Source organism: Macaca fascicularis, chromosome 8, assembly GCF_037993035.2.
Source record: "Macaca fascicularis isolate 582-1 chromosome 8, T2T-MFA8v1.1".
Classification (NCBI taxonomy): Eukaryota; Metazoa; Chordata; class Mammalia; order Primates; family Cercopithecidae; genus Macaca; species Macaca fascicularis.
The window spans coordinates 12,287,501-12,359,589 of NC_088382.1; the positions used below are offsets into that span (position 1 = coordinate 12,287,501).

At 41.7% G+C, this 72,089-nt stretch overlaps 1 long non-coding RNA gene across 1 annotated transcript; it reads right to left on the reverse strand.

Annotated features, from left to right (window-relative positions):
* Nucleotides 1-28,941: 28,941 nt before the first annotated feature.
* LOC135964517 (uncharacterized) lies at nucleotides 28,942-42,006 on the reverse strand. Its single transcript, XR_010577001.1, has 3 exons — nucleotides 41,729-42,006; nucleotides 33,151-33,787; nucleotides 28,942-29,266 (listed from the first exon to the last, which is right to left on the reverse strand). It is a non-coding gene; the product is annotated as an uncharacterized lncRNA (long non-coding RNA).
* Between the last annotated feature and the right edge of the window lie 30,083 nt (nucleotides 42,007-72,089).

The following is a 72,089-nucleotide window of genomic DNA, read 5'->3' on the forward strand; positions in this document are numbered from 1 at the left end:
TGTCTGGTTTTCTCTGCCATGACTCAGTAGAAAGCTCACCCTGAATCATTTTAATAGGGTCCAAATATTTTGGGAATTCTTTAACTCTTGACTTCAGTATTACGGGGCCTTAGAGAAGTTCTGGAATAAAAGCCTGTGACCTTCAACTTATGACTTGAGTCACATTGAATGTGACACTTGAGGCTATAATTGTTCTGTCCTTATTAAAAAAAAAAAGCTAATATTTATTGAGTGTTTACTAGTGCCCAGCCCATGCCTTCTCTTATTTAATCCTCACAATAAACAAATGAGTTAAGTTCACTTATTTTTTTCATTTTACAACTGAATAAATGAGGCTCAGTGAGGTTAATTAAATCACCCAAATATTTTTCACAAAGCCACAGTAAAAAGAAATAAACAAAAAGCAGTTGTTTTTCAAGTGTCTTGACAAACTCAGTTCTGTTCCTGTATACCCTAGATTCCTTGCCTGCTGTTGTCAGTTTCTGAAGACAAGCAAGACTCGCTCCACTTTGCTAAACCAGGCAATGTTTACTTTTTCATAGCGCTAGATAATGATAATTAAAATGAACCCACAAGTTCTAGTTTCAATAATAAGGATGGGTCATGTTTCATAGTTAAGATGCTATGTTGACAACAAACACTTCTCAAGTATAAAATAACCACAACTATATATACATATATATATATATATTTTTTTTTGAGACAGGGTCTCACTCTGTCCCCCAGGCTGGAGTGCCGTGGTGCCATCACCGGTCACTGTAGCCTCTACCTCTCTGGGCTCAGGTGATCCTTTCACCTCAGCTTCTCGAGTAGCTGGGACTACAGGCATGTGCCAACACTCCCAGCTAATTTTTATATTTTTTGTATAGAGTCGAGGTCTCACCATGTTGCCCAGGCTGATCTCGAACTTGTGGGCTCAAGCTATTTGCCCACCTTGGCCTCCCAACGTGTTGGAATTACAGGTGTGAGCCACCATACACACCCAGGTGCTCACAATCATTTTTAAAAGACAGATTTGTGTATAGTTCGTTTTATTTTCCCAGGATACGGCACATATGTTGGTGGGCTTTGGATCAAGCCTAACATCTGAGAAGATGGTAAGATGAATTTGATTTACATTTCTAGTAACTGATTTTTTTCCCCTCAACTGATAAGTTAGTTGACAAAGGGGAAGGAAAGAGGTCAACTAAGTTTGATACCAAATTACCCTCATTATATTAAAAGAATAAAGTGATAACTTGAGCTCGTGTACTAAATTCTTGTTGTGGACACTGTTCGACCACAGCGTCCTGAAGAAGCTGGAGCTCACATAGCTGACTGACCCACATGAATGTGGAAGTCAGGTTCTCCCCAAAACCTGCGCAGTCAGGACCAAGTCACAGAAGTGAGGCTACCTGGGTTTCTCACCTGAGAATAGTAACATCGTAGAAATGAAGGCTGATGAAGCAATAGAAAGAAGTGTTCATCAGATATTTTCATTGAGATCTCCGGATCTCAGCCCACCAAGGCAATATGATCATGTCGAAGTGATTCTCCCTCCCCTTCCCACAATCATGATGCAATTTTTGTTTGTTTGCTTCTTATTTACAGAAGTAGTTACATTTTCAGTTTCCTCAGGAAATTACGCGAAACCTCATTTCCTCTAAAAAAAAAAAAAAAATCCCAGCGATTCAGATTTTACATCAAAATGTAAATATAAGGAATTGAGATTACTATCTATATTTTGAGCTGAGTCAAAAATTTTCAAAGAATGTGGTTAAGTATGGCTATTTAAAATAAAGTAACAGAATTATAGAATACATCTTATTTCATGGACTTTGGAATGCAAATATGCCAGAATACAACGACACTCATTTTTTTCCCTTTGTTCTGTTTTCTTTCTCTCTCTCTTTTTTTTTTTTTTCTGGCAGTATGCAACTAGCTGAACAGTTCTATAAATAGAAGGAAGTATCATCATTTTAGGAAATATAATGGAGATAAATATGGAACAATAGGAGACAGGTGCTACATAGGAACCTGTGTCTGCCATTAGCTATTCATGAAGTTCTGGGATTCCCAAATACACATCTAACAGTGATAGTCATACAGCTCAGAGGGAATCAGGAGACATCCTGGAGAAATAATTGTCTATGAGAAATTGCCAACACCTAAGTATAAATTAAATATAATCCTGACTAAGCATTCCCTGTCATTAATCATTGTGCAACGTTGCTCCCATGACCTCCGGGCGGCATTAAACTCCAGGAAACATTCCTGGCTCTGTTCTAAAGACGTTGTGTCTGGGCCAGGAGACTGTGGGAAATAGCTTCTGCCCAGAGGATGGGGGTGGGTCTGGTATTTGACCCACCCCTCGACCCCTTCAAGCCCCGGGAAGACAGACATTTCCATGGGCTCTGGGTCTGAAGACGACTACGTCACAGGAGTAGTTTCTCATGCTGTTTCAGTGCTATCAGCTCACAAGGAATCTGCAAACACCGCAGAGACAATTCCCTCTGGAAATAAGGCTCAGGCAGTCTGTTTGGAGAAGCAGGGACTGAAGAATCCTGAACGAATATGCAGAGATAATAATGTTATCTGCTTTGAGAGTAGTATTCCACTCACAGCTTTAGTTTACAGGGAGTACTCACGGACAATTCAGGGACCTCCAAGGATTCAGAATTATACGCTTTTGGTAAGATTGTACACTGTATATCAGGGCCAAAATGGTGCTAAAGTCCAAGCCCAAGAGTTCTCCATTTTGGTGCACACTGAGTGATTTCATGTTCTCTCTTATTCTGCCAGCCACTGAGGGAAGCGGTTAATTTAAAAACATGAGGTTGCTCCCCGGTCACAAGCGCTGCCCTGGGTTCCTGCCTGGCCATGCTTCAGGTGCTGGGTGCTCACACAACCTCAACCAACACAAAACTAAATCAGCCAAGATTCGAACACAAGGCCTGGATTTTGGCTCTCGTTTAAACTTCAGACTCTGACCCTCCCTCCATGTGGCCCCTGACTATCTTGTCCTGCCCTGCAGTGCATGATATTATTTTTGTGTACTCTGCTCTCTTTGCCTTGCTTTGGCTGCTGCCCTATCTGATAGAGACCTAGGGCTGACTTTCACTTGGTTCCATTCCAAAGCTGGTACAGGAGGAAAACAAGCTAGTTGCAAATCATTCAGATGGCCTAGTCCAGGTTTAAACACATTGCATCATGCACTCCTGTGGATGCAGGGCCAGCCGTCTAATGCTATTCTCTACCAACAGTTGGTGAGGGCTGAGAGTTGGCCAATGTGTCCTGGGGCCTAGGATTGCATTGGATTGTTTTCCATGAAGGGAGTGGGTTCCAGGAAGCTCAGTAGTGAGCAAAGCAGGGAAACCTTGCAAATACGCAGAATCTGAAGTGGTTGAGCCTGAAAAGGGGCGTCCACGCCAAGGTGGCAGAGATGGCACTGAAGCACTGTCACAAGAGCTGCAGATCTGAGGCCAGACGATGGCAAAAGGCAGTTCCATGGGTTAAAAAATGAAATGTGTGAAAAGTGCTTTAGGAAAAATTTTTGTGGATAAGTACACAAAAAATGGTAGCTGTGAGGTTAACGGGTACAGTAAGAGAGTTCTAGACAGTTCTTCTGTCCTTGTAATCATGCTCCTTTGAAAAGCCGTATTTGTTTCTGCCTATCTAGTTTCCACATTAGGACAGGGGTAGTTCCCCATTAGGATTAAAACAAGCATTTTAGGGTTGGATTGCCTGAATTTGAATTTCAGCTCTGCCACGTGCCAGCTGTCTGACCTTGGTCAAGGTGACCTGTTTGAGTCTCACTTTCCTAAGGTGATAGAATGCACCTCCTAGGGAAGTTGTGAAGTTTCAATGAGATGCTTGGTGACAAGCCTTTTTCACAGTGACAGGTGTTATTATTTTTGAAAATTTCTTGTCTCTACTCTTGAGTTTCTTTTTTCATTTTTTTGTTATTTAAAAAAAATAGTAGACATGGGGTCTCACTATGTTGCCCAGGCTGGTGTCAAACTCCAGGGCTCGAATGGTTCTCGTACCTTAGCCTCCAAGAGTGTTGAGACTACAGACATGAGCCACCATGCCCAGCCAATCTTTCCCCTTTTGTAAGAGGGAAATAATATATATGATCTGGCATAGTTCTATATGAATGTTAGCAGTCATTATTATTATCATTAGCAGTAGTAATGGTAGTAGTGGTAGTAGTTTATGTGGCATAGCTTGTCTCAGATGACATGCAGAATTCATGACAAAGCTAAAATTAAAAATCAGGCCTCTGAAATCCTAGCCTAAAGAAGATTTCATTTAAAGATGGTACCAAGGCTGGGCATGGTGGTTCATGTCTGTAATCCCAGCACTTTGGGAGGCTGAGGCAGGCAGATCATGGAGTCAGGAGTCCAAGACCAGCCTGGCCAACAAAGTGAAACCCTGTCTCTACTGAAAATACAAAAATTAGCCGGGCGTGGTGGCGTGTGCTTGTAGTCCCAGCTACTTGGGAGGCTGAGGTAGGAGAATCGCTTGAACCTGGGAGGCAGAGGTTGTGGTGAGTTGAGATTGTGCCATTGCACTCCAGCCTGGGCAACAGAGCAAGACTCTCCATCTCAAAAAAAAAAAAAAAAAAAAAAAAAAAAAAAAGGTACCAAAATGCCATCTACCTTTACTCAATGAAATCAGTTTCTGTTCCTGTTTATTTTAGATAGTATGTAGTAGGAATTCTCAAAGACTTTGACTTCTCCACTGAAGTATCTCCAGGCTACAGTGAAAATTTCCAGGAGACACTTCTCACTCCAGGTTTGGAGTATTCCCTTAAATACATTGGCATGGATGAAACTGGAGATCACTATCTTACATGAAACAAATCGGAAACAGAAATCCAAATACCCCATGTTCTCACTTACAAGTGGGAGCTAAATGGGCATGTGGACATAGAGAGTGGAATAATAGTCATTGGGAACTCAGAAAGGTAGGAGGGTGGGCAGGACCTGAGGGATGAGAAATTATCTATTAAGGACAATGCACACTATTTGGGTGATGATTATATTAAAAGTCCTGACTTCACCACTATACAATATATCCATGTCACAAAACTGTGCTTGTATCCCCAAAGCTATAAAACAGTGTACATATATTTACTGATTATATAAATATAAAAGACCATTCTTTTATCACTTAACATTTTCACTTTAGCTTTAAATCTCCAGGAGGCTGCAATTGTTGAAGATCTGGCTTTTTAATGTACAGGATGGGGAGCAATGGTGAGCAAAGGATGAATCCTAACTCCCGTCAGTGGTCCACACTCTGGATTTTCCCTGCGGGTCAAACACCACCCAAGGGGTGGCACTTGGAGAGCTAGGAAGGATTTAGAACTCTATTTTTAAAACGTACTCACCAGGTAAGAAATTCTTTAGGTTCCCGAGTTTCTAGCCTACTCGCTAATACCAGGGGAGCCTCCTAATCTTAGGCTTTCTGATGGAGGCAGGTGAGTCCAAGTCACCAGGAGAAGCAGATTCTTAAAGCTGCAAGTTGAAAGAGGCTCAGTGGTCATGTGAAACTGAGAGGGGAATCTAGAATGAGTAACTATATAAGTTATTGTAAAATATTGATCACCTTTGAGAGTGAAAAGAGAACTCTTCGTAAATACGCTTGTGACAGCCTTTGAAAACCGATGTAATTCACCATCAAAGAGAAAAACCATATGGCCATCCCCATAAATGCAGAAAAAGTATTTGACAAAATTCAACATCCATTTATGATCAAAACTCTTAGCAAATCAGGAATAGGAGGAAATTTCTTCAATATCATAAAGAATATTATTAAAGGAAGTATGCTGATAACATCATACTTAATGGTGACATATTGAATACTTTCTCCTTAAGATAAAAGATAGGATGTCTGCTAGCACCTCTTCTATATAAGGTTTTATTAGAGGTCCTAGCTAGTGCAACAAAGCCAGAAAAGAAAGAAAAGTCACAAAAATTGTAAAGGAAAAAATAAGACAATTATAATGGCAGACAATATTATTTGTGTATAAAACCTCGAGAAATCAATAAAACAACTAGTTAGTGTATTTAATAAAGTTGCGGGATACAAGGAGAATATACAGAAGTCATTTGTATTTCTAAATACAAATCGTAGCAAACAATTAGAAAATAACAGTTCCATTCACAATAGCACCAAGACAAAAAAGTTTAGGAATAAATTTAACAAAAGCTATATCATTATGCTGAAAACCAAAACATTGCTGAGAAAAACTAAATAAGGCCTAATAAATGAAGAAATACATGATGTTTGGAAGACTCACTATTGCCAAGATGTCAATTCTTCCAAAGCTGATCAAAGAAAAAAAAAAAAACAAAAAAAACAACCTTCAGCCTCTGGAAAGGCAAATAAAGAAAATGAAAGCTCAAGTCACACATTATGGGAAGATATTTTCTTCTTTCTTTCTTTTTCCTTTCTTTTTTTTGAGATGGAGTCTCACTCTTTTGCCCAGCCTGGAGTGCAGTGGTGGGATCTTGGCTTACTGCAACCTCCGCCTCCTGGATTCAAGAAATTCTGCTGCTTCAGCCTCCTGAGTAGCTGGGATTACAGGCGCATGCAGCCACACCTGGCTAATATATATATATATTTTTGTATTTTAGTAGAGACAGGGTTTTACTGTGTTGCCCAGGCTGGTCATGAACTCCTGAGTTCAGGCAATCCACCCGCCTCGGCCTCCCAAAGTGCTGGGATTGCAGGTGTGAGCCACCACGCCCAGTCAGGAAGGTATTTTCAATATGTTAATCACCATAAGGGACTAGAGTCAAGGATATGTAATGGACTTCTATATATCCAAAATAAGGACAAACAATCCAATAAAAAAACAGGCAAAAGATGGAATAGATATTTCACAGAAGAAGATGTGTGAATGATCGATAAGCACACAAAGACATACTTAACATCATTAATCATTGGGGATATGCATTTTTTTTTTTTTCTTTTGAGACAGTTTTGCTCTGTTATCTGGGCTGGAGTGTAGTGGTATGATCATGGCTCACTGCAACCTTAACCTCCTAGGCTCAAGTGATTCTCCTGTCTCGGCCTCCTGAGTAGCTGGGACTACAAGCATGCACCACGATTCCCAGCTAATTTTAAGGTTTTTGTTTGTTTGTTTGTTTTGTTTTTTGGTAGAGACTGGGTCTCATCATGTTCCCCAGGCTGGTCTCAAACTTCTGGGCTCAAATAGTCCTCCTGTCTCGGACTCCCAAAATGCTGGGATTATGGGCATGGACCATCACCCTTGACCAGGGACATGCAAATTGAAACTGTGCTGAGATGCCACTTCACACATACTAGAATGGCTGAAATTTAAAAGACTGATAACACCAAATATTAGCTAAGATGTGGAGCAACTATGACTCTCATATATTGCTGGTAAGTGTATAAAATAAAACACCCATTTTGGAAATCTTTTTGGCAGCTTTTTGTTTTTTAGAGTTAAACCTACACCAACCTTATAATCCAGTGAGTCCACTCTTAGTTACATATCCAGGAGAAATGAAAGCTATGCCAACAGAAAGGCTGTATAAGAATGTTTACAACAGCTCTATACATAATTCTCCAAACTGGAAACAACCCACATGTCCATCAACAGTGAAATATACTCAGCAATAAAATGGATAAACATACAACAGTATGGCTGAATCTCAGCAGCATTATGTTGGGTGAAATAATCCAAACACACAAGAGTACAAATGTATGACTTCATTTATATGAAGTTCAAGATTTGGAAAAGGTAATCTATGGTGATAGAAATCAGAATAGTAGTTGCCTATGTATGTATAAGTGAGAGCGGTTTGAGGGGTGACAGTATGAGGAAATCTTCTGGGGTCATAGAACTGGAGTATATTTTGAGTTGTTGCTTATACGGATGGATCTATTTGTCAAAACCTATAGAATTGTACACTTAACAGCTATAATTTTAACTATAAGTAACTTCTATTTTAAGAGAGATGGGGTCTTGCTATGTCACCCAGGCTGGAGTATGGGGGCATGATCACAGCTCACTGCAGCCTCAAACTCCTGGGCTCAAGCAATTCTCCCACCTCAGCCTCCCAAGTAGCTGGGACCACAGGCATCCTCCACTGCTCCCTGTTTGTAAGTTTTAACTTAATAAAAACTACATGGAACCGGGTAGGCGCGGTCGCTCATGCCTGTAATCCCAGCACTTTGGGAGGCTGAGGCGGGCAGATCACCTGGGGTCAGGAGTTGGAGACCAGCCTGGCCAACATGGAGATATTTTTAATATCTCTATTAAAAATACAAAGTTAGCCGGGTGTGGTAGTGCATGCCTGTAATCCCAGCTACTTGAGAGGCTGAGGCAGGAGACTTGCTTAAACCTGGGAGGCAGAGGTTGCAGTGAGCCGAGATCGTGCCATTGCACTCCAGCCTGGGCAACAAGAATGAAACTCTGCCAAAAAAAGAAAAAAAGAAGAGAAAGAAACAAAGAAAGAAAAAAAACCCTGCATGGAATCAATACATAAACCCGGGCAGTCCCAGGGAAACCGAGATATATTGTCACTTAAGTCTGGAGGTTTCTGGTGCAAGTTGGCAAAGTGACAAAGGAGTCCCTGTTTCTTAAGAAGAAGTAACAAAAAAACTAGCTGGTCATTGAGTAGAAAATAGCCTTCTTTCCAGATCCCCAAGTACAAAGAATGGAGACAATGATTGAAGAGCTAACTGAAGCAGAAGACACTGGTGACACAGGTCTGCTCCGACCTAGGTCTGCCCTGGAAACTATTTTCTCCGTTGTAATTGCAAAAACTAGAGGTCCCTGAACACCTGATCATCTGGTCCTTGCTTGCCACCGGGAGCCAGAGTGCTGGAAGGGCAGTTTTTTTCTGTCCCATTGGCCCTGGGGCTGATTTTCTGGATCAGGGGCTTTAGAAAGAGAGCTCGTGTATAATCCTGAGGCATCCGTATGCCGCCTTTTTCTCCACTTGGGTTTGTACTTGAAGGACTCTGTTTGCAAAGTGAGATTTCTGCTCAGCGGAGTTGTTTTCTGAGATTCCGAATCAATGGCTTCTTTAACATGCTTTGATTACCTAATCTCTAGGCTGCATTTCAGTTTTTTCTTTAATTAAAGGATCCTTGGAGCTGAACAGAGAAAATCAAATCTCTTGAGAGCCTCAAAATTGGTTCATAGATGGAAAGAATCTTTGGGAACTACCAACTGCAACCTCCCATTCTGGCATCCTTCCTTATGCAGAAGGGGCCAAACCAGAAAGCTGCTGGTGTTTGAACACTGCACAGAACAAAAAAGAGAAAAGCAAAGGCATCTGCTGTCTTGTAGCTGTTTTTTTTTTTTTTTTTTTTTTAGATGGAGTCTCACTCTGTCACCCAAGCTAGAGTGCAGTGGAGCAATCTCAGCTCACTGCAACGTCCACCTCCCGGGTTCAAGTGATTCTCCTGCCTCAGCCTCCAGAGTAGCTGGGACTACAGGCATGCACCACCATGCCCAGCTAATTTTTGTATTTTTAATAGAGAGGTGGTTTCACCATGTTGGCCAGGCTGATCTCGAACTGCTGACCTCAAGTGATTGACCCGCCTTGGCTTCCCAAAGTGCTGGGATTACAGGCGTGAGCCATCACACCAGGCCAGAACTGTTCCTTTTAAAAGGTCTTCCTCAATTGGCTTCACTTGATTGTTCCTTATAGTTTAATATTCCAAATAGGTTGTCCCTCATGGTTTTCCATCAAGATTGAGGCTACTGCACCCTCCCTACCTCTCAGACTGGACGCCTTGGACTCAGTTTGATTCCTCACTCTTCCTTGCCCTCCATAGATGATGATGGTCTCCAACTCCTGCAGAGGCTTCTTCTTTCAGGCCCCTCACATCCATCCACTCTCATGCCCAGTAACACCTCCCCTGTTTAGATCATTTTTTCTTCTTCCCTAGATCATTGCAGTTGACCTGAACTGACTTCCTAACCTCTAGTGTCTGCCTCTGTCCAACCTATCCTGCAAAGGTATGTCCTTTTATTTGACCCAATGTCCAGCTCAGATCACCACATTCCCACACTCCCTCATCTTCAGGGGCTACCATCACTCAGGGAATTAGGCACAGACTCTTCTCTGAATCAGTTTTCTCTTCTCTGACTCTCCCCCACAGCCTCAGTGGCCTGATTCCTGCCATGTTTTTTCAACTCTGGGCCTTGGCTAATAATATTTCTCTTTTTTTGGAGTGTCCTTCATCTCTGTCCATTTCGTTCTTTAATGCTCATTCCAATGCTAATTCCTTTATGAAGTCTTCCCTGAACTTCCAATTGGATGTGTTACCTTCCTCCTCTAAGTGTCTTAGTATATTGGAAAAAAATCTCATGAATGTACTTTCTGTCTTACAGTAAAGTCTACATTTGTCTTATTTCCATTATTAGATTATAAGCTCCTTGAAGGCCAGAGCCATGTTTGACTTATCTTTGTAAGCCCGTCTATATTTTATACAGTACTTAACACATAGTAGTGCTTTAAAAACTATGAGTTGACTTCAATTCAATTCCTACTACTTAAAATTTGTATTTATACTACATAGTTAGGATGAGTGTTAGCTCTCACTTTCCAAATAATTGATTACAGTCTTCATTTGGCATGACACATTAAAAATGAAGGGAAAGGGCTGGGTGCGGTGACTCATGCCTGTAATCCCAGTATTTTGGGAGGCCGAGGCAGGCAGATCACCTGAGATCAGGAGTTTGAGACCAGCCTGGCCAACATGGTGAAACCCTGACTCTACTAAAGACACAAAAAAATTAGCCGGGTGTGGTGGTGGGTGCCTGTAATCCCAGCTACTTGGGAGGCTGAGGTGGGAGAATTGCTTGAACCCGGGAGGCAGAGGTTGCAGTGAGTCGAGACTGCCATTGCACTCCAACCTGGGCAAGAGGAGCAAAACTCCATCTCAAAAAAAAAAAAAAAAGAAAGAAAGGAAAGGAAAGGCCAAAAGACAGGACTGCTATTTAATGAATTAATGTATTTATTTGAGACAGGGTCTCACTCTGCTATTTAGGCTGGAATGCAGTGGCACAATCATTGCTCACTGCAGCCTCAAACTCCTGGGAAAAAGTGATTGTCCTGCCTCAGCCTCCTGAGTAGCTGGGACTACGTGTGCATGCCACCACATCTGGCTAATTCTTGTGGGTTTTTTTTGTAGAAATTGGGTCTTGCCTGGTTGCTCACTCTGGTCTTGAACTCCTGGCCTCAACCGATCCGCACACCTCTGTCTCCCAAAGTCCTGGAATTACAGGTATGATTCACTGTGCTAGGAGCAGCACTGAAATTCCTTAATACTCATCAACTTCAAAGCATCATATACTTGTCATGGCCCTCAGTTAAATAGGTGCTGTGCTCCCCTAGGAAATAAAATATGGAAGTTGTAAGAGAACTGTGGGTCTTAGGAATTGTCTGGGAAGCAGAATGAGCAGGAAGCTTAGCGGTGGTTAACGACCTGCCCTGCTGCCTGTGACTACAGCAGAGTTATCAACAACTCAACAACTTTGGAGTCATAACCATTTTTCTTTGGAGAGCTGTCTACAAAATATTATTTTTGCTGTGTCTTAATATTTGATAAAGTTGTTCTTGCAAATGTCAGGCTTTCTAGGCATCACTGGAGGAACCAAGGAAAGAACATTTTTTTCTAAGGTTGAATGGGGTTTTAAAGGAAGAAGGGTTGGGTTTTATGATAGTAGGAGAAATTGAAATTCTTAAGGGAAAAGTAAACATCTACGGGTCAGAGGAATTTGGGGGATTTGAGGTTGCTTTTACATTTCTCTCTCATTACCTAGAGATTTCCTCCTGGAACTCTTCTCTGATAAAACTGTGATGTATTTCATTACTGTTTTAAGCAAGACAGCTAGTCCCTGTCCAACATGCTCAATAAATATTCACTGATGAATTGCTGATAAATATCCTTGACTATTTCAAATGGATTAGCTCTGCTTGATGTGAGAGCCATATGGAACTTCCATCTAAAATGACTACTAGCCCTCCTGCAGTTCAGAGATGACCTGGAATTGCATTTGTTTTTTGTTTGTTTGTTTTGATAATCCATGAGTGTATTAGTCCATTCTCATGCTGCCATTAAAGACATACCTGAGACTGGGTCATTTATAAATAAAAGAGGCTTAATTGACTCACAGTTTTGCATGGCTCGGGAGGCCTCAGGAAACTTACAATCATGGCAGAAGGGGAAGCAAATATGTCCTTCTTCACAAGGCGGCAGGAGAGAGACTGAGAAACAAGTGAAGGGGGAAGCGCCTTATAAAACTATCAGATCTCATGAGAACTTACCACAATCATGAGAATAGCATGGGGAAAACTGCCTCCATGATTCAATTACTTCCCACCAGGTCCCTCCCACGACACGTGGGAATTATGGGAACTACAATTCAAGATGAGATTTGGTTGGGGACACAGCCAAACCATATCTATGGGCTTCCAATAGCTTTGATACCCTAGCCCTGGCCCCCTTGACTGCACATTAGACACTTCATTTGGACATGAGTGGATCCTAAATTTGATGAGAAAGGCTCTTCAGATTATTTTTCGTGTTTTCACAGGCCTTGAAGGACACATGCTTTTTTTATTCATAATCTTCCACTCTGTTGGTTTCCTCTTCTTCCATTGTGAAGAGCAGATTCTTAGGTAGGAGGCCACTTAAGCCAAGATGTTCACTGGAGCCTGTGAGGAATGCGGAACTCCTTTTAGTCCTTGGCAAGGAATGACCGTCCTAGGGAACAGAGCAGGAAGAGAAGAATCTGAGCCAGAGAGGCCACCTCTCCTCACTGTTTCTGGACAATGCTTCAGGATGTAGCCTTTGGGCTTCAGGAACCAAGTCTCGGTTTTAATCAGGACAGTGATTCTGGAATAATTCGTTTCTAAGACAAGGTTTTCCTTGCCACCGTGGGAAGAAGCCAATGCAGAGGAATTACCATCAACTGGGTTTCTACCTTTCTGATTTAGAGTTGTAACTAACTTTTTGAAACTAAAAATAAATGTAGTAAAAAAAAAAGCTACAATATATTGATAAACATTTTAAAAATAAAATTTAAAATATTACCATGCAAAAATAGACACTATTATGTACATATCAGGTAGATCCTTCTAGATATTTTTCCCAAGCAAATATACACACACATATATTTTAAAAATATGTTCATACTAATTGCTCAGCCATCTGGGTTTTGTTTTTCTTTTTTTATTATTTATTTATTTGTTTGAGACAGAGTTTCACTCTGTCACCCAGGCAGGAGTGCAGTGGCATGATCTCAGATCACTGCAGCCTCCACCTCCTGGGCTCAAGCGATCCTCTTGCCTCAGCCTTTCCAGTAGTTGGGACTGCAGGTGCATGCTATCATGCCCAGCTAATTTTTGCATTTTTTTTGTAGGGATGGGGTTTCACCATGTTGCCCAGGCTGATCTTGAACTCCTGAGCTCAAGTCGTTCACACACGACCTTGTGCTGGGATTATCGGCATGGGCCACCGTGCCTGGCCTGTTTTTCTTTTTTTAAAAACATATTACCTTGTATAGTACTTCCCTGTCAATACGTGTAGATATATATAAACATTTGTAGTGGCTTCATGAATATGATTTCAGAAATGTTTTATGTTAAGTGGTATGTATCATTGTTTCAGCATTGGATTTGAATGAAGTTGCAGTCATTAATATTAATTATTTTGCTTAATTTTGTTTTGCAATGAGGATTCAGAGTTCCTTTGGTGTAATATTCATATTAATATTTGGGCAAATAATTCTGACATTTGGCCTAAAATATTTTTATGTAACCCAAATATTATGATACATCATTCAGGGCCGTGCTTTCACTCATGAGTTTAAGTAACATTAGCCTCTAGCTCTTATTCTAGGTTGGAGGATTTCAGAGTCCCCCCCAACAAATTCTACATTTTCCTTTCGTTTTTCCTTGTTTTTACTTCTGATCCCATAGATTCTTCACTGTGCCACCTTAAGTCAGATTTGGACATAAAGCCAAACACAGGGCCTGCCTTTCTCTGTTTCTCACATCAATGCAATCTCACTGTGTTTTGTGCTTAATTGAAGATCTGAAGTGTCAAAGGGAAAAACCCCATCATGTGTTATACAGCCTTTCTCATTTCCCAGATAAACCCCTTCCCCACTGCATGCCGGCTCTGCCATCACCCCCACACCATGACCCCCAGATCACCCTGTTCCTCCACTGAAGAGCCACTCCATGTGGTCGGACAGTCTGTCCAGTGGGACCCTCAGAATTCTGGTGAACAAAAATAGCACAGACATATAACTGTGTATTCATTTTGGTTTATTGGAATAGAATTGGCTACCTTTTGATGCTACCATTCAAATGGACATATTCTCTTAACATAGAGTTATGGACCTATGGAGCAAAAAACAACCTCAAAGGATGAAGTCCAGCTTCCTCATTTTGCAGAGCAAGAAACCAAGGGCAATATTTCCAACCTCATTGGGATCTTTAGGGCAGAGCCTTACTCAGAATTTCAAGTTTCTGGATTTTGATACCACTTCTTTGCATCATGAGACAAAATCAGGAGCCCTTTCCCCACCACAGAGAAAGAAGGAAGCCCCTGCAACCACTAGCCCCATCTCTGGGTCAGCAGGATTCAGGACCAGAAGATACAGACAGAAGAGTTACAAAAAAGATACAGATGCTTTAGGCTCTAAAGCATCCGGGCTTAAAAAAATAGGCAGAAATTAAAGGAGACAAGTTTTTAAAGACCAGAGAAAGAGCGAACTATTAGCATTCAAACCACAAAGTCTAACGTTACTGCTGTGACTTCTGCTTATCTCAGAAATCTGCCTAAGCCTTTGTGACCAGAAGGATGACCTCAGTTTGGGGACCCTGAGCCTGAGATCCAAGATTTTGAAGATTTGTTCCAGGAGTCGCCCTGTGACTCTTTATACAATCCTTGGGAATCACCTTAACCTTTTTGTGAACTGACTCCTCTGTAAAGCAAGATAATATTACCTGCCTTCATACGATGCCTTTTAAAAATCTATGAGATTCCTGGGGGAGGGGGAAATGTTGTGTTTTAGTTTAGAGGGAAAAGTCGTATTTTGCCCTTTCACCAACGCTTAGATGATTATCTGAGACAAACAACGTAATGAAGTTTGTGTACGTGTGTGTGTGTTTAGTACTTTTCAGCTGAACAAAAGTTTCACCCCACGAATGGTTTACCCTTAACCTTTGAAAGTCTTTTTTTCATCTTGGGATGTTATAGCTCATTTCTCATAGGAAAAACCAGCCTTGGAGAATAAAATTTGAAATTATAGACAAATATTGCCATCCCTTCTAGAATGTGCCTGGAACTTCTCTTTTCTCTGTATGCATATAATATAATGTACAGTTCTTGCTGGCTACTGATATCTAGTCCCTTGAGTTAGGGTGCCAGTAGCTTATTTGCAAGTCAATTTGCTGATGACTTTGTACAGCATCTGTTCTGATCTCTCTAGTGAGCTTTAAAATTGAATTCTAACTGCCTGTAGAGTCTCCACTTGAGTATCCAAAGCCAAGTCCAACTAAAAATGTCCCGAACAGAGCTCGTCATTATCTTCCCTGTCCTCCATACCAAGTTGTCCTCTGTCCCAGTTAGTCATTCAAGCCTGACATTCATTCCACACCATTCCCCTTGTGTCATCCAGCACTTTTGAGTAATTGGGAAATCTTATGACTATATCTGAAGTCTTTCTCCTTTTCTTTGCCGTATCATAGTTCTAATTCAGTCCCTTATAGCTTATCTGAACTACTGCTACTTATTGATTCAACAAATATTTGTTGGGGATATATTGCATGCCAGGCACTATTCTAGGAAAGTGGGATACAATTAGCAAACCAAACGTACAAAGATCCCTGCCCTAGAAGATTTAGGGGAAAAAAGAGGGCAGAAAATAAAAACATAATGAATGGGTAAATTATACGGCAAATTTTAAAAATATAATGAATTTTAAGAAATTATGTAGTAAATTTAAAAAGTAACTGCTGGCTGGGTGCAGTGGCTCACGCCTGTAATCCCAGCACTTTGTGAGGCCAAGGTGGGCAGATCACCTGAGGTCAGGAGTTGGAGACCAGCCTGACCAACATGGTGAAACACCATCTCTACTAAAAATACAAAAATTAGCCAGGTGTGGCAATGCATGCCTGTAATCCCAGCTACTTGGGAGGCTGAGGCAGGAGGATCACTTGAACCTGGAAGGCAGAGGTTGCAGTGAGCCGAGATCATGCCACTGCACTCCAGCTTGGGCAACAACAGCGAAACTCCGTCTCAAAAAAAAGATAATAATAACTACTATCCACAGGGCATGGGTACTAGGAGGAATTTGGGTGGAAAAGCTGTAGTTTGCCTTTTTAGATAGGATAATTGGAGTAAGACTCTTTGAGAAGATAACATTTTGTGAAAGGCTTGAAAGAGATAAGCCATGTGCTCCCTGGGGGAAAACATGGCAGACATGGGGAGGGGCCCTTCAGTTGGGAACGTGGCTGCTAGTGTGCAAGTGGAAGAACACAACTGGAGGGGCAGGAGCCAGGAGAGAGTGACTGGAAGTGCGATGAGGGTTCACTATATGAACTTCAGCTTTTTCTGAATAGGATGAAGAGTGATTGTGGAGTTTTGAGCAGAGGAATCATGGGACCTGATGTTTGTTTTAAGAAGGTCACTCTGGCTGCTGCCTTGAGAACAAACTTAAGAAACCAGAGACAAACTGGGAGACAAGGCTGGAAGCTGTAGCCACAATGCGGGCGAGAGATATTGGTGGCTGAGACAGGGTGTTAGCAGTGGAGGTGGTGAGAGACGGCAGGTTGTGGAAATAGTTTGAAAGTAAAGACAACAGAGTTTCTGGAAATACTGGGTTGCAGTGTTAGAGAAGTACAGGAACCAAGGATAGGGAGTTTAGTGACCCAAAGGGTTTACCTGCCCATGGGTTCTCCCTGTGCAGTAGTACTTCTTCTGTGAAACTCATCTCTCTCTTTTTTTTTTTCTTTGACTATGTCTTGCTCTGTCATTTAGGCTGGAGTGCAGTGGCACGATCTTGGGTCACTGCAACCTCCGCTTCTTGGGTTCAAGCGATTCTCCTGCCTCAGTCTCCCAAGTAGCTGGGATTACAGGTGCGTGCCACGATGCCAGCCTAATTTCTTTTTTGTATTTTTAGTAGAGGTGGGGTTTCACCATGTTGGCCAGGCTGGCCTTGAACTCTGACTTCAGGTGATCCACCCGCCTCAGCCTCCCAGGGTGTTGGAATTACAGGCGTGAAACAACACACTCGGCCCCCTCCTACTTCCAGGGTGATCCTTCTACGGGGCGAAGCTGGACCTGTCTCTCCTTGCTTAAAAGGTTCAGCAGCATCTCTTTCCCTAGAGCCCCTTCATGTGCTACAAGATGCCGTCTGTGAGGTGGCCCTGCCTCTCCATCTTCGTTTCCCACGTCTGCACCTTGTGCTCCAAACCACCTGCTGGGCCTGCCTGCACCTCCAGGTGGGCTTATGATTTTGTCTCTTAGACAACGGTGTTTTATGCTTTCCTACTTTGCTTGTGTATACCTTGTTCCTGAAACTCTCCTTTCTGCTGATTTGCCCAATTGTTGGGAATTCTATTTCTACTACAATATCAGACATTTCACTGGGGAGGTGGAGGTTGCAGTGAGCCAAGATCGCACCACTGCACTCCAGCCTGGGCAACAGAGTGGGACTCCATCGCAAAAAAAAAAAAAAAAAAAAAAAAGTAATGTTATATCCTGAGTTGCAACCTAAAGCCCTGTGGACTGGGAAGGGATTTAGTTTAATTTAGATTCACCTAGACCCAGACTCTGAGCATTCTTTAGAAGCTGGACTGGCCACCACCCGTGGGTACCCAGCGTTCCTGGTGCACACCTGCCATAACAATCATTGCATCACATTGAAATGTGTCTGTTCCTTTTGGGACTGAATATAAGTGCCTCACTCCCCTCACCTGCAAATACTTGGCACATTACTGGGCACAAAAAGTAAAAGTGACCCTTGGACAACACAGATTGGAACTTCAGAGATTCACTTACATCCAAATTTTCTTCAGCCTCTGCTGCCCCAAGATAGCAAGACCAACCGCTTCTCTTCCTCCTCCTCCTTAGTCTACTCAACCTGAAGACGACAAAGATGAAGACCTTTATGATAATTGATGTTCACTGAATGAATACTAAATACATTTTCTTGGCTAGGTGCAGTGGTTCAAGCCTGTAATCCGAGCACTTTGGGAGGCCGAGGCAAGCGGTCACCTGAAGTCAGGAGTTGGAGACCAGCCTGGACAACATGATGATACCCTGTCTCTACTAAAAATACAAAAATTAGCTGAGTGTGGTGGTGCGTGCCTGTAATCCCAGCTACTCAGGAGGCTGAGGCACCAGAATAGTTTGAATCCAGGAGGCGGAGGCTGCAGTGAGCCAAGATCACACCACTGCACTCCAACCTAAACGACAGAGCAAGACTCCATCTCAATAAATAAATAAAATACACTTTCTCTTTTTTAATGATTTACTTAGTAACATATTCTTTTCTCTAGCTTACTTTCTTCTAAGAATACAGTACATAATATATATCACACACAAAATATGTGTTAATCGATTGTTTTTGTTATCAGTAAGGCTTCTAGTCAACAGCGGGCTGTTCATAGTTAAGTTTTGGGGGAGTCAAAAGGTCTACGAGAATTTCCGACTGCACCGGGGTATGTCCTCAACTCCCACACTGTTCAAGGTTCAACTGTAGAAAGAACTCCATTAACGTTTGCTGCACTGGTTTGAATGCGAAGAGTCTGGGTCTTCGTGAATCTAAATTAAGCCAAATCCCTTTACAGTCCAAAGGGCTTCTGGTTGCAACTCAGGATTTAGCATTAATTTTTTTTTTTTAGATGAAGTCTCACTCTGTCACCCAGGCTGGAGTGCAGTGGTGTGATCTCCGCTCACTACAACTTCCATCTCCCAGGTTCCAGCGATTCTCCTGCCTCAGCCTCCCGAGTAGCTGGGATTACAGGCGTGCAGCACCACACCTGGCTAATTTTTGTATTTTTTAGTAGAGACAGGGTTTCATCGTATTGGCCAGGCTGTTCTCGAACTCCTGACCTCAGGTGACCCACCCACCTTGGCCTCCCAAATTGCTGGGATTACAGGCCTGAGCCACGTGCCCGGCCTAGCATTACCTTTTATCCCTGAAAACCCAGAGGTGAGATGAAGTCAGTGCCTCATGTGGCTAATGACTTTCCCTCCATCCCACTTGAGGTTCTCTCTGCATCGCTTCAGCCACCCTGGGCTCCCGGGGGCCCGCATGCCCCTTGGGTATTTCTGTAGTAAATCTTGTATATTTTACATTTCTCTCCAGAATATAAGAAAACAAAAGCACAAACAACATTTTCTCTTGGCAGGCCTGGTGGCTTTTCTGTGTAGGGTTAGTATGGCGGTGGCGGTGCAGACAGCACAAGAGAGTGACCAAGGGACATGTCTTTGTGGCTGACGGAGGTCGCCTTTGTGGCCCAAGTCTGAAAGAGGCAGATGGGGCCATTTTGCAAGCTTTCTATTTAAAGAAAATCAGGAACAGAATAAAAAGGGGTTTTGAACGCACAGGCTAATGCAACAGAGCAGATGCAGGAAGCATCAAACTGAGTTTTTCGGGAGGGAAAAAAGGAAATGAGAACCCGAACAAGGCATTCCCCCTACAGCGAAATAAAGACCCCAATGCTCCATTACACTGTCTGTTTAGCTCTCACAGCAGGGGTCCTGGGATTGCAGCCAGGTGCACAAACCAAGGCTATTTGCTGAAAGACAATGGCGCCCAGCCTTTAGCCAGTGCAGCCTGGCACATGTGCTTGGGAGAGCCACAGCCTCCAAGTGGCTACGTTCGTGGCAGCCTGGCAACCTCACGTTCTTCTGAAGGCTGGAGGGGCTCGGGGAGAGCTAGCGGGGAGGAGTTGGCAAGGGCAGTGGGACTGAGGCTTTAAACAATCTCAAATGCCCTGTGACTTTCTAAGTCTTTGGTCAATTACCCTTTATTTGCTTTGTTAAACCTCAGCAGCCTGGAATTGTCTCCTCAAAACTCAGCCATCTGTTCCCCTCCTGTCTATATTCCGACCACAAAAAACGGGGCTTAATTTCAGTAAAAGACTATTCTTTCCTTTAAAAATAATGGAAAAGGAGCCAGGCACCATGGCACGTGCCTGTAGTCCCAGCTACTAGGGGAGTGTGAGGCCTGAGATGGGAGGATCGCTTGAAGCCAGGACTTCTGGGCTGTAATGCCCCATGCCAATTGGGTGTCCGCACTAAGTTCAGCATCCATATGACCTTCCAGGAGTGGGGGAACACCAGATTGCCTAAGGATGGGTGAAACCACTAGGGCCAGGAATGGAGCAGGTTGAAACTCCCACGCTGATCAGTAATGGGATCACACCTGTGAATAGCCACTGCACTCCAGCCTGGGCAACATAGTGAGATCCCGTCTCTAAAAAGAAAAAAAAAATCTATAGAAAAAAATAATGGAAATGAAAATGGAGAAGGGGAAATGAATGAGGATGAGAGTTTCAGAGACACCAAAGAAGAAGGTGGGCATTTTTGAAACAGAACCCTGAAAAAGCACATTGTGAATTTCTTGGTGACTGGAGTTTGGATGACAGGCACATTAGTCAGCACGTTGCTGAACAAAAAAAATAATATATATCAAGCTACTTTTAAATGCAAAGAACTGGATTAGGTGCTGCGAAAGGGGGTTGCGGGGGAAGACTTTCAAGGAATAGTTCTTGCACTCAAGGGAGACAAGTGTAGAAATTTAAATAACAATGTAAGAGAAAAACCAGCTCAGGAAATGTTGCAAGATGGATGTCAGGTACAGGCTAGAAGTTCCGTAATCATTTAGCAGAGGGTGCAAGCACTGTGAGCTGAAACGTTTCAAGGAAGGGAAAGTGAATTTAAGGAAATAGAAAAGATTCACAGAGGCACCAAGTCCACCTTCCTATCCAAACAGAATCGTTTCTGCAGCACACAGCTTCCTTTGAAGTACTTTTGATAACAGGCATCCATTACCTCTCAAGTCCAGCCCTTTTGTTTTGAGAATACTACTTTTTTTTTCTAGAAAATTCTCCTCAACACAGAGCCGAGGGCTAGCTTTCTTTAACTCTTCCACTCCCTTCTTTTTTCCTTCTAGACAAGATAGTTTTGCACAGCCCCTCTTTAAACTTGAAGACAATCTCCAGCAGTTCCCGGGTCCTCTTCTCTCAGGACCAAGCACCCCTCCCTGTTTCCCTCACATGGTTGGGAATCTAGCTGTCCTCTGGCCTCATTCTAGTCTGGAAATGCTCCTGTCCCCAGGGGTTGCTCAGCCCTGAGCCTAGGACTCCAGATGTGATTTTTTTTTTTTTTTTTTTAAGACAGAGTCTCACTCTGTCGCCCAGGCTGGAGTGCAGTGGCACGATCTCAGCTCACTGCAACCTCTGCCTCCTGGGTTCAAGCGGTTCTCCTGCCTTAGCCTCCTGAGTACTTGGGATTACAGGTGTGTGCCACCTTGCCCAGCTAATTTTTGTATTTTCAGTAGAGATGGGGTTTCGCCATGTTGTCCAGGCTGGGCTTGAACTCCTGACCTCAAGTGATCCACCCGCCTCGGCCTCCCAAAGTGCTGGGATTACAGGCACGATCCACCGTGCCCCGCCCCCAGATATGTTCTGATCGATGATTCCACAACCATTATTTATCATTCTCTGAACATGATTCTCCTATCCATACAGTCTAACGTTACCTTGGGTTTCAGCTACCACACTGTAAGTGGCAAACCTGTGATCAACCAAAAACAACTCTTCACTGTTTTCCCCTTAAACTTGCTGCTGAGACAGGTGTCCCCTGCTTGAGCAGAATGTCGAGATGGGCAGATGTGGAGATCAAGTGAAGGTGTTTGGATTGGGGATAGGTTGGAGCAGTCAAGGTGTTCAGGGAACTGAGGAGCTGCCAGACATCAAAATTTACTTTCAGTCAGGCACAGTGGTACACCCCTGTAGTCCTAACTACTTGGGAGGCTGAAGCAGAGGACGCCTTGATCCCAGGAGTTTGAGACCTGCCTGGGCAATACAGTGAGACCTTGATCTCTAAAAAAATTTTTACTTTAACGCTGCAATATTAAAATATTTTTATACCAGCATGAATACAGATTGAATAGAATATAGAAACAGAGACATGGAAATTAAGTATATGTTAGAGATTTCCTTTCCAATAAGTAGGTAGCTATGAATTATTCAGTATATGGTATTTGGAAATTTGGCTGTTTGTTTGAAGTGACAATTCAATGCATTGTTATCTACCACTATACACCCAAATTAATTTCAGATATATTAAGGATCTAAATGTTATCATATATAAATATAAATATATAATATATAATAAATATTCAATATATAAAAAATTATATTTATTATATATTAAATATAATAAATATTTAATATATAATAAATATTATATAATATATAATGTATTATATATAAATTAATAATATATAATTAAAAATAATATATAAATATATATCCCCAAATATATATAAAAATTTATAATATATAAATATATATAAAAATCTTCCCCCAAAAGACATAAGACCCCAAAAATGTTATTTAAAATGTTGTACACAGGCCAGGCACAGTGACTCACACCCATAATCTCGGCACTTTGGGAGGCGGAGGTGGGCGAATCATGAGGTCAGGAGATCAAGACCATCCTCGCCAATGCGGTGAAATGCGGTCTCTACTAAAATACAAAAAAGTAGCCAGGCATGGTGGCGTGTGCCTGTAGTCCCAGCTACTCTGGAGGCTGAGGCAGGGGAATCACTTGAACCCGGGAGGCTGAGGTTGCAGTGAGCCAAGATCGCGCGACTGTACTACAGCCTGGTGACAGAGCAAGACTCCGTCTCAAAAAAAAAAAAAAAAAAAGAAAAGAAAAATGTACACAGCAGAGCCTTTAGATTTTTTTAAAGAATTAAACGATCCTACCTTTGTGGTACTCACCAAGATGGATAATGGATCTTTTGCATGTGAGAGGGTTGGGCTGTAAAGGAATGACTTTCTTAAGAGACAAAAACAGGTAGCATGCCACAAAGTATTATAAAAATAGAACGTACTATTGTTCTTGTAAACTTTTCAGATTACAAGTCTTTTCTAACTGGATGACCAAGAATAGCTACACATATATATGTAAATATGAACGTACGATATGTGTGCATATATCCATACATATATAAAATACATACATATATAATATATATGAAAAAAAGTATCAGATGTTTCCAGCGTCCCTGTTTCATATCATGTTTACATATAATACACACGTTCTCTAAACCCTATCCACATATTCCTTACAGGAAAGCTGTCACCTGGCCAAATGCAGCTGATGACACTCAGAAGTCTTGGTGATAGAAAAAACAGCTCCATACAAAAGATGGTGAGACAGGTTTTCTAAGAGTTAAAGGACTCCAGGCATGTGGTAGGACCTTTGGAAAATATTACTGAATGAATAAGTGATTTAATGAACAGATAAATGAAGCATGATAGGTTGAAGGGCTTCAAGTTTTTCATCCTGACGTGGGTGGATAAGGACCTATCAGAGGCCTTGAGAAAAAACTGCCCTCACAGCCTTAACCCTACAGGCCTGGAACAAGATGGACATTTTGGCTCCATTGATCATCCAGTTTACTTGTTTTCTGTTCATCTCTCCCCTGTAACAACATGGGCTGTTCTAGCTATAATTCACCTCCAGAACCATCAGAATCCTCCTGGTGAAGATGGCCCTAATATCAAACACAGAGGCCATTGCTAGTGAACGTTATAAATCGAACAGGAAATCATGTGATATAATCAGATAAGTAGCCTTATTTTGTCTCCCAGTGTGTCATCATAACTCTTCCCCGGGGTTGACTACTCTCTGACACTGTGGTTTGGTAACTCTTTGGTAAAAGTTCTTCAAACATTTCGAGACACATGGTGTAATTCCAATGACATAAACATCCAGGCTGGGTACGGCGACTCACACCTGTAATCCCAGCACTTCTGGAGGCCAGGTGGCCTGATCACTTGAGGCCAGAAGTTTGAGACCAGCCTGACCAATATGGTGAAACCCCATCTCCACTAAAAATACAAAAAAATTAACCGGGCGTGGTGGCACACGTCTGTAATCTCAGTTACTCAGGAGGCTGAGGCAGGAAAATTGCTTGAACCTGGGAGGCAGAGGTGACAATGAGCTGAGATGGTGCCACTGCACTCCAGCCTGGGAGACAGAGTGAAACTCGGTCTCAAAAACAAAACAAAACAAGACAAAACAGAACACAACACAACAAAAAAAGTCCAGTCCCAGGTAATACACTTTAAACTTGAGTTAACGTTAACTCTTGCCTCCCACAGCTGGACCCCACTGAGAGCTGCCTCGTTGCTGGGGTGTGGTAGGGTGTGGGGGGGGTCCTCTGACCCTCATAGTTTGCCAACTGGGACCCAGGCAGGGGAGAGGGCAGGGAGTAAGGGGATGTTGGAAAATTCTTGCTCAACTGCTACTGGTCTGAGGAGACTCACTCTCTTGGGATCTCTAGATTTTTAAAACCAACTTTTTCTCTCATCTGCCATTTTATGGGATATTTGGAGACTCCTAGCAATGCTCCTCAGACCTCAGATCTTGAGATGCAGTCAATTCCCTTTCATCAATGGCCGCTTCAGGTTCCGACCTTGTTTTTTCGTTGGTTTAGGCCATGAAGAATGTCTCCTTTGATCTCTCCTCCTTCATGTTGTGCTCTGCCTGGATTTTAAATGGAACCAGGATAGCTCATTCTCACCCAGGATCCTTTTTGGTTCTACAGGAAACATTTATGCATTCTCTGCCAGGCTGACTCTGCATATTCTAGGCAATCTCAAGTAGTGACTCTTTTCAAAAAAAAATTTTTTTTTTTTTTTTTGAGATGGAGTCTCACTCTGTTGTGCAGGGTAGAGTGCAGTGGTGTGATCATAGCTTACTACAGACTCCAACTCCTGGGCTCGAGCGATCCTCCTGCTTCAGTCTCCCAAGTAGATGGGACTACAAGCATTCGCCATCATACGTGGCTTTTAAAAAATATTTAAATAATTTTATTTCCAAATTAGTACGGTAACCTGAGTTCAGTTACCAACACACTGAAGATTTGAAAATAATTATTTCCTTTTAGACACACTCTTACTCCCAGCTTTTCTTTCTTTAAACGGAGCAAGTAACTTTTGTATAGGTGGTACAAACGTAAACTGAAGTCGAGTTCAAGTCCCATATCAACAGAAAGCACATTAGAGAGATTTTATTACACTGTTGTTTATTTGGTATATTTTCTTTAAAAAATCAAAGAATACATGCAAAAGCTCAAAAGACTGATTCTTCATTGTTTCCAGATGAATGTGGTAGAGATGAAAAGTGGATCATTTTTACTTGACTACATCATAAGTTTTACACGAATGCTTCAGTTGACAGCTATTATTTATCATGAGTATCTATGCTCTTACTCTGTAAGAGTATTACAACCCTTTAAAAACCCACAACATCACCTCTGTGTATTTCCCATTGGGGTAAAAGGCATTTAAAATATAAAGTATCTTTTTTATGCTAAAAAAGTAACATTTACTAATCTTCTACTACACAGCTAGTATTACTCATGCTGTTTTTATTTATAGGGTGCTTAACAGCCAGATAGCAGTTAACCTTTCCAATCATCCTGGGCAGGAGAATATTAGGAAATCATTTCATATTAGCGCAGAAATACCAATCAGTAAATGCAAGAATTAGCAGAGGATCCTGGAATGAAATGATGACATCCAATTGACTGAGTACAGTATGTAGAATGTCTTTCAGATAAAGTTAATTTAAGAAATATATTTTTAAATTTGTATTTATTGATAATCATATTTGTATATATTTACAGGGTACATGTGATATTTTGTTACATGCATAGAACATGTAATGATCAAATCAAAGTATTTAGAATATCCATCACCTGGAATATTTATCATTTCTTTGTGTCGGGAACATTTTAAGTCCTCTCTTTCAACTATTTTGAAATATACAATATATTCTTGTTAACTATAGTCACCCTACTCTGCTGTCAAACATTAAAACCTATTCCTTCTATCTAACTATATGCTTGTACCAATTAACCAGTTTATTTTTATCCAACCCCCTTCTCCCTACCACACACCCTTCGCACCCTCTAGTATCTATCATTCCATTCTCCACCTCCACGAGATCAACATTTTTTAGCTCCCACATATGAGTGAGAACATGCAACATTTGTCTTTCTGTGCTTGGCTAATTTCACTTGACATAATGTCCGCCAGTTTCATCCATGTTGCTGCAAATGACATGATTTTACCAAGCCAGTGACTCTTCTTTACAGAGTGTCAACGAGCTCACCAACACATCTCTCCTGACGACCAGATTTCCTGGACAGAGTCAGATGTCCATCCATTCTGCACCCTCAGCCACGAAGAACACATTTCAAGCCTTCCAAACAATCCAATTAAAACTACTCTCGTCACCTTTAGATAGAACTCATAGCAATCAATTACCCCTCCAAACCAACTCCCCTCACACATTCTTTCTGATTTCCCTCTCTCTTGACCTTTTTATACCTCTGATATGTGGGAATAGCCCTTGGGTGCAAAGCCTAAGACTTGTCTAACCACTTTTCAGATATTTCTTTTGAAAAATTGATGCTTGTCTCACAACGAATTTCAATATTGGATACCTTTCTTAGTGCCTCAGTTGAGTAGTTTAGCATATTTTTATACTAGTTGATAAAATCTTACTTTTTGTCCCAGGTTAATGGCTCTGATTCTATGGCTAAATGGAGACCCTACTAGTAAAATAGTCTTATTAATCTTATAATATGAGTATGTTAAAAGCCACAGGACAAGGACTTTAAAAAGAATCACCTGTTTAAATTGTTGTCTGTTGTAGCCAAGCCTCCAAGATGGTCCCTGCCTCCTGGGATTCATATCTTTGTGTAATGTGACAAAATCCCCACTGGCTCAGGGTTGCTGGTCTGTTTGATCAGTAGAATAATACAAATAAGTAATGAGATGTTACTTCCAAGATTAGGTTATAAAGTATTTTGATTTCGTCTCACTTGCTCCTTGTCTCGTGTAGATATTTGACCCGGGGAAAGCCATGTTGTGATCAGGTTCACTCCGGGGGGAAGCTATGTTGTGATCAGTTTCACTTTGGGGGCGGGGAAGCCATGTTGTAATCAGTTTCACTATGGAGGAAGCCATGTTGTGATCAGTTTCATGGACCATCCCACACAGGAAGGAACAGAAGCCTCCTGCTAGCAGCAACATGACTGATCTCGGAAGTGGAGCCTCCAGCTAGGTTTTCAGAGAATACAGCCCCTGAAGACAGTTCAACTGCAACTTAATGAAACATCCTGAGCCGGAATCATGCAGCACCCCATTCCTAGATTCTTGAACCTTAGTAACTACGTGAAACAAAATGTTATTTCAAGTTCCTAGGTTTGGAGCTTTTTAATGCAGCAATAGAAAACTGATATGCTGTATAAATAGTTGGACTAAAGTTCTTCACATTTGTAAAATGTTTTGCAAGGTATTACATTTACTGACATAACTGAGTCCCTCTATATTCTAAAGTCCATTATAAAAATAAGATATAAATTTATTGGACTCATCTTCATTCCTTTCAAAATATTTATTGCAGAATTCCTGTGAAAATATAAGCAGAAAAATTAGGAATATTTTTCTGACTAAATGATTTTGCATTCAAACTGTTCTATTTTTGTTTTGCTTAATTTTTATTATGTTCTTCTGAGAGGAACAACCATTTAGCACCTGGAGAACTGAGGCAGAGACTGAAAGAGGCTTTCAACAGATGATTGTGCAGCTAATAAGGGAAGGGAGAAAGAGGGTTAACCTGGGTCTTACTGACAGACTATGCCCCATGCTGAGTTCTGTTCCTAAACACAGAGATGTGAGAGTTTGTTAATGTAACTGATTTTTCATAGTATTAAACATGTTTCCTCTTTTATCTCTACTAAAGCAGCTGAAAATAAAAGTCCTAAACACAGTGGTGTGAGGGGGTGGGGGCAAATTCAGAATTTACTAATACATCAGTAGCAAAGAGACGAATTATATTTGGTGCCATGTGAGAAGCCTAACACGGCTCATTAGAGCATAAAACATGTTCCAGAAGCCACTCCTAAGGTAGCCAGGATGAAATACACACAATCTCCCCATCCACGTCCTACTCTTTCCCTTGCAGTGGGAATCTGAATTCCGAAACTGCATTTGTAATGCGGAAAAGTCATCTTGCTAAAGACTTTCGTATCTTCCTTTGCCTTCCTACCTAACCTTCCCACCTCCTGGAAGGTTTGTGGTTCTGGTCTGCCTCCATCTCTATTACAGGAGTGAGATGCCATTTAGTAAACATTCCTGAGTCTGTGTCATGGTTCTGTTTGCATCCGATGCCCATTTCACAGTCAGGCCTGAGCAGTGTCTGGAATGGTTCATTCTGGAACAGTCTAGCCTGCTTCAGACTTCCTCTGCAGCTAATGGAAAGGCCAGGGCTGACACTGCTGCCTCTCACAGGTTACGTCTGTTAGCCGCATCTTCCTTCTTATTGGGAGAAAGTTTATATGGTCTGTGCAGGAACACAGGTTGACTCAGGTAAACTAAGGTAAACACAGGTACACCCAGCTACATTCAGGCATTCCCAGCTATACTCAGGTTCAGGAGTTTCTGGTTCAATGATACCTTTCCGTGGTTCTCAAATTGCAATTTTTCAATTAAAAAGAATAATTTGAAACTCTATCTGAAGTATAGAATGAAAATTTGAAAATGAGATGACCTTAAGGATGAGCTTGTTGTTAAGTAAATAAGAAAAAAGATTTAAATGAATAATAAAAAATATTAAAAATGAGAGGACTAAATGTATTAAGTAGCTAAATTAAATATAGATTAACAAGTATATATTTTGTACTCTTTGGTATGAATCAAGTATAAACAAATGGATTCGAATTTCTGAACCCACAGACCAATTTTTTCTTTTAAGAAAAAAGCTGTCATAGCCATGGAGGTCTCCCTTGGTCGGGCTTGCACCTGCGCTTCTCCCTCCGGTGACAAGTACGAGTCTGTAGCAGGAGAGTCTGATCACGTCTCTGCTTCCCGGAGCTCATGGTACCTGTGGGACAGGACATTTGCCTTCAAGGCCTGAGTTGCTCCCCATCAAGGCCTGCATAGGGTGGAGATACCTTCGGTCAAAGAAGAGAAAATGTTCCTTATGTGGTATTTTGCTTGTGACAAATAAATACTCACACATCAATGAATTGGTTAAGAAGTGAACTACACTAGATTTGTTAGAGTCTCCTAAAATTGGAATAGAGAAAAGAACTTATTTCCAGATGTCTGAAGCAGGACTTCCTAACCATATGGAGGTAGATGTTAAATTACGTAAAATAATCCTAATTTTAAATATCCCTCATATCTCACTGTATTAGTCCATTCTTGCATTGCTATAAAGAAATACCTGAGGTGAGGTAATTTATACAGAAAAGAGGTTTAATTGGCTCACAGTTCTGCAGGCTATGCAGGAAGCATGATGCTGGCATCTGCTGGGCCTCTGGGGAGGTGTCAGGAAACTTACAATCATGGCAGAAGGTGAATGAGGAGCAGGCACATCTTACATGGCCAGAGCAGGAGCAAGAGTGCTCAAGGGAGGAGGTACTATGCATTTTTAAACAGCCAGATCTCACGAGAGCTCACTCACTAGCAGCAGAACAGTATTAAGAAGAATGGTGCTAAACCATTCATGAGTAATCTGGCTCCATGATCCAATTATCTCCCACCAGGCCCCACCTCCAACACTGGGTATTACAATTTGACATGAGATTTGGTAGGGACACAAAATCCAAACTATATCAACTGCTCATTCCTATGACACCACTCTACTAGCTATATATCTGCACAGTGGCTTTTGTTATGTTAATTGCAGATAATATGCATTCTTTGAAGCTGGGTGTACTCTTTTTTTTTCTTTTTTGAGATGCAGTCAAGCTCTGTTGCCCAGGCTGGAGTGCAGTGCACTGCACTCTAGGTTCACTGCAAACTCTGCCTCCCGGGTTCAAGTGGTTCTCCCGGCTTACCCTCCTGAGTAGCTGGGATTGCAAGTGTGTACCACCACTCCTGGCTGATTTTTGTATTTTCAGTAGAAAAAGGGTTGCACCATATTGACCAAGCTGGTCTGGAACTCCTGACCTCAGTGATCCGCTCTCCTCAGCCTCCCAAAGTGTTGGGATTACAGGCATGAGCCACCGTGCCCAGCCCTGGGTGTACTTCTTATTTATACGTAGCACTGCCTGGTATTTGTGGAACACCAGTAAACGTTTGTTACATAACTGATCAATGGAATTAATGAACTTGGCATACTTGTAAATAAAAATATCTGATTCATCTACATAATTTACCCAAATGAAGGGCTGTAGCCGTCCTTCATGCTTAGCAATGTTATGCATTCTCTTTTGTTTTCTCCTAGTCCAGTGACAGATGCAGTTTTCTTGCTTTACTTATTTTCCACATAACCTCTGGGTGACCCTAAATGAGGCCTTACCTATCTGGCACTTTATCTTGTCAAAACTCCTTGCATGGTTATCACTCCTATCTATCTTGACTGACGGTTGGATCAATCGACAGAGTAAGTATTTAATCCCTGAAATCAATCTCTCCGGATTCTCAATCATTTGTCTTTGCTGGGTCTGACTTCCTTCTAGTTCTATGTACGAGCCTTTGTAAGGTTATCTCAAACTCAGCAGCCCAGGGGAAGTTTCCTACAGGAGGCTGAGAGGCACATGCGTCTTTGGCCCTGAAGAGGACATCTGTGTATTTATGTGTGTGGACATGTAGTCCCTTGGAGCCAGGCAAAGGAGATTTGTAAACAAATGTAGTTTCTGCTGCTGACTGCCTGTCTGGCCACAGTCTTTTCATCTACAAATAGTTCCCACCCTTTCAGTCTTATTGAGAGCTAGCTATGGGAAGACATGCCAAGCTCATGAATTCCCATTTAAATGCCACACATGTAACATGAAATCAGGTGCAGCCTATCAGTAAGAGGAAAGTACCTAAATGGCTTAAATGTCAAAGGGAAAGCAGGTCGGCAATGGCATCCTATCCCCAGTGTGAGATGCAGACCATCAGCTCCAAAGCCCTGCAGGCTGCCTGAGTGCACAGTAAATGGGGTCAGGCTCTCCTTCGGGTTGAAATTTCTACCCAGCCAAAAGTTAGATCTTCTTGGAAGCAAATTGACTCTTCCAGCGGTTTAATGGAATCTACCTGCCCCTGCAGCTGTCAGTGGTATCATCATCACTGCCAGAGGTGACAAAAGTGGGGATTGCTGCTGGCAGTCACTCGTAAACAATTCTGCTCAATTGTCTGTGTAATGTTTAAATTGAGGACTACTACCTAGGCGCCAGGCACTGAGCTGTATGCTTTCTATGCAATTTCTTGCAGTTCCTCTCCTGATGCTGTGATGTATACCATTAGAATTTTTCAGATGAAGAAATTGAAGCTGTAAGAAGATATTCTCAAGATTATACAGCTATGAAGCAGAAAGATAAGGATTTCAACCCTGTCGTGCCTGACAGCAGAGCCTGACAAGTAGGAAGGTGGCAGCAGAAGATGGGTTTACCCCAGCACCAATCTGTGTGACCTCAGTGACAGTGATTGATCCGGCCTTATCTCCGTAACTTCAGAAAAAGTTCTTCCATCATACTTTAATCTTTTTCAATGGGAAAATATTGGTAACCTCATGTCATTTTGTCTTTGCCTCCTTGCAAATACTTATTGAACATGTGAAAGTGTATTTCCAAAGAGTTAGAAACATGACTGTCATCTAAATATGGAATGAACATGCATCAAAATGTATTCAACTCATTGAGGGAACCAGTATGATGGTAATGCTGGTTCCAAAAGCATTTGGAGGAACTGAACATTCAGAGGCATTTTAGGGGAAAAATGCCAGAATAAGATTCCTGGATTAGACACAAAACTGTTAATGTCCTACAGGCAATACAATGTGAAATTGAGGTTATCATTTCTACCAAATAGAAATCTACAAAGTAACATGTAACCTCACAGGAGTGTCTAGCTCTGATCTGAGTCAATGACAGAGTCGAACACAAGTACCTTTCCTTAGATCGGTGGGCTCTCAAACTTTTCTGCATGTTAAAATGACTTGGAGAGATTTTTTTTTTTGTAATCCTGACACCTGAGATCCCACAGGTATTAGTTTCTTATTGCTGCTGTTACAAACTACCACAAACATCATGGCTTAATGCAATCCAGCTTTATTCTCTTACAGTTCAGGAGGTCAGAAGTCTAAAACTGGTCCAAAGACCTGCTTCCTTCTAGAGGCTCTAGAGGAGAATCCAGTCCTTGCCTTTTTTACCTTCTAGAGGCTGCCTGCATTCCTTGGCTTGTGACTCCTTCCTCACCTTCCGAGACAACAGCACAGGGTCTTCTCTGATCTCTGCCTCCATCTTTAAGCCTTCTCTCTCTGACTCTGACCCTCCAGCCTCCTTTTTGTAAGAGCCATTGGGATGACCTTGGGCCCATCCAGATAATCCAGGATATTTCCCCCATCTCCAGAGCCTTAACTTAATCATATCTGCCAAATCTCTTACATGTAAGGGAACATATTCACAGGTTCTGAGGATTAGGAGGTGGGCATCTTTGGGAGGTTATTGTTTAGCCTATCACATCACCCCCCACCATTAAATCAGGATGTCTAGGGGTGGGAGTCAGGTAGCCGTAGTTTTCAAACATCCCAGGCGTTTGCAATTGGAAGCAAAGTTTGAAAACCAATTCCCTAAATAGTTAAATAACCTTTAAATATGCAGGAGTTAGCACGCCACCCCAAAATAGGCCACTCCAACATATTGACTATTTTGAGTTTAGGGTACCTGGAAAACAACAAGTGTGAGAGGATCACTCTGACCTTCTGTTTCTTACAAGTAGGAGATGAAATTCACATGTGAAAGATCCCTTTCCTATATCAGAAGGAAAGCATCATTCTTATCCTCAAGGATAGGAAGTTGAGGCTAAGGGAAATTTATACAAATAAACCTTGTTTGACTAAACTTACCTTCCAAGCCACTTTTTCACCCAATTAACTACTCAGCCCAAGCTTCTTGGCCTTGTGACATTTTCACAATTCATGACTCTTTGTCTAATTCTGTATGTAAGTGTTCAATCTAACTGTACCTTTGGGTCTGCATTTCCTTATGTAGTCTCCCCTGCCATGTAAAACTTGTATTAAGTAAATTTGTTCTTCTGCTGTTGATCCTGTCTTATGTCTGTCTTATGTTAATATAATTCTCAGCCCCAGGAAAAAAAAAAAAAAGGGTACAGGTTAAATTTTGCTTCCTCTGTATTTTTAAATTTTGGATAATTTTTCTTAACAAACTGAAGAAATTACTGAATATTTATCAAACGACCAAAGCTATGTTTCAATTAGCATCTGCAATCACGTCTTTGTTGTATTTGATCCTGACCTGGTTGCTCTTTTCCCTGACTGTGTAAACTTGGTGAGTCAACGCCGCCTTTTGCCCTTACGTAAAATGGAGCAAATGGAACTCATTTCTGTCGGAATGGTGGTGACAGTGGAGGAAGGTGTAAGCCAAGTGACTGAAACGCCATCTGTCACTGTGATGCTGCACATGTCCGTGGTCGGCTGCTGGAGGACGCGTCAGCCTCAGGTTTGCATAGCCAAGAATCATGATCTGTGGACCACAAAAGACTGAGGCTTGTCAATGCTGCTCAAGTAACGAAAATGAAAATAACATGCACACGCGCACACCCACCCATCTATCCTTCAATTATGTCTGACGGCTGAAAGCAAGCAGAGGAGAGCTGTGAAAACAGTTAGTGGCGCCATACCTGGGAATCTTGGTGAATCTCCAAAAAACATAAAATCTCTTGCAGTAAACCTATCATCGGTCTGAGTTTACTACATTTCACCCAGCGCTGATCCTGGAGCCTCGGGGTAAACTCTTCAGAAGAGACTGGTACTGATTTTCAACCTAAACACCTGAATTTATTAGAGTAGTTCTTGTATTTTAATTGAAACAACAGGACATTCCCCAGGTTTGCAATGATCTGCAGGATATTTCTGAAAACTCTGAAAGGTCTGAAGAATGTGTCTCAGGCTGAAGGGAGGGGAAAGTTTCACTCTTAAGGTTCCACTTAGAGACCACATTCCCATCTCCGGACTCCTCTGTTCTGTTTATGTGGACAAACTTTGCTCTTTTTTAGATATAAGATTCAACTTAGTTGACAAGCTTCATCAGTTCCTTGTTACAAGACTAATAATCACAACTTTAATGAGCCATGAATCAGGTTTCCTAAAGCTACAATTTTCAAATCTCCTTCAACCAGCAGAGCCAATTTTTCAAATAAAATCATACAAAAGCCAAAATATACATGACAAAGGGAAAACTGTGACCTTCGCAGTTGGCGCTATTATGCTTCTTAAAATAGGACATACAGTTGATCCTGATTATTTACTAATTTCAGATTTGTGACTTCACCTACTTGCTAAAATTAATTTGTAACCTCCAAATCAATACTTGTGGTGCTTTTGTAACCACTAGCAGACATCCACAGAGCAGTGAAAAAAATGTCACCTGAGGCTCCTGTTCCCAGCTAAGGCTGAACAAGGCGGCTCTCTGCCTTCTTGTTTTAGCTCTTATACGGTAAACAAGAGTCCTTTTGGAAATCTATTTAGTGCCATTGTTTTACATTTTTATGGTTTTTGTTAGTGATTTTGCTGTTTAAAATGGCCTCAAATAGTGCTGAAGTACGGTCTAGTGGTCCTAAGTGCAAGAAGTCTGTGATGTGCCTTATAGAGAAATATGTGTGTTCCAGAAGCTTCATTAGGGCATGAGTTAGAGTGCTAGTGGTCGGGAGTTCAATGTTAATGAGTAAACAGTATATATTTATTTTTTTATTTTTTTATTTTATTTTATTTTTTTTTTGAGACGGAGTCTCGCTCTGTCGCCCAGGCTGGAGTGCAGTGGCGCGATCTCGGCTCACTGCAAGCTCCGCCTCCCAGGTTCACGCCATTCTCCTGCCTCAGCCTCCCGAGTAGCTGGGACTACAGGCGCCCACAACCGCGCCCGGCTAATTTTTTGTATTTTTAGTAGAGACGGGGTTTCACCGTGGTCTCGATCTCCTGACCTTGTGATCCGCCCGCCTCGGCCTCCCAAAGTGCTGGGATTACAGGCGTGAGCCACCGTGCCCGGCAACAGTATATATTTAATATGTTGTCTTGGCCCAGCGTGGTGGCTCACACCTGTAATCCTAGCACTTTGGGAGGCCGAGGCAGGTGGATCACTTGAGGTCAGGAGTTCGAAACCAGACTGGCCAACATGGTGAAACCCCATCTCTATTAAAAATAAGAAAAAAATTAGCTGGGCGTGGTGGTGGGCACCTGTAATCTCAGCTACTTGAAGAGGCTGAAGCAGGAGAATCGCTTGAACCCAGGAGGCGGAGGTTGCAGTGAGCTGAGATTGTGCTACTGCACTCCACTCTGGGTGACAGAGTGAGACTCCGTCTCAAAATAAAGAAATAAATAAAAATATGGTGTCTTTAAAAAGAGAAACACATAAAACAAGGTTATCCATTAATCAATTAATAAAAATGTCATGACCAGAGATTTGCAGGAACCTAATCCTCTGTTTCCCCTGGAAGCAATGGTTCAGTGCTCACTGATTCAGTGTTTGCTATGATTTTACAAAATATAACTGACATGAATAGTAAGAATCAACTGTGCCTTTGTTTGGAAAAATATCTGGGTGGCAGCTTAAGTTAGGTGGTGAAACTCCATGGGCCTAGGCAGAAATGTGTTTGTTCTTACAGGGATGAAGTAGAGGAAGAAAAGAAGAAAAGACAGGGAGAGAAAGGGAGGAGAGAGGAGCTACAGGTAGAAAGGAACTATTAGGTTGGTGCAAAAGTAACTGCGGTTTTTACCATAACTTTTAATATTTACCCCCATCTCACTGAAGGACCACAAAAGCAGCCCCCAGCAACAGATACTGAAAAGGTGCTGGAGAACAGGAATGTCTAATCCAGACTTTTAGGATTCCTTGCCATATTGGGTATACTATGAAACCGTGATTTCCAGCTCTTTCTTAAAATTTACTATACTTAAATGTGCCTCTCATGCTAGCTGCTTAGATTCTTTTTTCTCATGGAAATCAGGGAAGTTTCTTGTCTTCAGCAAAGCGATGTGCATTTTTTAAGGAGGCAGAGTCTCAGCAGAGAGAACCATGACAATGTAAGCCCTGCAGGGATCTGAAAGCATCTTGGAGAAGATTTTGCTGTGCTGAAGGACTGGGCTTGAAAACCCCCAACCCTAGCAATTTTACCTGGCCTTCAAAGGGCTGGGAGGGCCCAGAAATCTGTTCTGTTTGCAGCAGGGCAAACAGATAGAGAGGCTTGTGAAATGCCCTTGCCGTGGTTCCCACCTTGACTTTGCAGAACAGAGTGCCAACCATGGACGGGGCATATAACAGCTGTGTCCCATAACACAGTAGCAAGCACAGTTCCTCCTTGGATCTGTGCCTAGCACATTCCCTGACAATGCCCCTGAGAAACAGTCACCAGGATTTAGCTTCACCAGTCTCTTCTCACGTGGCCTTTCAGGAGGGTTGCAGGGTTGTGCCCAGAGCACAGTCACAGAAGCCAGGACTGGACTGGGGCCTGGAAAATACAATGTTCCCTGTGGCCAATTGCAGCACTATGTTTGGTAGCATATGCTTTGCTTGTCTTTCTCCTTCCCTGTGGGATTCTGCTAGGAATCAGGCTCCCCCTGGCCTGACTCCTTTCTTGGAGGATAGAGTTTTAAAATTTTATTATTTATTTATTTATTTGAGATAAGGTCTCACTTTGTTGCCTGATATGGAGTGAGTGGTGCAATCACAGTTCACTGCAGCCTCAAACTCCTGGGCTCAAGGGATCCTTCCACCTCAGCCTCCAGGCAGGTGCCACCATGCACGCTTAATTTTTTTAAAGTTTTTTTTTGTAGAGGTGGGATCTTGCTATGTTGCCCAGGCTAGTCTTGAACTCCTGGTCTCAAGTGATCCTCCCACCTTGGCCTTCCAAAGCACTGGGATTACAGGCGTGAGTCACCGCGCCCAGACACCACGGAGTTTTTCGTGAACTGAAACCGTCCTCTGAATGTTCCAGCAAAGCTCCAGCAGATGGTGATTTCCCCTGACTGCACGCATGTGCCAGAAACGCATTCGTTCATCCACATTCATCAACTTGCCCCAGTGAACGGAGGATTCCTTGGGACCCTCCTTAGCAGGAACTGCAGAAGAGAAACAGACGAGGCTGCCACTACTGCTCCTGCCGCACTTGTACATTTAAGGGCCAAGGAATTCCAGAGCACAACTTCATCTTCCTGGCTTGCCTGGTCTCTTGGCTTCTGCTCTGAGCTCCAGGATCCAAGAACCTAGGACTTCCTCATCTGTATCCTGAGCGCAGCACGTGCACCAGCCATAATTATGTCCCCACATCACAGACGTGTTTACATCCCCTTTATCTCATTTTTTAATTTACCAATTGTGTCAGGCTGACCGCTGTTTTCTCCTTTTGCGCTTATGGACCAACAAATCAGCAGTTGTAAATATCTGTGACAAGGATAATTTATTTGCTACACACAAATGTGTTGGATGTAGGTGGTAACAGGAAAGAAACAAAAATATTGTTACCCAAAATGTAGTGATAAGATGCCAGGGTCTGAGTAAGTCTGCTGATGGACTTTCAGGGTGGTAGAGTGTTTGTACCTTTTGAAAATATGAACTGAACAGCCAGTATAGACCAACATTTGGTCAGTTCTATAAAACAGATGTTAGATGACTTCCTTGACTGGGTAGACTGTTTAATTCAGGCAGAATATTCTGACCAGTAGCCCTGGATAAACACAGACCGGCAATGGCCCAGGTTGTTTTCTTCTTCTTCTTCTTCTTCTTTTTTTTTTTTTTGAGATGAACTCTCACTCTGTCACCCAGGCTGCAGTGCAGTGGCATGATCTCGGCTCACTGCAATCTCTGCCTCCTGGGTTCAAGTGATTCCAGTGCCTCAGCCTCCCGAGTGGCTGGGACTACAGGCACGTGCCACTACATCTGGCTGTTTTTTTTTTTTTAAGTAGAGACGGGGTTTCACCATGTTGATGAGGCTGGTCTTGAACTCCTGACCTCAAATGATCTGCCTGCCTCAGCCTTCCAAAGTGCTGGGATTACAGGCATGAGCCTCCACACCCAGCCCCAGGTTTTTAATAACCTATATGTACTCTAGTTAAAAGATTTTACAACAAAATGTGAATATCTCTCGTGTCTTTTTCTTCCTTTCCCAGGTGTGCGAGTGTGTGACATGGAGCTGAGGGCTTGGAGGGTGAGCTCTAGGACAGGACCCACAGGCCTGGTAGCCTGGTGACAGGTGCACTCAGCTTCTTATCAGTATGAAAATAGAATTGGTTGAAGCCAGGCTTGGGGGAGCCGGGGCCGGGGGCTCTCATCTCACCTTCTGCTGCAAAGGTGACTCAGCTTTCATGGCCTTCAGTTCTCATGTGGTTGGGCAGGTACTGAACAAAGCAGATGACATCAGCCATGCGTGGAATTCCTCACCACTGTTCTCTGCTAAACACACCGTATTTTCAATAGAACCTCTCATCGACAGAGACTCCTTACGCACATAGTGTTGCCAAGCGCAGTGTGGTCCAGAGTTACCTGTTGGCTCTTGGCTCCTGGATCAGGCTCCTCAGTTGACCATCTGTGTAGACAGAGCCAGGCTCATGGAACGCAGGGCAGTGGTCTCTGGAAGCTTGGTCTGAGCAAAGTCACATATTCTGGCATTTGGTCAGGACAGCAGAGCTGCTTTTTAACAGAGAAGAGTAAATTCTCCTCCCTGGCTCTGACCCTTCAGAGGTGGAAACGTTGGTTCACCAACCCACCTTTCCACTTCCGGTCATTTCTTTTTTATCACTTTTACCGGAACAAATGCCATTTCTAGCCTTCTCACTGCCCAGCTCCAGTGAAGCCCACGCAGCACTGTCAGATTCTTCTTCCTTAAATACAGCTTTGATCGTCATTCCTCCCCTGCTCAAAAAGCTGCAAATACTTCCCACTACCTACAGAGGAAGGAAGACCATGCTTACTCAACCTGTCCCCGAGCCCCTACAATAGGGTCTCAAGCTACTTTTTCACCCTCATCCCCTCCTTCCCTCCTAAATAAACCTTCCTCTTCCCTTCAATTCTCTTTGCAGGTTGCTCAGTGTGCCCAGAACACCTTTTCCCCGGTGTCTCTGTTTAGGAATGGTTCCTCCAACACCCCCACTCCTCTCTCCCCGTGAAATCCACCCCATTCTTCAAGTGTCAGCTCTTTCTCCAACTCATTCTTAATTCATTCAGCCCGGAGGGACGTCTTTCACTGCTCTGAATTTACTGTCCGTTTCAGGCATTCATTTAGTGCTCCTGATTCTCTCCAAACTTTTTTAAAAAGTACTTTCATTTTAAGTTCAGGGGTACACGTGCAGGTTTGTTACAGAGGTAAACTCATGTCATGGGGGTTTCTTGTACAGATTATTTTATTGCCCAGGTACTAAGCCTAATACCCAATAGTTGTTTGTTCTGATGCTCTCCCTCCTCCCACCCTCCACTCTCCAATCGGCCCCAATGTGTGTTGTTCCCCTCCCTGTGTCCATGTGTTCTCATTATTTAGTTCCCACTTGTAAGCGAGAACACGTGATATTTGTTTTTCTGTTCCTGCATTAGTTTGCTAAAGATTGTGGCCTCCAGCTCCATCCATGTCCCTGCAAAGGACATGAGCTTGTTCTTTTTTATGGCTGCAGATTCTCTCTAAATGTATTGCACCAATAAGAAATTGGTGAGTGAGCACTGATAACTGGTGGCCCATGGCAATGGAATATTCATAGGCTGGCCCCCTTCTCCCTTTCATAGCTCATGCCTGGTCAGGAATGAAGAGCAGAGGGGGAATAGGACAGTTCTCAGGTGAAGAAGCACTGGCATTTACCCTAAGAGAAGGGATGTTTCCTAAACAACAAGGCTGTTTTGTTTAGCAAATTGAATTCTTCACTGTTTGGGGCCAAATACACTTTGTTTTCTAAAACAGAGTCTACTATTACAGCTGTTCTACATAAAGCTGACGCCATTGCCTTCATCTCAGCCCCACTGGGAGCGTGCTTCTGCCCTGTGTTCTGAGCAGCTGTAATGGATTTACGGAGATATTCACATACTCCTCCCCAGCCCCTCCCAACCCCCAGCAGGGTCCCATTTTTACAGCATGGCTGGACAACACCTCCACACTCTACCACGCATCCTGAGCCAAATGGACAGCTCATTCCTGACTCAGGTCTATGACCTTGGCTTCATCAATACATTAGTCTCAGTAAATGAGCCAGGCAGCCTCAGAGCACTGTGGCATTGATACAGGATAAAACCTTTATACCTTGTGAAGGGAGAGTGTGGTCTTCTCAACCAAGGCATGAGAAAGCCTCTCGAACTGAATTCCAAGAAGCTGCCAGCTATGATAAATAAAAGGGTTCCTCGACTACGAGTTTAAATGCCTGCTTTCTGATGCCTCATTACTCCTGAAATGATCGGGAAAAGAACTTCGTTCTTGGCAGAGGTTTTCTCATCAGCAAACGAAGGTTTTTTGTTTGTTTGTTTCCTGACAATTTCTTGGTCCTTTTCACACTCTAAAATGCTAGATGTCTGAAGAATCTTTGCACCCAAGACTGAAGTACATGACCTTTTTTTTATTTGAGACAGTCTTGCTCTGTCACCCAGGCTGGAGTGTAGTGGTGGGATCTCATCTCGCTGCAACCTCTGCCTCCTGGGTTCAGGCAATTCTTGTGCCTCAGCCTCCCGAGTAGCTGGGATTACAGGCACCTGCCACCATGCCCGGCTAATGTTTGTATATTTTGTAGAGATGGGGTTTCGCCATGTTGCCCAGGCTGGTCTTGAATACCTGGACTCAAATGATCAGCCTGCCTCGGCCTCCCAAAGTGAGCCAACACACCGGCCCTAAAATACATGACCTTTTAAGAGCTCTCCCAACATTGTGACCTCTGAGATTTGCTATAGTCCTCACTGCAGAAAGAATACACATTTGTGAAAATCTGTCTCAGTGCTTTAGAATTGTGCTGAGATTTCTTCTGTGCTTGTTTGCCTGTCTGTTTGTTTAATCTGAAATGGCATGTCAGTGTTTTTCAAAATTCCTGCCTCTTTTGGCATCAGTTAAGATTCATGATTGTAAGCAACAGAAATCAAGTCTGGTTAACTCAATATGAAAAGGACTCTCATGGCAGATTCTTTGAGATCTCACAGTATCAGCTCTGTGAAGTGAGAACCTGGAGTAACACATGAGGCATGTTATAAAGGAGCTCACTCCATTTGCGATGTTTGTCCATTGCCAGCTGGAGGGCTTCCACTCCCCTTCCCTGCTTGCCCCACACCTGGGCAACCAAGTTACGAAGACTGTGGGTGTTCTATGCCCCTGTCAATGTCCAGGAACCTCAGATAGTGCACCCTCTAGCCCATGTGCCAGCCCCAACCCAACTTCATCTCCTAACCATAATAAAAGCCCAAAGCCACCCCTACACCGCCTTCCAACATAAGCTGTTCCCTCCTAGGACTCGCCAGCTTGTGAGTACTAAATGTAATTTATTCAACATCACTGGTGAGAGTGTTGTGTTATCTCTCATGACACATGGAAAACCCCTGGGTTAAGCCACAGAATTCCAGCTGAACATGGGCTGCTGCCCCTGCCTGACTCTTGAAGCTGCCACAACTTCTGGGAATAAATTGTGAACTGACCCCAGGTCTTTGTGACATGCTCTGAAGATTCAGTTCTGGACGGGAGAATTGCCATGTTTGAGCCTAGGCACATGCCATCACCCCTGGTTGCCAGGGCAGGAGGACGATCTCCTCTTCTGCTTCCCTATTTATGAACACAGCAGCTTTAGAAGTATCTGGAGGAAAAACAGTGAGACAAAATAACCTTCGAACACAATACTCAAAGATGGAAATTCTGTCATTGAAAGACTTACTAATTCTTTGTGAATAAAAAATACGCACCTCTTGTAGTCTTCAGGTACTTACAAAGCCTTTTAAAAAATTGAGATAAAATTCACATAACATAAAATCTACCATTTTAACCATTTTAAAGTGTACAATTCAGTGATCTTTATTCACAATGTGGTGCAGCCAGTTACTGATATCCAATTCCAGGACATTTTCATCACGTCAAAAAGATATTATCTTACCCCTTAAGCAGTCAGTCCCCATTCCTCCTCCTCCCTTCTCCCGGCAATCACTAATCTGCTTTCTCTCATTGTGGATTTTCCTGTTCTGGACATTTCATATACATGGACTCAGATACTCTGAGGTCTTTTCTGACTGGTTTCTTTCACTTAACACAGTATTTTCAAGGTTCATTCATATTGTAGTGTGTATATCAGCACTTCATTTTTATTGCTAAAAATATTCCATTGTATGTTTATACCACATTTTGTTTCTCTTTTCTGATGATGATGATGATGATGATGACGATGGTTATTATTATTATTATTTTGAGACAGGGTCTCACTCTGTCACCCAGGCTGGAGTGCAGTGGCACAATCTTGGCTCATTGCAATCTCTGCATCCTGGATTCAAGTGATTCTCCTGCCTCAGCCTCCCGAGTAGCTGGGACTACAGGCACACACTACCATGCCCAGCTAATTTTTGTATTTTTTAGTACAGAAGAAGTTTCGTAATGTTGGTCTCAAACTCCTGATCTCAAGGAATCTGCCTGCTTCGGCCTCCCAAAGTGCTGGGATTACAGGCATGAGCCACGGCGCCCAGGGCCTTATTTATCTTTTGAACATTTGGGTTGTTTCAACTTTTTGGCTGTTTTGCGTAATGCTGCTATAAACATTTATATACAAGTTTCTGTATGAATATCTGTTATCAGTTTCTTGTGTATATTCCTAGGTGCAGTAGAATTGCTTGGTCTTAACTGTAACTTCATGTTTAACTTTCTGAGGAACTACTGGAACTTCCATTTGACATTTCTATCAACAATGTATGAGGGAGTCACATTCTCCTAATACTTGTTATTGTCATTATTATTATTTTCATAGTCCTCTTAGTGGATATGAAGTGGTATCTCATTATGGTTTTGATTTGTATTTCCCTAATGACTAGTGGTGCTGAGAATTTTTTTCACGTATTTATTGACCATTTGTGTATCTTCCTTGGAGAAATTACTATTCAAATTCTTTGCCCATTTTAAAATTTGATTATCTTTTTGTTGTTGAGTTGTAATAGTTCTTTATGCAGTCTGAGTATCCCTTATCTGAAATGCTTGGCACCAGAAGTGTTTCGGATTTCAAATTTTTATCAAATTTTTGGAATATTTTCATATACATAATGAGATGCCTTGGGGATGGGACAACACAAGTCTAAACACAAAATTTATTTATGTTTCATATACACCTTATATACATAGCCTGAAGGTAATCTATACAATATTTTAAAATAATTTTGTGCGTGAAACAAAGTTTGTCTTCACTGAGCCATTCGAATGCGAAGGTATTGCTATCTCATATCAGTGCTCAAAGCTTTGAAATATGGAGCATTTCGGATTTTGAAATTTTAGATTAGGAATGTTCCAACTGAATCTTCTGGATACAAGTATCTTAGCAGATACATGCTTTGCTAATTTTTTCTTCCATTTTCTCGGTTATCTCTTTATATATTCTTTTTTTTTTTTTTTTGGACAAAGTCTCACTCTGTCACCTAGGCTGGAGTACAGCGGCACAATCTTGACTCACTGTAACCTCCGCCTCCTGGATTCAAGCAATTCTCCTGCCTCAGTCTCCTGAGTAGCTGGGATTACAGGCACATGCCACCATGCTCAGCTAATTTTTATATTTGTAGTACAGACTGGGTTTCACCATGTTGGCCAGGCTGGTCTCGAACTCCTGACCTCAGGTGATCTGCCCACCTCAGGTGTCCTTGAAGCAGAGTTTTAAATTTTGATAAATGGTCTCATTTTTCTATTGTTTCTTTTGCATTTGTGGTTTTTGGTGTCCCATCTAATAAATCATTGCCTAGTCCAAGTCCATGAAGACTTAACCCTATGTTTTCTTCTGGGAGAGTTATAGTCTTTGCTCTTCTATTTATGTGTTTGATTCATTTTGAGTTCATTTTTGTAGATGGTGTGAGTTAGGGATCCAACTTGATTCTATTGCTTGTGGTTATCTAACTGTCTCGGCACCATTTGTTGAAATGACTATTCTTTCCCCATTGAATGGCCTTGGTGGCACTCTTGTCAAAAATCAACTGACCACAGATGTATGGTTTTATTTCTGGGCTCTCAATTCCGTTCCATTGATCTGTATGTCTATCCTTATGTCAATACCACATTGTTTTGATTATTAGAGCTTCCTGATTGTTTTCATATTTGGGAGAGAAACTAAAAAATGAACTTTTTACACTAGGGAGATTGAATTACAAGAATTGTAAGAATACAGATGCTAAGAATACAGACACAATGCTACCTATCTGATTGAGGGTAAAAATAAGGAGGTGAAAACCCTGTTTGCATCTGAAGAACCACATAATCTGCTCTATTTAGAATAATTTTATGTTGCCAAAGAGAATATTTTGTGTTAAAATACTTTATTAAAAAGAAATTTCCATTAAAAACAAAATCTTATACTTTTTTTGAAAATTTCATTCAAAATCTCATGACTCAAGCACAATTATTCTAATTTCTCCATGGTTTCCTTCTAGTCTTTGATTACATTTTACATGTTTTTACACATTTTAATCATATTATATGTACACTTTTCCTTCTTTTTAAACTTAGCATTGCTATAAACAATTTTCTTATATTCATATGGTATTCATATATTAATAGGTACTTAAAATCCTATTAATTTACATATCACGTTACATAACCAATTTATTATTTTATATTGTGTTTTTTTCACAAACTCTTTTTGCTTTTAAAAATAATAAAAGCCTTGAGCTTACGGTTTTTCTATTTTTGAAGTATTCTCTTAGGATAAATTACTATCATTATAATTAGTCAAACGGGAAGAATATTTTCACTTATTGCAGATTCTTCTCTAAAAGTATGCTATCAATTTGAACTGTTAACAGCAATGTCTGATGGGTCAGTTCCTAGGCAGTCTTGCCAGTATTTAGATTTATTAAGTTTTCTTTCTGTTAGCCCATCTAATAATATAAAATGATTATTTTAATTTTTACTTTAATTACTAGCCAGCTTAAACACTTTTTATGCTTATCATCTTTATTTTCTTTTACATGCTTTATTGAGAATAGAGTATTTTAAAATGTTTTTCTAACTATTAAAGTAATATTTGTTGAATATAGAAAAGCATGAAAAAAAAAAAGAAGTTATCCATAATCCCACCATTGAGAAATAACTAAGCTGAGTATCTTGGGAAATTGGAAGAACGTCGTATTCATAATTTGATTTTTTTTTCAATAACATCATTTGCCCATAGCTTACATATGGTATATAAATTTTACAGTATATTTTATTTCCTTCTGAAATGAGTATGACAAAGTGAAAGTAGAGTGCTCACATCTGAGTTTCCAGAAAGTTCTGTGCTGGAGTTTCTGGTATGGCCTGCAGTGTCTAGGTCGAATTGTAAAGATCCCTGCCTTGGGACAGCTGACTCTCAAGGAAGTGGCAAAGCACAGCCTGCTAAGAACCTTGCTAATGACATGCTGATGTGCTTCTCATATCTGTATTCCAAGGCCCTTCAGGAAAGGCTAGAGAGCACTACCTGTAGTTTGGCAGAGGGTCCAGTTTTTCTGCTGATCTTTTACATTTCTTAACATCAATTTATCCTCTTTGATCTGCTCCAATTGATTCAGATTTTTAAAAGCAGATTCATCAGTGACTAGGCAGGGTGCAGTGGCTCACACCCGCAATCCCAGCACTTTGAGAGGCTGAGGCGGGCAGATTTCTTGAGCCCCACAGTTCGAGACCAGCCTGGGCAACATGGTGAAACTCCATCTCTACAAAAAGTACAAAAAAATTAGCTGGGCATGGTGGGGCACACCTGTAGTCCCGGCTACTCAGGAAGCTGAGGTGAGAGGATTCATCTGTGCCCAGAGAGGTAGAGGCTGCAGTGAGCAATGATCATGCCACTGCACTCCAGCCTGGGCAACAGAATAGACCCTATCTCTAAATAAATAAATAAATAAATAAATAAATAAATAAATAAAGACTTAACATTTGGAGTTTGCCATAAAGCATTTTTGGTTTGATGACTAAATATTTCCATAACTAACAGTCACAATGAACTCAATAGCTGACTCATACTTTAAAGATTAATAAAAGCAGAAACTTTTGACCTATAGCTGATGTGTGGGTTTCGTTAAACTTATGCATCTATCCCAGCCGTCATTTTTCTTTATTTTGTAATTGTTGAATCTAATTATATTCATGCATAGTCTGTTTTATAATTTACAAGGGTCAGAGTTTCCTCGACATTTGAGGAAGCTTTTGCCTTGGGTAATGAGTTGTAAGCATCTGCTCTGAGTATTTGGGTAAATGTCCAACTTGCAGTGGCGACAGTATAAATCCAAGGTCTAAGGGCATATTCTGTGGAAGTAGCCAGTTCTTCATTCTAAGAAATATTTTCTAGTCTTTTGAGGAGCCCTCACTATTTATAGACACCCATGTATTTTAGAGTTTTCTTTCACAATTATACTCATGCTTCTCTCCGTTTATCCACAGCAGTTTGGATCCAGTTGAAGACTTGGGATTTTCCTGAAGATAGAATTCACCTTGGAGTCAGGTCACCGTGATAGCCTTTTACCATCTTAGAGCTAACATAATATTTTGTGGGCAATAACCTTGCGAACTGCACAGAGATTTCAAGTTGATTATTTGACTGCCCAATTGTTTCAAGCTCTGAAATTGTCAGATACTTACAAGCACCATGTGCTGAAAACGACCAACTGCTGCAGTGCTCACAAGGGTCTGTTTTGATTGGTGGCTTTACTCAGCCATGTTTCTGTTTTTCAAAGCCCAGAGTCAGTTGGACTGCCTCCATATCACCACTTACCATTTCCCAGAGAAGATGAGTTCCCAGCTCCTCGTTGCATACCCACCAGCTTGGACATAGCTGCAGTTGCTGCCAAACAACAGCCTAGATAACTTTTGAAGTTTCTTCCATTCCTGGGAGGCTATGATTCAGTCTTGTCTTCTAGCAATATTATGGAAACTGCATGCCAATCACCTTTTAGATATCATCTTGATCTTCATGATACTGGCTCATAAACTTAATAACTCTTCTAATTTACAAAAGCAAAAATGTACACTGGAAACACCATTATGCTACCACTAGATTTGAGGCATGGCTTCCAAGGCTTAGCTTCCTTATCAGAGAGCAGAGAGCTCACCTACCTCTTCCCCTAGTTGTTGGTATTGTTGGTTTCCTCTTTTCCTCTTTCAGCTGCAGGAGACGTTGTTTTAGAAAGAAAATCTGCTCACAGAAAGAACCATTCACTTTCTTCTCACCTGTGTGGGGATAATCCTGCTGTGCTCCTCTGAGTGGTGGCAACCCTTGGGTTCTCCTTTTACCTGGAGTTGCAAGAGGAGCACAGACACCATTTCACTTAAGGGCACATTTTGAATGTGTGGCAGGGAGCCAGTCCAGTTTTCATACAGTAAGAGGAACAAGCCAAATTATTCTCAGTTGGGTTCATAACAAATTTGGTTGGAGTGGGAGTCTGGAAATAAAGGAGACAGGAAATGGTAATGAAATGGAAAATACATTTGCATAAATGTGTGTAATTTCCCAAATCTCCATGTAGGTGAAGAAAACACATGAACTCTGTTGAGATGATCACTGGTGCTTTTTAGGGACCCTGTCCCTTTCCTCTGCTCTTGAACAAACCCAGGAAAAGGGGTCTCATATCCAGAGGCCCTTGGATAGAACTGGAAAGAGATACTGATGCTTATAGGCATGTGCAGGGAGGAGCTGGGCCAAGCTGGGAACCTCTGGTTTGCACATATTTAGGTAAGGCCTCTGAGGAGCGCTGGGCATTCTGTGAGAAGAGATACAACTGCCAACGTCTTTGCTTGGAGTAGGTTTTCCTTTCTAGGTTTCAGCAAGTGACGTGAAGACCATCTGGCCCAAGTGACGTGAAGACCATCTGGCCTTTGGCTTTATATGGGCAGCCCAGGCCTTAGCAATCTCTCATGTTTCACAAGCGCAGGCTGCTTGGGCTGGCCAAGGAGTCCCAGCACCACAGGCCCTTGACCTTCCCAGTCACCATGTTGCTTTGCTCTGTGTGCTCTTCGCCAGGGGCCTGCAGACTACGGTTTATGGGCCAAATATCACCACCTGACTTGTCTAAAAATAAAATTTTCTTAAAACACTGCCATGCCCAATCATTTATGGTGCTTTCATCTTATGGTAGCAGAGTTAACTCTTGGAGGGTCACAAAGCATGGACTATTTACTATCTGGTCCTTGCAGAAAAAGGCTGCCAACCTGTGCTTCGCTCATACCACCCTGATTGCCTTTCACTGCAGATATCAAGCTTTCCTAAGGCTCTACTGTTTCCTTGGTTTCCTTGCTTGTCCACAGGGCTAACTCTTCTCTCTCCTTGAAAGTTCACTACAGGCACCAGTTGCTCCGGGAAGGTTTCCTTGAACCCCAGATTGAACTCAGTGCTCTTGAGGGATATAAAATTATGTGTGATTAACTTAATACCCTCAAGGCCTTCACATTTCCTGACACAAAGCAGGTACTCAATAATGTTTGCTGGTTTGGTGCAACGAGATATGCACCGCTACATCGTGCTGCCTTCAAAAATGTTAATTGCCAGTGGTGTAGGAATGGTCTGCTGAGAACTTTCATGGCAAATTCGCTAGAGCTTCACTGCCTGTGACCTTCTGCCAAGCAAAATTAACTTTGCCAGGCCTGACTCAGACCCCATCCAAGGGAGTTTAGTCAGCGGGATTGAGTGGGCCACATTCTGATTCTTGTTTCAATTGTCACAGCCTCTCCATAGAAGCCTCTTGGGCTCCATAATAAAAAGGCCCCAGGGCCACTGGCAGAAATGTGCTGTGTTCTCTCTTCTTGAATGCCAAAGGCAAGTTCTCTCTTGGGCTTCCCCTAAACAATTGTGATTTTGAGATCCTATTTGCTACCACCTGCCCTAAGCTCTGCCTTGATATCCCGCAAAGGAGCATTCTATTACGGGTTGCATTGCCAGAAATACAGCTAATGTGAAAAATTGATTTCATAGAAATTCCCCAAGGAAATAGGTAGGTATGGATTTCTTAGTGTAAAATGACTGAGCATTTATATATAAATATGCATGAGCACAATTTACTGGAGTGCAAAGTGATTAGAAAAAAAATGCCCTTAGCTAAATTGTTTCTCATATTCCAATGTGCAATTGCAGAGGGTTTGTTCATCTCTGTTTTAAAACCTAGTTAAGTGATGATCTAAAAGGGAACAACAATAAGAGAGAGAAGAATTCATGGGCAAGTATAGAAAATGATCTTGGAAGAAGTCAGACACAGTGATATACTCTGTAATTGATTTGTGATCCAACCTGATTATACCTTGGGATTCTTGCATTATGACTAATTCAAATTTGGCTTCTAAAGGAACTGCAACATTTGATATGAAGTAAGATCTTATTCTAGCAAGGAAATGAGTGCTGTCACTCCAGTTTTAAATGATTCCAGCAGGCAGGGTTTGAATTAACTGGTGCTGCTGACTGCTAACTTTGCAGACATTAAGCTCTAGAACGCGGCCCGTCCCACCCTCTTCTTCCCTTCTCTTGGCCTTCTTTTTACCATTTAAGATACAATGACCCTGAGAATGTGAAGAAACTTTATAGTTTGTCTAATCTAATGCTTTCACTTACAGATGAAGGAATCAGGACTCAGAGATGAAGTGATTTGCCAGAGATCCCTAGTCAATTTCAGGGTTGAACTCATGCCTTGTCTCCTTAAATAATAACCTCTTTATGCCATTATGAACCTGACAAAAGGTGTGTAAGATGGTTTAACAATATAAAAACTATCATCGGTCAGAATTATTGATTTAAAGCAATGGGAAATATATGATGATCAGAAGATAAATTAATTCATTGACAGTACTTCCTGCATACTTCATAAAAGACAGTTGAAAAAACATGTGAATTTCAATTATCCATGAAGAGTAGAGTATGGTGGTTGAACTCAAAATTTGTTCTTTAACATTCATGACACTGAGTAAGCAGAAACCGTCTCCAAAATGAAAGGCATTCCACGAGACAGCACGATCACTGATTAAATTACTGGAACATTTTTCTACAATGATTTTTAAGTTCAAGGATTTCTGAACCATTTAAAAGTTGAAGAAAGCCCAGTATAATTTTGCCTTATTGTATTTCTTAATATAGCTGTGGTGCCAGAGGAATCCGTTGACTCTCATTGTTGCTCATGCATTTTTAAAAAATTAGTGGAATGTTTTAATTTTAAATATTGTTAGCCACAAAATCCTCATTAGCATTCTAAAGAAATAAGCACCTACTAATAGGTATTTCCTTTATCATCTGGCATTTCTGAAAAATCACATGCAATTTTATGAAAACTCTAAGATAGTCTGCCTGATTCTTAACATGCCATATTTGAACTTGACTACTAGTCGTTACTGGTAGATAATCTGCTGAACGCAAGAGTGGGCAGAAGGCAATAAGGCACACTAGCAGGGATACATGTGATTTGGGGGAGGATGAATTTTTATCCATTGTTAACTAACACCGTGGGCCCCAACAAGACTCTCTGTTTTACTGGCACTGTCTCTTATTTCTTCTTGTAATGCTGTAGAACATTCTGAGTATAATTTATGACAAAGAGCAATGCAGATAATGGCTCATGTAAGCGCCATAATGTTTAAATCATGGCATTGAAACTTGACAGACGGAAAGGTCAGGAGTTTGTCTTGACAATCACAACAGCTATCTATGTGCTTTTGCCCCAGAATAAAACTCCCTTAATTAATATTCCTTTGGATTTCAACAGATTTAACATTTCAGAGCATACCTGAGCCTCTGGCAACTCTTCTCTTCCTCATCTTAGTCCTCATCATTCTTAATTATTAGAGAGTTTTAATACCTTATTTCAAAGTCACATCACAGTTATTTGTATTGGGCATTGACTGACTGAAAGTGGCATGTCCTGTGCAGAGTCCTACACAAAGCATTTGTACTGATTTCTAATTTTTGTTCCTTACTAATTACCTGTCTGATTTGTCAGTCATTTGAACCCTCTGATCTTTCCATTAAAAGTAAGAGGGTTGGATTAGATGATCTCTAAATTTCCAGCTAGTGTTTACATTCCTAAGGTGTATACACTGATGTGTTGTGCATTTCTGTTACAATTCTAAAATACTGTTAAACTATTTTAAGAGAATTTTTTGTGCCTGTGTGAGGAATATATGTGGAGAAAATAAATTAATTGCATAAAGATGAAAAAATGAATACAAAAATCCACGGAAGAGATCTGAACTTGGGAGAGAGTAAGATGGAATTTTCTGTATCAGTATTTGGAAGAGGTATTTGGAGAGGCCAGGAAGGCTTGGACTTGATGATAGCACACAACGGAGGCAGCTGCCTTCTCAGTCAAAGGGCTGTCCTGTAACCCCTTTCCTCTTTCCCTATTTTTAAGTAGGTGAGAGGGTGTGAGAGGAAGTAAAAGTATGGTAATAAATTAGGAGTGGGAGAGGCCACAGTGAAGCACGATGACAATGAAACTGTTGCCCCAGCCCCTCCACCCCTCCACCCCCACAGTTCTATGCAACAGAGAAAAGCAAAATACCATAAGGGGAAGGCCCTGACCCTCAGAGTTATTTTAGGAGTTTGGCAGCCGATTCATAGGAAGGGTGGTCTGGTTTCCACAGATCCCACACAACAGACAATTTTATGTAGATAGTTCCTATCGTTCCTGCCTTGATGACAGAGTTTGACTGGGTGCTTTTTTCAATACAGGCAGGTAAGGAAGCAAGAGTTTTAAGATTCTTTGTCCTTCACCACATAGAAATCTCAACAAATTCCTCTTCCATTCCCACCTGAAACACCTGAGCCAGCTGAACACATCCATCCTATCTCCCACACAACCCACCCAAACACCACAAAACAGAACGCTCGGGACCTTGTACAAAGAAAAGATTGTCCCATGACACCACCCTGTCTCCATTTTGAATTCAAAACACTTTCACAGCAAGCTGTCAGCTCTCTTTCCTCTCCAGGCCCTGTAGACTTCAAATGGGATTCCTAGTAATGTATTCATTTTAATAAAATATCATTAAATAAACATTTTTTTACCCATTGAAATAAGTAAAAATGCCTTTTAAAAAATTTTTTTTAAAAAACATTTTTAACTACAACCAGTTACAGAATGCAGGAGAGTGTCCACCTCTGATCCAACTCTGGAAAGAAGAGAACCAGGAAAATTTGGCTTAATTTGTGGCAGAAGAATTTTGACTGAATATGGAAAAGAGTTTTCTGTATAAAAGAAAACTGAAATAGCTCACTGAAGAATGTCAGTCGTTTTCTTCACCCAGAGATGTTTAAGCAAAGAATAACTCATCCACCCACTTCTCTGCCTGGGAAGAAGAGTCATCCTGTGGGAAACTATGAATCAGCAGCCATGTTGTTGTCCCCACACCCTCCCTGAAGAGGGAGCTGTGTTTGACCCATGCAGGACTACACACCCACACATTCACATACAACTGGAGCCTATTGAGGCCACTGGCAGAGTCTTCACCTCTCGGAAAAAGTAGGAAATAAGAGTGGGTTGAGGGAGATCATTTTTTCTCTGGATAAAGGTCTCAGATTATTCCAGAGTCTTGCTTAGTTTGAAGTAGACATCACTGAATCCACTGGGCAAGACCACACTTATTTGCATTAATTCATCAGGCCAAGAAAAGCTATGCAACATGCAAGGTATAATAGAGGTGACAAAAAGTGTGTTATGCTTCCTCTCTATCTTCAAGGATCACACATATTATAAAAGCTATGACTAATAGTGCAAAGCAGAATATGATATGGAGTAAAGGACTAAAACTAAGGAAAGTGTTTTACAGATGAGGGAAGAAGAAAAAGTAAAAGTATGCCTCTTTAGGGCAGCTTCAGGAATGCCATGAACAATGCTTCTTCCAAATTTTTTCCCTCTTGCCTTTGGCTCTGGGTTAAAGAAAAGACGTAATTTTCCATCCAGAAAAGAAGATGGCTAACTTGTTTGCATGTTTGGATCCCTCCCTGCCTCCCTCCCTCTCTCTCTTGTAATTACAGCTGTTTCTTGTGAACTTCCTAGGCTCCTTAAATGCCATGGAGTGCTGAGAATTCAGACAGAGGCCATGTCGAAAAGAACTATGGTCGTTACGGGACCTACAACCAATCAGAATGACCTTTCATCTGGATGCAGTCTAACCACCTTTCACCCGGATACAGTCTGACCGGACCGGAAGTCAGCCATGAGCAAAGCTGGAAGTGACTAGACATAGATGCTGGGTCTTTGTGTTCAGTATCTCTGTGATGAGGGTTTGACAGGTCCTGCCTTTCTTTGACACCTAGGTCTGCACTGCATTTGTTATCGAACTGAAAGCTAATTTGCTCCCACACTGAGGAGAGGCACACAATCAGACAATTGAATGTGAGCTTCCATTATCGGGATCCCCTCCTCCACCCCACTCCCTCACTGTGGGCTTCAGGAAAGTTGACTCAGAGGTGTCTTCAACAAGCTCTTGCCTTTTACTTCCCACAAACGAAAGGGAACCTGACTGCAGCAAAGCTCATCTCAACAAAACTCCTCCCAAGAGACCATGTAACCAAAGGACTACAGGATACCTTAGACAGGCCATTTGGTATATTCAGATTCCTCCTTGTGAAGAGGGCCCCAACCCCTTCACACGTCCGCTTCTCAGGGCAAGTCCCGTGAATGAACTGCACAGGGTCTCACTCATTCGTTTATTCAATGCTGGGTGTGTCAAAGCATTTCCACAGTCCCAGAGAGGCTACCTGAGCAGGGAGTGCTGTCTGACTGGTCTTGCTCTGCAATGATTCTCTTTCTGCAAGGACTCTGCTGTCTACTGGAAGTAGAGCCCCAGAAGGTCATTCGTCTCTTTTGTCACCTGTGGGGAACCTTTGAGGCAGCCCGTGTGATTTGCGTGCCTTGAGTCAATGAACAGCACACCATTAGTCAGTTTCAGTCTCGGTCTCTGTTTCTTTCTCTCTTTCTGTAGAATGATTTTAAAGTGCGGGCTTAGCACTATCCATTGAGCATCCTTTCTCTTTATCAGTGCACTTACAACAAGAGAAAATGCAGTTTATGCCTTCCATAGCACAGAAATGAACAGCCTCCGATTGATTTCATTTATGATCTGGATTAAGTGGAATGTCTTACTATATTGTTTATTTAATAACCTTGCTGTACTTTGCAAACTCAGTCAACTATAGCTAATTCCTGCCTAAGAGAACAGCTTCCCTACAGTATCCATTGATATGAATATACAATATACGTACTTTTACTTTATTCACTTGACTATAATACATGCATACGTTCATTTGTGCCAATCTAATCTCCGTGTGGCTTTTACAATTTGACCTTGATGTTCTCTCTCTCTCTGAAATTATAGTCATATTTATTCTATTTCTGATTGGAGCTAAGGACTGTAACTTTTTTTATGAGGCTGGAAGAAAGAAATGTTTGATAATAGGAAACAAAATCATACCCTTAAAGTTCATTGTGATAACTAATTTCAATAGAACATCCTAAAATGTTTAAGCAATTTTTGTTTTTAAGGCTCACAATAACTCCAGTTAAACTTCAAAAACATTTAGCTAACATGTAAAAACAGCGCTTTTTAAAAAAAGTAGCTTTGTAAAATTTCCATTACATGATACACACTGTCTTTACATAAAGATAAAAGGGTACATTTCTTTAATATTACATACCTAGGGACAAAATATCATTTGATTAAAAAAACTTATTATAATTTTTGAAATAAATGCATTGATGACTATTTTTAAAATGTGTCAAATGGTTACTTTTTAAAATAGTCTAGACATTCTGTTTGTATACTGCAGGCTCTATAATTTCATGTACTTCACTAGAACTTTCACAGAGGGTCACAAAAAATTTGTAAAAATATCTGGTGACAAATATTAATATGTTATATATTCAAATGGGAAGGTAAATTAGTCATGTTTCCAAGGATACTTAGAGTGACAGAGCTAGAAAGAATGAGATTTTTTACTCCATTACACAGTTTAATTGCCTGGATGGGTTGGTTGATTTCCAAACAAATTTGTTTCTGTTTTTATGATGATTCACTATTGTTTTTTAGGTTAAAATATTTTTAAAAAATAATTTCTGTGTTGTGTTATCCAGTCAATTCCACTACCGCACATTATGATTCTGCCACCTAAATATTTCTTAACAATAATAGATGCTCAGCACTATGTGAGGAGGAAGCTTGTATTTTTTTCCTTGCGTGTTTAGGGTATTCTCATTTGCCTTCAAAAATCCATTCTCTCCTTATTTTTCCAAATATGCTACTTAGTGAGACTAAAACAGACTCTATAGGGAAAGGCAATATTTTACAATCAGATTTTTTTTTTTTTTTTTGAGACAGAATTTACTCTGTCACTTAGGCTTGAGTGCAGTGACATGATCTCGGCTCACTGCAACCTCTGACTCCTGGGTTCAAGCAATTCTCCTGCCTCAGCCTCCCAAGTAGCTGGGACTACAGGTGCACGCTACCACGCCCAGCTAATTTTTGTATTTTTAGTAAATGTGAAATTTCATCATGTTGGCCAGGTTGGTCTGGAACCCCTGACCTCAAGTGATCCACCTGCCTTGGGTTCCCAAAGTGCTGGGATTACAGGCATAAGCCACCAGGCGTGGCCTACAATCAGAACTTTTGATCCTTATGTAGTTTATAATAAACATTACCAGGATCCAAGCAAGGCATGGTCATTGGGCTAAAACCTACAGCAGTATCCTTTAACTGTGGGCACATATATAAAGATATGGGTCAAGATCATATGAAGAAACAGTGACCACTGGAAATCTCTCTCTCCTCCCACCTCCTTTTATGGTTCAGTTCATCCATGCAGACTGGCTGAGATGATGAAGAAAGCCACTGAGTGGGAGAACTCGGCATTCCTATGCATCTTATGATTTTCTTAAAATTTGTGTGAACTGTCATTTCAGCAATAGAATATGACTGCACACAACACTTCATAAAACAATAGGGAGAAGAGTTTAATGCTAATTACTAGTTCTGATTTTTATTTTTCACTTTTATTTATTTTTTTGAGAAAGGGTCTCATTCTGTCACCCAGGCTGGAGTGCAGGGATGCGATCTTGGCTCACTGCAACCTCTGCCTCCTGGACTCCAGCAACACTCTCACCTCAGCCTCCTGAGTAGATGGGACCACAGGCACACGCCACCATGCCTCGCTAATTTTTGTATTTTTTGTAGAGACAGGGTTTGCCATGTTGCCCAGGCAAATCTTGAACTGCTAGACTCAAGGCATCCACCCTCCTCGGCCTCCCAAAGTGCTGGGATTACAGGTGTGAGCCACTGCGCCTGGCCTGGTTCTAATTTTTAAAGAACTAACCTCCAGTGACCCATGGCTTATATTACCAACATATATAATTTATCTAATAAAGAGATTTGAAGCTGTTCATGCATGAAATAAAAAAAAATTTTTTTTCACTAAATTAGAGCAGACCAGGGTGAGGCAATTAGTGCCTGAACTACCAAGCAAGCAGTAGACAATTAAGGGGTTGATGGTAGAGATGTTGTAAAAGAATCTTCTGGACTTGGTAACTGAGAGGCCTTGGCAGGGAAGAAGTAAGGGAGAAGGAAGAGTAGAACATGAGCCTCAGAGTTTTAAGGGTGCATGACTGTCATCGTCAAAAGAAAAACCGAGAACCCATGCAGTTTTTATGAGGAAAATCTATGAGTGTGGATTAGACATACTGAATTTAAAATTGGCCCACCCTGAGGCACACCTAAAGGGAGGCCTGCCTGCTTCCCACCTCTCCAGAGCCAGGTAGGCAGGAGAGTGGCCTTGGGCAGTTATGGGCCTAGGTATGGCCTGGCCTGGGAGCTCGCAGAAGCCCAGGGCACCTCTGTTGAGTTCAGTAGATGGGTAGCGCCAGAGCCACTGCTCAATGAATTCTCACTGGGTGTCTGAGGCTCTGCTGGGTGCTTTCCACACATTAGAGTCTTTAATGTAACTTTCATCATCATCCCCCGCTTTCTAGATGAGGGAGCTCCAGCTTAGAGAGGTAAAGGGATGAAAGGAAAACCCTAATAAGCAGGTGGAATTGCACGCTGCATCTGACATCCTACGTTTACCAGATATGAATGGGCATGCCATTTCTTTAAACATTGGCCTCTGAAGGATCAGGGCCTGAAATGTGCCTACATCAAACCCTCAAGGGAAAGCAGACACCACCAGGGCAGCCTCCCACCACCCACTTCTGTTCTGAACACTGAAGACCTATTATACTCATTCTGTTCAGTTCTGCCTCCATTTAAGACAGCAGGATGCAGCACTCAATGACATTCCTGGCAATTTGAGAATTCCTAATGGCATCCATGAGGTCATTAGAAGTCATCCCAGTGCCCTCTGTAATCTTCAGTTCCTTCGAACTTCCAGGAAGTCTTTGAAGCTTCCTCTGCTTGGTTTATTTTTAGATTCCCATACTGATATCCATTGATGCCTGAACTTGACCACACTCAATTTTAAAAGGACCTGCATTGTAGACATTGACCTGGTTATAGTGGGGGAGCTGTAAGGCTGCCTGCTTCAGGCTACCTCCTCTGAATTTGGCATTGAGAAGGAATGCTTGGGATGGGAACTTGGGGGCAAAAGACTGTGCCTGCAACTCTTGGTGCAAATGACAAATGGCATTGGTTGTGCTTAGAGTGATCTCTAATTCCTCTGAAATATGCAAGAATGTCTTCCTCTGACCAGCCAGTGCCTGTGAGATAAAAGAGCTATCAACTATCATGAAAGAGAGTGAGAAAGCACATTCTAGCTGGCATAGCCACAGCAAAAAAACACAGCCAGAAGTCTATGACCTGCAGAATCCAAAGTGGAATGGGCCTTTTAGAATAGCTCTGGGAACCCTTGAAAGCCTGCCAAGAGGCTTCTTGTTTTTCTTTTTTTTTTTTTTTAGTCAAATTGCAAAGATTTCAAGCAATGAGTGTTCCTTTGTGATTGCTCAATAATCAATGAAAATATTAGATCTGCTGTCTTCAAGGCTGGAGTGCATTTGCCTCGTTATCCTTTCTTTTGTGTGTGAACATTTTCTCTCCTTTGCTGTCATCAGCACATGTGAATTTAAGCCTTCCCCCTGCCTTTTATTTAACAAATTATATTGTGTATCATAAGTGACAGAGATAAGAGGTACAGAGTCTCAAAGGGCACCTTTAAGGATGATTATTATGCCTGTCAATTGAGAAGGGATTTTTTTTCTCCACATGTTGAGTTGGGTACTAAATTTCCATTGGAATCAGAAGGAACAGGGAATTTTTTTTTATGTCAACAATAACTAGAGCTCTTCATCTTCCCCTTCCCTTTTTCTTTATTCTGGAATGAGTCAGTCCTAAAGCCATCATGCAGGTATTTATTTAAGAAGAGGAAAGGGAGCCTCAGTAGCCCAGAGTGGGGAGTCAAAGCTTAAATAGATGGGCAACCTGGTATGGTGGTAGAAACCAAGAGGAATAAATCAGGTGGGGAGATGAGTGGCCCAGTATCAGAAGTCAGAGGATAATGAGGGCGAGATGGGTGTCTCCAAAGGCAAAGGGAATTTGGAGTAAGGTTTCCGAGCCCAAGCATGGAGAGGAAGCTGTCTACACGGGATAGGATTGGGCAGCAGTGATGGGAAACTGTGTTTATACAGAGAGATTAACCATGCACGCAATATTAAGAATAAAGGGAGCAAGGTTTCTTAAGTGTCCAAAAAGGGAATTACAAATACAGAAAGGAGGAATAAAATAAACCCCGTGTGGTGTTAGATTGGAATTAGATATATCAGGATAAACTCATAGTTTTCAGTATATAAAATAACCACAGAGGCAATTGTATGTGTGTATGTGTGTTCTCTAGCTCTGTCCACTGAGAGGACCTGGGATCATGACACCCCAGTAACGATCAGCACCCCTAAGACCCAGAGCTTGGCTACTAGATACCATGTTTCACTAAAACAAGCTGAATCTAGAGCTAGGGCAGAGAAAGTACAAATTGAGCCTGAAGTATCTTATTGTGCCATAAAGCAAGGAAAAGCTCAATGATGTGGGCATTAAAAGAACACAGAAGCCAGCTTAAATAGGTCCCATTGGCCACATACAGGCAATTTCAGCATCAAAATAAGTAATAATGTAGGAGTTTATAACCAAATGGATAAAAGAGGAAACAATGATTTCATGTTGGTAAGTCAATTAATGCTTTGAGAATTTGAGGAAGAACAGAATATGTACATAGTTTCAAAGTACTTCCTCACACACAAAATTAATTACAAAGGGGAAGAGAATAACTGTATAATAGAGAATACTGGGCAGATACATTATTAATCAAATGATCAGAGTGAAGGCAGTGGGACTAATTGTAATTATGCATCACCCAGTAGAATGAAATGAGAAGGATACTGCATCACTTTAATGACAGTCCTGCCAAAGATACATAACTTGAATTTAATCATGAAGAAAATTAAATCAAAATTGAAAGAGATTCTACAAAGTACCTACCCTGTAATATTTAAAATGTTAAGGTCTTGAAAATGAAGAAAAGTCAGACTGAGGAATTGTGGATCAAAGGAAACTAAAGAAACACACAACTAAATGCATCGTGTGATTCTGAACTGGATTCTTTTACTATAAAGGCCATTACTGGGACAACTGGAGACACTTGGGTAGAGTCAGAAGATTAGATGGTAGTTACGTATCAAGATTAACTTCCTGAATTTGATTATTGGATTATATTTACATAGGAGAATGTCTTTGCAGAAACAGACGCTAAACCATTTGGTGATGACTTAGCACTAAGCAGCAATTTTTTTCGCAAATGATTTGGGAAAAAATTTCTTTGTACTATACTTCTAACTTCTATAAAGGTGTATGAGCCTTTCAAACAACAAGAAGGAGAGAGTGGAGAACTAACTCAGCCAAGGAAAGTTGTCTTATGTTTATTTGCATGGCCCACAATCTCTCTCTCTGTCTCTCTCTCTCTCTCTCTCTCTCTCTCTCTCTCTCTCACACACACACACACACACACACACAAACACCCCAATGTGTTCCATTAACAGGAATTACTTTGACTGCTGTACCCACTGAGAACACTTAAAAAGTACTTAATTGCCAAATTTAGCCTTGGATCTTAAGGGAGTTGATATTTCTATGCACTTGTTTTATGAGCTGTCTTTAGAGAAATGTAAACATCTTAACCTTTGTTGTTTCTCTCCTTGACTTCAACGAACTGAAATAAAGAACTGAGTAAATTTAGTATGGTGAAAATTAGCAACAAATGTCCAACAGTAAAGAATTGCTTAAATAAATGGCTACATCCATACAATGCACAGCCATCAAAAATCATGTGTAGGACAAAATTTATTTTCATGAGAAACTGTATACCATACCACAAATTCAGTGTAGCCATTTAAGAACAATATTTCAGCAATATTTCAATACTCCAATATTTCAGCAATGTTTCAATACTTCCTACACCAGAAGAGTACATATTAAAATATTTTTAGTAGCTATCTGGGGTGGTGAATTCTGGGTGAGTTTTATTTCCTAATTTTGCATATCTGAGTTTTCTGAAATGAACATGCATTAAAGTGAAAGTTATAATAAAGCTTTTGCCTGGTAATTTTGATCAATAATCACTTGGATAAAGTGTAAATATTCAGCAAAGACATTTGTTAAGTAAGCATTAAATGCCTATGGGGATTCAAGTACACAGGAAATGGAAATCATGCTCTTACTGATCTGAAGATACAACACATGTTACTTACTCAAAAATACTCAGGGATCCCACTGCCTATAGATTGTCTTAAAATTCACAGTATTCTAATTTTTTTTTTTTTTGAGACAGAGTCTCTCTCTGTCGCCCAGGCTGGAGTGCAGTAGCGCAATCTCAGCTCACTGCAACCTCCACCTCCCAAGTTCAAGCGACTCTCGTGCCTCAGCCTCCCGAGTTGCTGGGATTACAGACACGTGCCACCATGACTGGCTAATTTTTGTATTTTTAGTAGAGATTAGGTATTCACCATGTTGGTCAGGCTGATCTTGAACTCCTGACCTCAGGTGATCCACCTACCTTGGCCTCTCAAAGTGCTGGGATTACAGGCATAAGCCACTGCCTCTGGCCCATGGTATTCTAATTTCTAAACAAGCCCTGCCTAATAGATATATAATGTGAGCCCCACAGGTAATATGAAATTTTCTAGTAGCCACATTAAAAAAGTAAAAAAAAAAAAGGTGAAATTAATTTTAGTAGTATATTTTATTTAACCCGATATATCCAAAGTATCATTTCAATATTTAACAATATAAAAATCATTCATGAAATATATCACATATTTTTACATTAAGTTTTCAAATTGCAATGTGTATTTTATACTTACAGCACATTTCAGTTGCTCAGTGACCACACGTGGGGTGGCTACTGCATTAGGCAATGCAGCTCAACAGCAGACTATGTCCCTAGTTTAACTCACAATCAGCTTTTCCTCAAATATACCATTATAGGTATTTTTTTTCTTTTTTTTTTTTTTCTTTTTTTGAGATGGAGTCTCCCTCTGTCACTCAGACTGGGGTGCAGTGGCATCATCTCTGCTCACTGCAACTTCTGCCTCCTGGGCTCAAGTGATCCCCCCACCTTAGCTTTCTAGTAGCTGGGTATATTTGTCTGTTCTCATGCTGCTAATAAAGGCATACCTGAGACAGAGTAATGTATAAAGGAAAGAGGTTTAACGGACTCACAGTTCCACATTGCTGGCGAGACCACACAATCATGGCAGAAGGCAAAGGAGAAGTAAAGGCGCATCTTACATGGCAGCAGGCAAGAGAGCTTGTGCAGGGAAACTCCCCTTTATAAAACCATCAGATCTCATGAGACTTATTACCACATGAACAGTATAACTGTCCCCATGATTCCATTATCTCCACTTTCACATTCAATTATCTCCCTGTCATTGACAATTATCTCAAAATCTCACCTTGATTATTACAATTCAAGGTGAGATTTGGGTGGGGACACAGCCGAAACATATCACTGGAATTACAGGTGTGGGCCACCATGCCTGGCTAATTTTTGTATTTTTTGTAGAGATCGGGTTTCGCCATGTTGCCCAGGCTGGTCTCAAACTCGTGAGCTCAAGTGATCTTCCCACCTCGGCCTCCCAAAGTGCTAGAATTAAAAGTATGAGCCACCATACCTGGCAATATTTTTTGGCCTTTACTCATGCTGTTTTCCTCAAATTGGAATGCTTTCCTTCACTTAGTTACCTGTAGATATATCACTCCTACTTCAAAGAAAAGTTCTCTTGTTGACTCCTCCAGGAAACGTTCTTGATCCTCCAGTCAAATGCATCCCTCTCTTCTGTGAGCCATCATTTTTGCCTTTGTTTGTTGTGTATTTAAGTCTGCCTGGTGTTAGAATTGGTGGTTTATTTATCTTTCTCTTCACGCAGACCAGAGAAGTTCATGGCAAGCAGCCTCTTATTCATAGGTACTTATCGTATCTTCAGTAAATATACTCAGCTCAATGAAAGTTCAGTAGGAGGAATATACACTAAATCCCCCCACCTCCACCACCAACAAAAAGTAAACAAGGCAAAAGAAGAAGACGTTTACAGTTGTGGAACTGAGAACAAATAACCACAGGGCTGAGGGCCTGAAGATAGGGGAGCACTGATTGGCATCAGGACTCACTGAGGACCTGAGCCCTAGACTCAGTCAATCCCTCTTTTGTGAGCCCCCATGAAGTTCTGAACCAATGTTTTTTTTCTTAATATACCAACCTTTTCCCTTAGGGCAGAGGTTTAACACATTTCAACACTGTGTTTTTCTCTCTTGTCTAACAGAATGATTGAGCCAAGTCTAATCTTAACAGAATTAGCCTGCCAGATGGAGCAAAGTTGACTTGTAAACAGCCACTCCTATAAAGTGTAATTTGTGAAACAGGTGATTTCCCTGTCCCTGTGACTCTAATTTTAAGGGCTCCAGGAAGAACCATCCCAGTGTGCTCAGTGATGCCTGAAATATCTTTAATGATGCCAAATCCATTGATTGTTAAAATGCAGTTATCAGTTGGAGGAATAAATTCATAGACTTAACTTCATATGAAAATAGCTTAAAGTGAGAATGCATGCCATTTTGTAGAAAAGAACACAGGATTTGAAGTCTGAAGAGTTGTTTTTATAATATCACAAAATTGTTTTCCTAATAGGCAGTTCATCGTATCATTCTTTAGAATGTCAACACCTTGAAAACATCCATCCCAAACCCCCAACTATAAGGGAATGAATAGTATATCACAAGGTCAAACTTTCAGGGTAAAAAGACTGCAACAGAAAGGGGCTGATCGAGGAGTTGCCTGGAGCAGGAGTGATGGAGACCGGAGCAGCCATCCAAACGAGATTCTGCCCAGATCAAGAGAGTTGCGGAAGAATGGACCTATCAAGGAATAAAGAGCCCAAGTCAAGAATTTCCAGGGCCAGTGAGTGTGAAACTTCACATTTATGATGGTCAAGTGGGAACTATCCTTTCCCCATTAATCTCCCTCCCTTTGTTTCGGTCCTGAAGAGTCATAGATGGTAGCTAGCTAATCTGTAACCAGGAAAGAGAGGAAGACATTGTCTCTCTGAAATAAAGATTGAAGAGGCAGGGCACAGTGGCTCACACCTGTAATCCCAGCACATGGGGAGGCCAAGGTGGGAGGATCACTCAGACCAGGAGTTCAAGATCAGTCTGGGCAACATAGGGAGACCCTGTCTCTACAAAAATTTTTTAAAAGTCATGACAAAATTGAGATATTAAATAACATATTGGACTAGACACTCTAATTTTGTAATCTTACTCAAATTTATTATGGGATATTCTTTTAGTTAGGAGTAATTAGAAAAGTCATGGTACAGCCCATGTGTATATTCAGGGTCAGGAAAGGACCCAGCTATCGGTAAAGAGTCCATGTTAAGAACTCAGAGAAAATATCCTAAAGCTGTTTTTGTAATCACACTTCTTGAATCCTACATGTTCAATTATTGATTGACCATCGGAAACATCAGATTGGCCAGGTGTGGTGGCTCACGCCTGTAATCCCAGCACTTTGGGAGGCTGAGGCAGGTGGATCACTTGAGGTCAGGAGTTCGAGACCAGCCTGGCCAACATGGTGAAACCTGGTCTCTACTAAAAATACACAAATTAGCTGGGTGTGGTGGCATGCGCCTGTAGTCCCAGCTACTCGGCAGGCTGAGGCATGAGAATGGCTTGGACCTGGGAGGTGGAGGTTGCAGTGAGCCAAAATCGCACTGCTGCACTCCAGCATGGGTGACAAGGAAGAGCAAGACTCCATTTGAAAAAAAAAAAAAAAGAGAGAAAGAAGAAAAGAACAGAAAACAGAAGCATCAAAAGCCCTGGCACAAAGGAGGTACCAATAAATGTCTGAGTAACTTAATGAATGAATCAATTCTCTTTGACTCACTGAAACTCATTAAAAAATTGGTTATTAAAGAGGAAAATAGGCCAGGAGGAAACAAATCCAAGGATGAACTGTGAATGCATGAGAAAACTGGTTTATGATTCAGCGAAGATTGTGCTGATTTTGAACTCTTTCCGGAAATTTTATATCCGTGAGTCCTCTAGTGGGTGAGTAACTGCAGAGAAATGTCGTTCTTAAAGGGGAAATAAAGCTTTGGAATTCCTGGTGTTAAGCATCCTATTTCTATAGGGCCAGGATGAGGGTGATGAAAGACAGTGCGGTGGAAGGTGCAGACTTCAAGGAAGCCTCACTCTCAGAGCCAGACCAGCACTTTCACAACCCCGGGAGTGACTAAGCATCAGGTCCCTGAGCAAGGAGGCTGACTCTGGGAGACCTCAGGGCTGTGGCTGGGTGAAGGGTCATTTGCCTAGGCAACCAGAGCAGATGGAACCCCTAAAAAATTAAAGGCTGAGAGAGACTGTAAAGGGTTCAACCAGAGGAGCCAAATCTGTTGTACTTATGAGTCAGTGAGTATTTGGGGAAATGCAAGGCATAGCCAGAAGGAGGAGGATGGATGCTGAATCAGAAAGAAGAGGCAGAAAGTGTAAAACCAGAGGGCATGGGATGCATGGCCCAGGGATGTTCTGGGAACAGGACTGAGACTGGGCACAACCTCCTTATGAGAGATGGCATCAGTTGTGTGGTTGCTTAGGCCAAAGCAATGGAACAGAAATAAAGCAAATAAGCCTTTTTTTTGGGGAGATGAAGTCTTGCTTCATTGCCCAGGCTGGCGTGCAATGGCAATATCTTGGCTCACTACAAACTCTGCCTGCGTGATTCAAGTGATTCTCCTACCTCAGCCTCTCAAGTAGTTGGGATTACAAGCATGCATCATCATGCCTGGCTAATTTTTGTATTTTTATTAGAGACAGGGTTTCACCATGTTGGCCAGGCTGGTCTTGAACTCCTGACTTCAGGTCATCCACCTGCCTCAGCCTCCGAAAGTGCTGAGATTACAGGCGTGAGCCACTGCACCCAGCCTGCAGACTGTTAAAGCTTCAATTTCCTCATCTGTAAGATATATCTTTGTCATATGGCTGTTAGGATTCAATAGAGTGATCATCTCCAGTGTTTCCATTTTACAAAGTTCCCATCATCCTAGTCATATGGAGTGAGAGAATATAGGTTATGCAGAGGTGGGAGCCATTTATGTCCTTTTTAGAAGTTTCTTGTAATATAGGGCAGGAGGTCTTAGGTCACAGACATAGGAATCAGCTGTGTGTGTGTGTATGTGTGTGTGTGTGTGCGTGTTCATGCATTTGTGTCTAACCCTTAGCCAAATTAACTCCACCTTCTAATGCTGCTGGTTAAGGTTTGTGAGGTTCCCCTTGCCTTTTGAATGTTCTCTGGTTCCTCTCTCCCTTTCCTCTAAAACTGTGAGCTGCTACAGCACAGGAACTAGGCTCCTCTCCCAGCACCCACCACCATACACCACACAAAGAAAATGCCTCCTAAACACTCAGAGAATAAACAAAGAGGGGAAATCCCGCATCTAGAAGGAGATCCACTCAAAGATCTGATGGTCAAACACAGGATTTTCCCTGAAAAGTGCATTTTGATGTTTTCTGAGATTATTGTGCCTTTTTCCTTGCTCATCTTTTCCATTTGAAAAATTGTCATCATGTTTCCCTAAATAGACTTAGGACATCAAAGTTGGGGCAACAAGTTAGAAATGTTGCAGGGCCAGGGGCGTAGTGGCTCACATCTGTGGTCCCAGTGCTTTGGGAGGCCAAGGTGGGAGGATTGCTTGAAGCCAGCAGTTTCAGAGTAGCCTGGGCAACAAAGCAAGATGCTATCTCTACAGATATAAAATAAAATAAATAAAATAAAATAATAAAATAAAATAATCTAGGCGTGGTGATGCATACATGTAATCCCAGCTGCTCAGGAGGCTGAGGCAGGAGGATCACCTGAGCCCAGGAGTTCGAGGCTGCAGTGAGCTATGATCGTGCCACTGCACTCCAGTATAGGTGACAAAGTGAGACCCTGTTTCAAAAAAAAGAAAAAAAATGAATTGCTGCTGACTCTTAAGTTAGAAGTTAATGTTTGAGATCTGTTATAGACCTGGGAGAATGATGTGCAGTGGGGAGAATCAAGCTTCAGAGTCTGAATCCCGGATCTGCCATTTACTAGCTATGAGACACTCAACAAATCACTTAATCCAGCTGTTCCTCAATTGCCTCAATCTCTAAAATGGGAATATTTGTCTCATCAAGTGGTTGAGGTTAAATGGAGGCCCAAGGCAGGCTTTCAGGATCACTCTGTTTAAAATAGGAAAGCTTGTCCCCACCCCAGTCTCTTTTTCCATTTTACTTTTCTACACTGCACTTATCCCCTTCTGATATACTATGTAATTTATTTATTTATTTTGTTCATTGTCTGTCTGTCTCTGCTCATGTGTTAAGTTCCATGAGGCCAGAAACGGACCTAATTTAAGAAAAGGAAGTATTTTGGGACCAAGCCTGATGGGAATTCTGCTGCCTAGATCCTGAGTCCTGGTGTCTCTACCCTGCATGTGAAGGACTGGGTCATGTCAGATTCCAGAGGTCACACGGTCCTTCCAGAATTGTGGTTCTCAAAGAGTAGTTCATAGATACCCCCGATATGGTCTGGTTCTGTGTCCCCACCTGAATGTCACCTTGAATTGTAATAACCCCCACATGTTGTGGGAAGGACCCGGTGGGAGGGAATGCAGTCATGGGGGTGTGCTTTTCCCATGCTGTTCTTGTTATAGGGAATAGGTCTCACGAGATCTGGTAGTTTTATAAAGGTGAGCTCCCCTGCACATGCTCTTATCTGCCACCATGTAAGATGTGCCTTTGCTCCTCCTCCACTTTCTACCATGATGTTGAAACCTCCCCAGCCATGTGAAACTGTGAGTCCATTAAACCTCTTTCTTTTATAAATTACCCAGTCTGGGGTATGTCATTGTTAGCAGCATGAGAACAGACTAATACACCCCCCTACCACCACCAGGGATATTTGCAACCATTTCAGTGGCTCCACGAAGTCAAAACTATCTCTCTAACAACATGAAGGTCTTATCTGCCTTTTCACTGTGTTAACATCTGTATGGATGGGACAAATGCAATGGTGGGTAGAACTCTTGGAGCCTTGGCATGAATCATGACAGTGGGAGCTAACCGTACTAAGAGTTATTTTCTTTACAATCATACATGCACAGTGAAAATGAAATGAAATGGGGCCGGGGGCAGTAGCTCATGCCTATAATCCCAGCACTTTGGGAGGCCTAGGTGGACAGATCACTTACTTAAGGTCAGGAGTTCAAGACCAGCCTGGCCAACATGGTGAAACCTCGTCTCTACTAAAAATACAAAAATTAGCTAGGCATGGTGGCAGGTGCCTGTAATCCCAGCTACACAGGAGAATGAGGCAGCAGAATCGCTTGAACCCAGGATGCGGAGGTTGCAGTGAGCCAAGATCGAGCCACTGCACTCCAGTCTGGGTGACAGAGCAAGACCCTGTCTAAAAAAAAAAAAAAAAAAATCCCGACATGAAATGAAATAAAATAAACCAAAGTCCCAGTTTTACAGTTTTACTTAAGAATGTCTTTGATAAAACCATAAAAATAATTAACTTTAAAGATCTTGACCCTATGGAGTATGTCTTTTTAATATGTAGGAAGCATAATAAGAAGCACACATAAGGCACGTCCACTGCACACCTCAGTATAACTTGAGGGAAAGCCTGTACAATTGAGTTGTGTGCTGAACAGGCTGCTTTTTTGGGAACACCACTTTTCACTAAAAAAAAAAAAAGACTGACAGGCGAACTACAGTTATTCAGACTTGGGTATCTGGCAGACACATTCTCACAAATGAAAGAAGTGAACTTGTCACTCCAAGGAAAACTGACAGTATTTGTTGCCAGTGCTAACATTTGACCTTTCAAGAGAAAAGTTGAATTTTGGAAAACTTGTGTCTGCCATCTTGAGCTTAACCATGTCTACATACTTCCAATATTTGAAGACTTTTCTGCAGTGATCAGAGGCAATATTAGCAATTGTGACTTTTTGTCAGGCATGGTCTCATCCCTGCAATCCCAGCACATTGGGAGGCCAAGGTGGGTGGATTGCTTGAGCTCTGGAGTTAGAGACCAGCTGGGCAACACGGTGAAACCCCATCTCCACAAAACATACAAAAATTAGGTGGGTATGATGGCACGTACCTGTAGTTCCAGCTATTTAGGAAGCTGAGGTGGGAGGATTGCTTGAACCCAAGAGGTCGAGGCTGCAGTGAACTGTGATTATACCACTGCACTCCAGCCTGGACAACAGAGCAAGACCCCGTCTCAAAAAACAAAGCAAAACAAAACAAAACAAAAAGCCCATTGTGACTTTCAGGTAATAGAAAATAAAATGTGCTGCCATTAGGAATGCTATCATTCATATTTTCAGATGACCAGTATGTAAGGTTACAGAATCATGCATGGGTAAAAGACCCACTCAAAGCACAAGAGAGACCTTTAAAAATACATTTTTAAAGACCTTTAAAAGCAATTTTAATGTAACAAAGCATGGACTCTTCATTGATATGATTTCAGATTCTGCATCCAATATTTCTTCAAAAACAAATACCTCTAATTATCTGTAAAGGCTATTTAAATACTCTTTCCTGGCCGGGTGCTGAGGCTCACGCCTGTAGTTCCAGCACTTTGGGAGGTCGAGGTGCGTAGATCACTTGAGGTCAGGAGTTCAAGACCAACCTGGCCAACATGGTGAAACCCCGTCTCTACTAAAAATATTTTTAAAATTAGCCAGGCATGGTGGTGCAGGCCTGTAGTCCCAGCTTCTCTGGAGGCTGAGGCAGAAGAATTGCTTGCATCGAGGAAGCAGAGGTTGCAGTGAGTGGAGATCATGGCACTGTACTCCCGTCTGGGTGACAGCGAAACTCCATCTCGAAATAAATAGATAAACAAACAAACAAATAAATACTCCTTCCTTTTCTTAACTACATATTTGTGGGAAGCCACATTTTCTCTGTATGTTTCAACCTAAACGACATCACAGCAGATGGAAAGCAGGAATCGCTATGAAAATCCAGCTGCCTTCCCTTAAACCAAACGTTAAAAAGACTTGCAAAAGCGTGCGGTGCCACTCTCCTGCCTTCTTCAGAAAACCGTGATTTTTATAACGTATTTATGTTATCACGAAATGGATTTCTTATTTTCTCTGGATAAACAAATATTTCTAGAATTCTGTCATGATTTCTAATACGGCAAATATTGATAAATACAAGCCACATGAACAAAAGCTTTCTGGGTCCTCAGTCCTTTTTAAGAGTGTAAAGGGGTCCTGAGACTGAAATGTTTGCAAATTGCTATTCCAGAGTATTTTGGGATTCTAGAGTATGTGCAACATGGTGGGCAAGAAAGAACATGATCTTTGGGACAAATTGCTATTTTTCCATTCTGGATTTTCCATTTGCTAGCTGTTGACTTTTGGCTGGTTATTGAACCTCTCTGAGCCTCAGTTTTATCATGCATTGAAGTGGGGATAATGGAGGCTTCCTCTCCATTTTATTTATTTATTTATTTTTTTAAGATAACGATTTCTAAGAAACTTGAAATGTGGTAGACAACTTGCAAAGGCAGATTTCCTTTCTTCTTTTTCTTCATTAGGCCTAAATACACAGATCAAGGCCACTCAGGGAGACCTTCCGCACACCTCAGCAGATCTGGGTCTTTAAGAGTAGTTGCCTCCACTCAGAGTGAACCAAAGATAACCAAATTAAAATACAAAAACAGGCCAGGTGTGAGGTGGCTCACTCATGTAATTCCAGCACTTTGGGAGGCCAACACAGGAGAACTGAATAAGGCCAGGAGTTCAAGACCAGCCTGGGCAACATAGTGAAATCTTGTTTCTACAAAAAAATTTAAAAATAGCCAGTCGTGGTAAAGCGCACCTGTAGTCCTCCTGGCCAAGGTAGGAGGATCCCTTGAGCCCAGGGGTTTGAGGCTGCAGTGAGCTATGATTGTACCACCTCACCTCATCCTGGACGACAGAGTGAGACCCCGTCTCTAAAAAACAAAACAAAACAAGAAAAGCAAACATTCACAGAGGAGCCCACACCATGGAAGTTTCTGCTCCGCAAGCACCCACCGGCGGTTCACTGAGATCATCTTTGCAGCTTGTTCCCTGCCTGGTCCTTCCAGCCTCAGCCTGTTTTTTGATTGGGATGATCTACCGTCTTTGAGATTCTGTCCCTCCTTGACCCGGTCCTCCACCTACCTGAGTTCGCCTTCGGGACATGACCTTTGATCTGATTGCTCCAATCTGCAATAGCTTTGTCCACGGGTCCTACATTATGCTCGACTCACCAGTGACGTAGAATGGAACATTTCATCCCTGCTAGAATCAAGGCTGAATCCACTCCGTAGAGGACTCTCTCCTGAAAGTCACCCAGGGTGACGGCTCAACCTTCTCCCTGGCCTTTGTTTCAACATTGTTCTTCGGTGCTTAGGAAGTAAGACAAGGGTCGTATATTTGCTGCCGCACATTTACAGGAGCAGAAGCAAAGGCTTCCCGGAAAAGCTGATGAATAGGAGGAGTCGAGTCCTTCTGCCTCCATTCAGGAAACTCTCCAAGCCCTCTCCAGGACGGCATCGTGTGCATAATTGTGAAGATGTCTTGCAGAAAGCTGGATGGAGTTTTGAGTACATTCTGGATACTCTTTGATCACTGGGGACCTGGACCATTTCTATTTTCATAGTCCAAAGGAATGCTCAGATGCATTCACTTTTAAAACCTGAGTCAGGATTCCCTGGAAATTCTTTTCCATAGCTGCAGTGCTCATCTGGATTCCAGACATTTTTACATCTGATCAGAGGAAGCAAATAGCTGCCCTGGGAATATTTTAGCGTGTCTGCCTATTCACCATGGAAGTCAATGAGCATTTGTTCAGCAAAATGCAAAGAGCATGAGCATAGGGATGGAACGAGTGATGAAGAAGAATGAGTTATTGAAAAGGGAAGGAGAGAAAGGGCCAAAGGGATGTCCGTTAATCAAGAGTGAGAAATACAGCCAATAATTAGATCTGATTTTTAAAATTTTACTCTGTTGGTGAATTTTTGCCCATCTCCTATCTTCCGGCAGCTCTTGCTAATGGAAGTATACGTGACCTCGGTAGTCTGTCTTTTGGCATCTGCCAAAGTTGGACAAT